At 38.8% G+C, this 55,237-nt stretch overlaps 1 protein-coding gene across 1 annotated transcript; it reads right to left on the bottom strand.

Annotated features, from left to right (window-relative positions):
• Positions 1-236: 236 nt before the first annotated feature.
• TBX20 (T-box transcription factor 20) lies at positions 237-51,495 on the bottom strand. The gene is made up of 8 exons (XM_033088570.1): positions 50,829-51,495; positions 47,307-47,562; positions 46,305-46,469; positions 42,331-42,439; positions 38,576-38,734; positions 29,848-29,924; positions 3,111-3,223; positions 237-1,904 (listed from the first exon to the last, which is right to left on the bottom strand). Exons 1-8 carry the CDS (start codon positions 50,953-50,955, stop codon positions 1,564-1,566), a joined length of 1,347 nt encoding a protein of 448 aa, XP_032944461.1. The 5' UTR covers positions 50,956-51,495; the 3' UTR covers positions 237-1,563.
• Positions 51,496-55,237: the final 3,742 nt, after the last annotated feature.

Genomic DNA, 55,237 nt, shown 5'->3' with positions numbered 1-55,237 from the left:
TTGGGGAAGCTTTGTGAAGAAGACAGGTTATATCCTTAGCTAGAATGCATTATATCTAAAGTTGAAGAAGTATCAATTTCATTAAATTTGTTATAGGGAAATGAACTATTGCAAAATACCAAATGTACGACCCTGACCATAAATGTTTAGATATATGCTGCCCCAAAATAATATAGAGATTATATATATAACTAAAATATAATTAATTGCTATACAACACTAAAGAATGGCTTCAAAAGACAGCAAGAGCTGAAAATAAAGTGGATAAATGTTTTAGATTTACTTATAAGCACTGTTAATGTTTCAGTCATTGAATTAACATGTAATTTCATACAACAGGCTAGGAAAACGGCGAAGGAGTCACTGAATGTAACAGTAAGAAAAAAGGATGATTCAGATACATGAAATATACTCATCATGAGGATAGGTTAAATGGCTATACAGGCATTTAGAACGTCCGCTCACAAAGTCTTGTCAATCAGCAGTAGCAGCTAATCTATCAACAAAGCAGATTTACCAAAAATGAGAATTTGGCCCAGTGCATTTTTAACATCCATAAGGTCTCCCAAAGCTGAAGTAAAAATGAAGAGACCCTTGGCGCCCATGGCAGAGAAATTCCTTTCAGAAGAGGGCAGAGGGCAGCCATCTTTTTATTGCAGCTGTAAGTGAAAGAAAGCTTCACATGTTATCATGTAGAGGCTTTAGAGTGTTCCCCAGTGAATAAATCAGTAGTGTATTTAGAACGCAGCCCAGGAAAATAAACCCTCAGGTTTACAATGTAACATAGAGAGTCTCTTGCTTCAAAATTGTAAATAGAAGATTTTCCTTACATCAATGGCTAGTGATTGCAAGAAAGAGACATAGGAAGAAAGGAGATTAGACTGAAAAAGAGCTTGTCCGGTACTAGCCAGCCAGTATTACAAAAAGAACATTGTGAAGTCATAACCACTATTCATCCGCAAAATAGGATGCATTAGCACTCAGCTCCTTCCCCAGCAAACTGACACAAAGGAAAAGTAAGCATGCTTAAGCTACAGCAGTACAACTATTTCGCTATTGGCTCTCATTTTCTACAGGGAGAAATGGACTTCAGTTAGTCATTATGCATTACGGTTGGTATGTTACATAGTATTGCCTCTTTGAAGATTCTTCTAACCTGTGGAAAGCAGAAAGAAAACCTATACACGTTGATTTTATACATTACTGCATCGACACAGCGTTCTGGACCACTAGGAATAATGCACTTTGATTCATCTGCCTTGTATTATTAAACTTGCTGGGTACGTTGATACCCTTTTAAGTTGCAGGACTTAGGCTGGCTGAGAACTTGACACTGATTCTTTCTCAAACCCAAGAGCTACCCTACAACCCCAGATGAATCCTGGTCCATGGTGCATTTCCTCAGCAGTCAGTTTTATGGTGAGTCCAGCTCTCCTCTCAGTGGGTTCCATGTCTCCTGGAGAGCCCCCGCTCCAACACCCCACATCCTGTCCACCCAACCCTGCCCAATACTCCATACCCATTTGCATATGGTGGACCTGGAGTCCCCTGTTCTTAGGAGAGTCATACAAATGGTGTCATCACAGCTGAGGAATGGCGCAGTCCCTGGATAGCAGCGTAGGGCCCCTGCTGAAAGTAGTGATGGTACCGGGGCATGTGGAAGGAGGGGAACGTTGGGCCACTCCCCTGCATGGAGCTGGCAATGGCTGAGGGGGTCAGAGGCATCCCAAGTCGGCTGTATGGCGGCAGAGAACCCTGGATGGGGTGAGGAATGGGGGTCGCTATGGATGCTGTGCTGGTACCAAGGGCAGTCAGGGACTGTGGGTGCTGAAAGCCGGGAAAACTGGATGAAGACGATACCCAGGAGCTGAGAGACAAATTATCGGATGTTGTAAACGCTGATCCTGAAAGGAGAAACAACTCATCAGACTGGAAACTACTTCAATGTGCAAATCGAGCGTTATATTATCTGGAAGGATTGATTTACTTCAAGAAATAGGTAATGGATCTGAAATTCAAAAAGACACACATGCCAACCATGAGGGAAGTCTACCTTTCCAGATGAGAAGCTCTCATTTACACCACAGATGGAAGAGAGAATTTACTAAATAGCAAAAGATGGCGTGCTTACCCCCAGACAATGGCCAAAACCCTAGGACCCCACGTGAAGGTTATTAACTGATGCACTTGAAAGGAGCTCCAAGAAGGTGGTATCTGTGCTAACTGCTGCAGCATCCCCACAAGGAGGGCTGGACATGAGCCGCTTTGGTTTCCAAAGCCTGTGGGAGAACCTACTAAAGTGGTTTTGTTTTGTTTGTTTGTTTGTTTGTTTGTTTCACTTCCATAATTCTTTATTAAATATCTGACAAGTTACAAAGTAACTTTTCTTACATCGCAGCATCCAGATCTTTAAACAAGAATTGACATTGAATATTCCAATTGTATAATTACGAGTAGCTCACTAGGATTTAGTTATAAGAAATGTCCTATGTCTTGACGGATAGGCTATTCCACATTACGGACATAAAACTATGACATATGGCTCTCTCTCCATACGATCGTCCCTGTGCCCTCTGGTCTCTGTTCTCCCAGGTGCAGAGGGCTCCTCCCTGAGCTTTTGTGACAGGAACTTCTTACCACTGGGGCCACTGCCTCTATGTAATGCACTTCACTTTTTAAAAGTGTTTTCAGTTTTAGTCATTGTCTAAATAGATATTCCTGACCTATGTGGAACAGGTATATTCCCCGATTTTTGGATTACAGAATTGAGGTTCAGAGAGACTAAGGGACTGACCCCAAAGTCCTACAGCTCTTTGGTTAGTAGATCATGGACAAGTAACTCCTGAGCCCTGAATCAGAGGCTCAGGTCCTTTCACTAAAAAAACAAAACCACAGGAAACCTTCAGGCAGCATAAATCACGTAAGACTCAAAGGCAAAATTATGAACCCCGTAAAATCCGCTTGAGGAACTGTGCCTTCTTGAAGAGGCTCCAGAAATACTTTGGGGGCAGATGTGTAGCTGGAGGACTAGACGTGTCATCTCCTACCTGCTGTCATTGTCCTTTGTGTGCTCATGCCCCCAGCAGCTGCATACCCAGAAGCTGTCTCACCTCGATTTTGTGTTGTCTGAACCTCATCCCCCAGCACGTCTTCTTCTCCTCCGTAGGTCCGGATGGGTGAGCGGGCATAGGAATGCTTTTGAATCAGGCTCTCCACACTTTCCCTAGGTCAGAGAACAGTACATCCTGAGTAATCTAAAAAAGTTAAGGACTCAGAGATGGAGAGGGGTCTTAAAGGTAATTTGCTAGTCAGTAAAAACATTTTCTCAGCCCAAAGACCACCACTTCCGGGAAAGGCGACATTCAAAACAGGTACGTTTATTCCATCGCAGACTTCTCAGAAATATGACCTCAGGCATACAAACACAAGCAAACATAACTGGATAGGGTAGGGACAATCCCCTTAAATCCTACAAAATGAGGAACAAAAAAGGTGAACAAGGAGCCGTGAAACCTGACCACAGGGATACAGAGTTTAATTAAGTGAAAGGCGAGTGAGTGGATTTAGTACAAGGAACTGCAAAGAATCTTCTCACAACTTCATCAGCTAATGAATACAAAACAAATACTCAACTGATGTGAAATGAGCTGATTCAACATCTGACAAAATATGGGCATAAAGTTCAAAATATTATTAGTTATAAAAAAGACCCAGTGTTCAACTAGCAAAACTAGTAAATCCATAGAGTATATGACAATATGGGTGTTTAGATGATGGACACTGGGATCCTTGTTGCTTTAAGACTGAAAATTATAGAAAAACTGTAAAGGACACTTAGACAGTCATTAGTGAATTGAAGTCCCCAAATAAATTAGTCCATTATCTTTGAAGATGGTCTTCTTCTTGCAACATAGTCTCTAACCTGAAGAGTATGTTAATTTAAAAAAAGAAAAAATGCTGGCATGAGTTTAGCCAAATAATTTCTTTGCCAAAAGTGCAAATTGGTAACAGGTTAGCTTACAAAGTACATCTCTGGAATAGCTGTGGCCTAGAGACCAATGTCAAATTGACCAATGCCAAAGGACAAAGAAAGGAACAAAAGAAAATGGTGTTGAACGAAGGACAAGTCAAAAACCAGATTTCATATCGAAGAGACAAAGAAAGCAAATAAAAAGTCATAACTTTTCAGAATGTAACACAGACTTTACCTGTGAAAAATACTAATTCATAGTGAATTTGGTATTCTAGAAAGCTTGTATACTCAACATACATGAAAGCATTTTGTCATATTAGATAGCAAGCAAATAAGGACGGAAGGGTATGCCTAAAAAAAATAGTAATTTAAGCAACTATTCGAGTTACATCTTTGTTCCCAAAAGGTTTTTTAAAAATCAGCTCACAGTACAACTTCATATAGTCAAAATGACTATAATCAGGCAAAATCCAGATCCGATGGATGAGCATATAGCTGTTTAAAAACAAATGAGACCATTCCATATTTATTGGTATGAAATGATTTCCAAGATATAGTAAGTGAAAAACTAAAGTACAGAATAGCGTGTAAAATATGCTACCATTTGTCAATTTGAAAAAGGAATATGTATGTTCACATATGCCTGTATATGCTTAGTATTTCCAGAATGTTCCAGTTTCCAGAACAAGAAATTGCCTAAAATAGGTTGCCTCTGTAGGGTAGAACCAGGGACCTGAGGGATTGGAGCAATGATTCCCAAACCTGTGTATATGCTTGAATCATTTGGGGATCAAAAAAAAAAAAACAAAAAAATTAACTTGAGGTATAATTGACATACAGTAAGTGGTATATTTAAAGTTTACAATTTGATCAGTTTGGGCTTATGTGACTGGTGATACCACCACCACAAGTAAAGTAACAAACGTATCTAACACCTCTAAACATTTCCTTATGCCCCTCATACTACCTGGTCCCCAACCCAACAAACTTTCTAAAAGAAACCACTGAAATGATTTCTGCCTCTACAGATTAGTTTGCATTTACTAAAATTTTATAAAAATGAAATCATTAACTTATTTATTTTTAATTATCCTGCTTCTTTCATTCAGCCTAATTACTTTGCAAGTCATACGTATATGACTTGAACAAATATAAACAAATATAAAGACAAATATTTGAACAAATATAAAGACTTTACTCTTCCCTATTCAGGCTAGCAGTCTATTATATGGAGATACCACAGTTTATTCACTTGCTGATGGACATTTGCCTTGTTTCTAGTTTTTGGCTGTTACATATGGAGTCACTATACATACTCCTGTTTCCTTTTTAAAAAATGGAACTATGCTTTCACTTCTCTTGGGAAAATGCCTTGGAGTGGAATGATGGGACTGTACAGTAAATGTGTGTTTAACTTTAAGAAATGGCTATGCTATTTTCCAAAGCATCTGTACCATTTAGCATTCCCACCAGCAGTGTACAAGAGTTCTAGTTCCGCCACATTCCTGTCAACACTCAGTATAGTCAATCTTTTTATTTCAGCTATTCTAACATATATGTACTGGTATCTCATCATAGTTTTAATTTGCATTTCCTTAAGGACAAAGATGTCGAGCATATTTTTATGTGCTCATTTGCTTCTATATATCTACTTTGGTAAACTGTTCAGATATTTTGTTCATTTTTAAAAGTTTTTTTATTATTGAGTTTTGAGATTTCTTTATATATTTGGGACACTGGTCCTTGTAGGATATCTGATTTACAAGAATTTTCTCCTGATCCGTGGCATTCCTTTTCATTCTCTTAACAGTGTCTTTTAAAAAGAAGTTTTTAATTTTGATGAAGTCCAATTTGTCCATTTGTAATTTTATGGATTGTGTTTTTTGGTGTCATGTCTAAAAATCTTTGCTAACTCAGAACCACAAAAGTTTTCTCTTAAAATTTTTTGAGAAGTTTTATAGTTTTAGGTTTTTCATTCAGGCCTATGATTTGTCTTGAGTTAATTTTGTGTCTGTTATGGATTGATGTTCATTGTTTTGCTTATAGATATCCAATTATTCCAGCACTATTGGTTGAGAAGATTACCCCTTCTCCACTGAATTATCATTGCATTATTGTCAAGATCAATTGTCCATATGTGTGGGACTACAGCTAGATTCTATATTCTGTTCCATTGATCTATTTGTTGATCTTGACACCAAAATCACACTGTCCTGATTACTGTAGCTGCATAAAAAGTTTTGAAATTAGATAGTATTAGTACTCCATTTTATTTTTATTTTTCAAAGTTGTTTTGGCTATCCTAGCTCCTTTGCATTTCCATTGGAAATTTAAAATTACTTTGTGAATTTATACAAAAAAAGCCAATAGAATTTTGATCCAAATTGTGTTAAATCTATAGATCAAAAGTTTGTGGAGAATTGGCATCTTAATAAAATTAAGTCTTTCAATCCATGAACCAGTATTTCCCTCCTCTTATTTAAGTCTTCTTTAATTTCTCTCAGCAATGTTTTTGTAGTTTTAAGTATATACGTCTTACATATCTTTTGCTAGATTTATCCCTAAATATTTCATGTTATAGTAAATATTGCTTTCTAATTTTAACTTCTGATTGTTCATTGCTAGTACACAGAAATAACTTTATTTTTGTACATTAATCTTGTATCCTGTGACATTGCTAAACATACTTATTTTGGCTGTAGATTTTTCATTTTCTACATGGTAATCAAGCTGTCTGTGAACAGAGATGGTTTTACTTCTTTCTTTTCAATCATAATGACATTTATTTATTTTTCCTGACTTAATTGCAATGGCTAGAACTATTTGTTCAGTGTCTAATTAGCCACGCTAAGAGTGGGCATCCATGACTGGTTCTTTATCTCAAAGAAAGCATTCAATCTCTCGCCCTTAGATATAATATTATGTCCAGGATTTTTTGTAGATGCCCTTTTTCGGACTGAAGAGGTTCTCTTGTATTCCTAGTCTTCTAAGAGTTTTTAAAGTTGAATGTTGTTAAATGCTTTTGCTGTGTCTATTGAGATGATCACACTGTTTTTCTTTTTCAGTTTGTTAATATGGTCAATTACATTGATTACATTTCAAATGTTAAACCAACCGTGCATTCCTGAGTTAAACTCTAGCCATGATATAGTATCCTTTTTTGGATTTTATTTTTTTAAATTTTTGTTTATAATTTTTCCATCTATAGTTGTAAGGGACACTGGTGGATATTTCTCTTTTCTATACTAATGTTTTTTCTACTTTTAGTATCAAGATAATGCTGATCTCATAGAATTAGTTGGGAAATATTCCCTTCTCTTTAATTTTCTAGAAGATTTTGGGTAGAGTTGTTATTATTTCTTCCTTAAATGTTTGGTACAATTCACCAGTGAAGCTATCTGGGCCTGGGGTTTTCTTTGTGGAAAGGCTTTTAACTACAAATTAAAAGCTATCTATTTCTTCTTGAATAGGCTTTGGTAGTTTGTAAGGAATTTGTCCATTTAATCTAAATTGTTGAAATTATAAACATAAGTGTTCATAATATTGCTTTATTACCCTTCCTTTCAGTCTGTGTAGAAGTGTAGTGATATTATTCACTATAGTAATATTATTCCTCTCATTCCTGATAATGGTAATTTGTGTTTTCCTTTTTTCCTGATCAGTTTAGCCAGAGAACTGTCATTTTTATTAATCTTTTCTTCTTTTCGTCCCACTGATTTTCTCTATTGTTTTCTTGTTCTGTATTCCATTGATTTCCACTCTGATATTTATTGTTTCTATTCTCCTACTTACTTTGGGTTTCATTTGCTCTCTTTTCCTAGTTTCTTGAGATGGAAGCCGAGGTCATTGATTTGAGACTTTTCTTCATTTCTAAAGTAGGGAGATAGCACTACAAATTTCCCCTAAGTAATGTTTTAGCATCATCCTACAAGTTTTTATATGTTATATTTTAATTCAGTTAAAAATATTTTCTAATTTCCTTTTTGATATTTTCTTGTTTCATGGGTTATTTAGACATATGTTATTTAGTTTCCAAACATTTGGGAATTTTCTAGTTATCTTCCTGTCATTGATATTTAACATAATTCCACTGTGAACAGACAACATACTTTGTATGACTTGAATGTCTTTAAATTATTGGGACTTGTTTTGTGGCACAGAGTATGGTCTAGCTTAGTAAGTGTTCTGTGTGCACTTGAAAGAAAGTATATTCTACTAATGTTGGATGGAGTGTTTTATAAATGTCAATTAGTTGAGCTGGTTGACAGTGTTTTTCAAATCTTCTATACATTTATTTATTTTCTGTCTACTTGCTCTATCACTTGAGAGAGGGATACTGAAATCTCTAATTATAATTATCTATTTGTTGTTTCTCTTTGCAGTTCTGTCAGTCTCGCTTCATATATTTTGGAGCTCTATTATTAGGCACTTAAACATGTATGATTATATGTTCTCCTGATGAATTAAATTCTTTATTAGTATGAAATGATCTACTTTATCCTTGATAACATTCTTTGCTCTGAAATCTACTGCGGTTTAATATAGCAACTCCAGTTTTCTTTCAATTAGTGTTAACATGGTATACTTTTTTCCATTGCTTTTCATCCAACTCATGTCTTTATACATAAAGTGCATTTCTTGTAGGCAGCATATATTTGGGTTTTGCTTTTTAATCCAAAATGGCAATCTTTGCCTTGTAATTGAGGTATTTAGTGCATTTATATGTAATGTGATTTTTGCTATGATTAGATTGAAGTCAATTATCTTGCTATTTGTCTCACAAGTTCTTTACTCTTTTCCTCCTTTTTGCTTTCTTTTGCATTCATTATTTTTTATGATTCCATTTCAGCTCCTTTGTTGGTTTACTAGATATAACTTTATTTTGTTATTTTAGTGGTTGTCTTAGCATTTATAGTAAATATCACTAACTTATTGAAAACTAATTTCAAGTGATATTATGTCACTTCAAGTATAGTGTAAGACTCTCATAATATGCTTTCATTTATCCCTTCCAATCTTTGTGCCATTCTTTTCAAACATTTTACATAAGCTCCACACTACATTATTTTGTTTAAACAGTTTATCTTTTTTAAAGGTTTCAATAATATGAAAATATTTGATCTACTTATCCATGTAGGTACTATTCCCATTGCTCTTCATTCCTTTATGTAGCTCTAGAGTGACATATGATACAATTTACCTTCTCCCAGAAGGACTTCCTTAACCTAACTATAGTGAAGTTTGCTAGTGGTGAATTCTTTCATCTTTTGTATGTCTGAAAAAGTCTGTATTTTTGTTATTTAAAGATATTTCTGGTGGGTATAGGCTGTTAGGTTGAGTGATTTTATTCTCTCAGTACTTAAAAAATGTTGCTCCACTGTCTCCTTGTTTACTTTGTTTCTAACAAGGAATCTGCTGTCATCCTTATCTTTGTTCCTCTTATGGAATATGTCTTTAATTCCCTGGCTTCTTTCAATATTTTTTCTTCGTCACTGCTTTTGAGCAATTTGATTATCATGTGTCTTGGTGTTATTTCTTCATGCATCTTGAACTTGAGGTTATTGGGCCTCTAAGCTTGTATGTTTTTAATTGTCATTAAATTTGGAAACATTTTGGACATTATTTCTTCAAATATAATTCTTCCCCCATCACTCCATCCACCTTTCATGGGTTCCAATTACACATATATTAGACTTAAAGTTTTCTCAGAACTACTTACTGATACTCTGCATTAAAATATATGTCTTTGCTCTCTGTATTTTATTTTGGATAGTTTCTATTGTTATATTTTCAAGTTCACTAATCTTTTCATCTGCAATATCTAATCTGTTATTAATCCCATCCAGTGTATCCCATCATTGTATACAGTCGGTCCCCAATTAACAATGGTTCAATTTAGGTTTTTTCAACTTTATGATGATGTGAAAGTGATATACATTCAATAGAAACCATATTTCAAATTTTAAATTTTGATTATTTCCCAGGCTAACGATATGTGATATGATACTCTTATGATGCTGGTCAGTGGCAGCAAGCTGCGCTCCCAGTCAGGCATGTGATCACACGGGTAAACAACCGACACTCCACAGTGACGGTGTAGCCAGCATCTTTTGGATATTGTGTCCTGAGCACAGTTAAGGTAAACTAAGTTATAATGTTTGGTAGGTTCGGTGTACTAAATGCATTTTCAACTTACGATATTATCAATTTACAGTTGGTTTATTGGGACATAATCACATTTTAAGTTGAGGAGCATCTGTCTATTGTAGTTTTTTCACCTTGAGAATTTTGATTTGGATCTTTTGGACATCTTTCAGGTCTTTACTTAATTATATATATATAATATATATTGTATATTACAGTTATAATAACTGATTAAATGTCCTTATCTGTTAATTATAATATTTGTGTCAGGAGTTATTCTTCAATTAATTTATTGCCTCATTACAGATCCTGTGTTTCTACTTCTTTGCATTTCTGGTAATTTTTAATTGGATGCTAGGCATTGTGGATTTTATCTTGTTGTGGGTTGTATATATTTGTATTACTATAAATATTCTTGAGCTTTGTTCTAGGATATATGAGTGTACATGTAGTTAAGTTACTTGGGAATAATTTGATCTTTTTGGGTCTTGCTATCAAGATATTAGGTAGGACTCATTTTTCCTCACTGCTGAAGCAAAACCCTTCTCAGTATTCCATCAATGCCCTGACAGTCACCACATTTTCCAGTTCATCTTGTTGGAATGGGCACTATTCCCTTCCATGTTTGAACAGTAGGCGCTTCTTCCTCTAATCTTCTCACATGCTTTCCCCCAGACTCTGGCAGCTTCCTCACATGCACGTGCTGATCAGGTCTCAGCTGAACACTCAAGAGGGGCCCTTGCAGATCGTCAAGAGTTCTCCTCTCCAATAGTCTGTCCTGTGGAGTCTCACTGTTTTTGTCTCATTAAACTCTCAGCTCTGACTGCTCAACTCAGGGAGTCTGCCAGGCTCTGACTGCATTCTCTGTCCCTGCGGCATAGCCTACATATCCTCTCAGACTATAAACTGGGGCCATCATAGGGCTCACCTCATTTGTTTCCCATCCCTTGGAGATTATTGTCTTTGGTTGCTTGGTGTCCAGTGTCATAAAAAAAAAAAAATGGTTTCCTATATTTTGTGTGTGTACTTGGTCCTTGTTGCTTTACCTTCACCTGAAGCAGTCAGCCTGGGGATTGTCTAAAAATTCCAAAACCCAGGCTATACCCACAGACCAAGCAAGATTGTCACAATCTCTGGGGGTGAGACACAGGCTTCAGTAACTGATAAAGCTCCCCGGGTGATTCCAGTGGACAGGCAAGTTAATGAATAAATGGAGAAGAAGGTGTGTAATGGCTACTTTACATCATAGACTCCTCTGTACCATTTGAACTTTGAAAATATGTACTATTTATTCAGAATTCATTACAAATTATGAAATATCATAAGAAATGATAACCTACCAATGAACAAAAAGAAAAGAACTGCTATTCTAACACTGATATTTGAGGAACTTATAATGAATTGATAAAAATTGCCATCATCATGCTGATTTTTTATAGTACTGTAGTAAATGCATTGTAGGCAGTGTGGTATAATGGAGCTATTATTGGCTTTAAAGTAATTTATCAAACGGATGCATAGACAGATGAGTAGGTAGACCACCCAGAACCATTTTCACATTTTCTAGTTTTGTTACTTCCTTAACCTCTCTTCATCTGTAAATTGGGGAGCATAACAACTGCCTGGCAGGACCATCCATTCATTCAAAAAAATATATGTATTATGAAAAAGGCACTATTCTAGGAATTGTGGAGGTAGTATTAAATACAATATAATAACCCTTGACTAATGAGGGAGGAGGCTAGAGGGAAGAGAGAGACAATAAGAGAAATATGTAGCATATTAGAGGATGACATGATAGTGCTATGGAAAAATAAAAATAAAGCAGGAAATGCTGACAATAACCGTAACTATGAGGATTAAATGAGATAAGGCATTTGAATTGCCCCGAACAGTGTCTGGCACGTAGGAGACACTCAGTGAATATTAGTGCCCAGTAAGAGCATATTTATAGCAGGTAAAACTATTTTATTCTCTTAGATTATATTTTTCTCCAATTTATTCTACCCACCTGAATAGTCCTAATTCAGAATAATGTGATCCAAACAAGAGGATTTTTCTCAGTGATTGAATGCTAAAGTCAGAGAACTTGACTAGCATGTTACTTGCAGTTCTATTATAAAATTATATCTGTCATAAAAGATAAAAGGTTAAGCTTTAGTGAGTCTGTAACACTTGTTTAAAAGTGTCACCTATTTTTAAAATTCCTTTGAACGGACTTGTTGAATCTCTTGAGTTAGATTTGTTGAAATGAAAATATTTTATCATTTACCAAGAGGCACCAGTAAATACATTAAGTGCAGAAGTTAACAGAAAGGATAATATGGCATGATATGGACACTAATTAATCAATTTGCCAACTGCTACATAATTTTAATCTTTATATGCCCACATTCTGCTAATGTTGGAACCCCACAGCCTTAACAGCTGATGTCACTTACTCAAGGACTTAATTCACTACAGTATTAGAGAGTGACTATCTTTTTGGGTAGCCTGGATCATTAAGAAAAAGTCAAGTGAGCTGAGCAACCCTTAATAATATAGCATATATTCCAGCTGATGATATCCTTTTAGTCTGAGCCATGTGTCATACTGCTAATATTTAAGATGAACTTAGAAAATTAGGTGGTTATCTTCACACGAGTCAGGAACTTGCTTCAAATAGCCTAGAAAACATTTTTGGTTTGTATACTCATAAAGGAATGTCCATCAATGGGCTCAAATGATGTATCGCTAAGGTATATTCCCCTTCCCTTCCTAGGCATGTAAGCTGCTCAAGGCAAGCATTTCGGTTCAAAAGCAGAGTGTAGTATTTGTTCTGAAAATGTCCTTATATAAAATAATTTAAACATCTTTGACATGCACACACAAGAACAATCACGTTCCAAACAACACAATACATCACTGCCTTGTGAAATATTTTGCTTTTCTATAAAAAGTACATTATATTCATTTTGTCCTTGGTAGACCATTGGTATCATTACTTATTCTCGTCTCTCGGAAGGAGAAAAAAAGGGATTTTATCAAAGTGATTTACTTGTGTCAGGCCTGGAAGTGAACTGAAAGCAATGGCAGTTCTTATATGAAGGATGGCATAATTGAATTATTGCCTTTTAAGTGATTGAAAACAGTGGTGCACATCAGGACCGTCTCCTCAAAGATGTTACAAAGAGTAGACAGCCTGTGCTGTTTACTTTATGTCTAATCCCTGTTTCCAGCAAAATGAAAAGTGTAAAGAATTTGTTTAGCCTGGAAGCCTATTGGGAGGACTTCTAAACTACTGTACCCTGAAAAAATAAGGGGTGACTCACGTAATGGGTTAAGTGATTTACGTAATACAAGCTATGACAGTGCCTTGTGATGTTCAGTGGTATTATATTCCAAAGCTAGAGACGTTAGTGTTAGTAGAATTACTTTTGATTTAATAGATAAATAAAATGGGTACCGTTATTGAAGGTCAGCCTTTCTAATATCTAAGACCAAGTTATTTTTCTAGGCAAAAAGAGGGCATCATTACCTGAGGTATCTCTAAAAATTTCTTCTGACTACTTTGTAACCATCAATTCCAAGAACAATGTATTACATGTGAGAGACACAATCATAGCCAGAAAGTGGGTAAGATATAGGGGAGCTACCATGATTACATTGATCCTGTCAGAATGTTCAGAACCGTTTGAAGTCATTTGAACTACTTGTTCAAACTCTAAACAGGCAAAACCAACAGACTCTATCAGTTTTGGAGTTGATTGCTCTTCCTCTGTCTTTGAAACTAGAGTGAAAATTCTCAGTGCTAAAAAATCAAAGCCTTCTTTTTCTCTCATATTCTCCTTTGTACCACCACCATACCTAATGGAACCCTCGTTTGCTGCACTTACTAGACTGATGGAAATTACATGCTTGCATGGTTGTCTGCACTATGACACTGTTGAGCTGTGAACACAGGGGAGAACCATACTTTATCTAGGCACTGGGTCTCCAACGTTAGTGTGTGTGACGGACTGAATGTTTGTTTCCCTGAAAACTCATATGTTGAAATCTTAACCCCCAATGTGACAGTATTAGGAGGTGGGGTTTTTGTAGATAATTAGGTTTGGATGGTGGAGCCCTCATAAATGGGATTAATGTCCTTATAAGAAGAGACAGGGGACTTTGCTTTGGCTTTTTGCTCTTCAGTGATGTGAGGACACAGTGAAAAGATGACTGTCTGAGAACCAGGAAGCAGGTCCTCAAGAAACACTGAATCTGCGGGCAGCATGATTTTGGACTTCTCAGATTCCAGAACTATGAGAAATAAATGTCTGTTTTTTAAGCCACCCAGTCTATGGCATTTTTATTATAGCAGCCTGAACAGACTAAGCCAGTGTGCATCAGAATTACCTGGAGGGTTTGTCAAAACTCAGATTGTCAGGCCCCACCCTAGAGTGTCTGATTCCATCAGTCTGAGGTGTGGCCTGAAAATGTGATTTCCAGTGTGTGTGCAGGCAATGCTGCTGCTGCTGGTCTGGAGGCCATCCTCAGAGAACCGCTGGCCTAGCTTAGCTGTGAGGAGCATGTTTGCTGGAACCTGTTCAACTCAAATCCTCGCTCTGCCACTTGCTAGTTGTAAGCCTGTGGGCACATTCCTTCACTTCCTCCACCTCAGTTTTCTCATCTGTAACATGAGGATATTAATATGATCTAGCTCTTAGGGTTACTATTAAGATTGAATGAATTAATATACATAGAGAGCTGATATTGGTACCTGGACTATAATAAGTGCTCAATGAACGTTTACCGATAACAAAATTAAAATTATCATTGTTACCATTTAGTATCACGATCACGTGTTCCTAAAGCTGGTTACATAATCATAATCATTTCAGATGAAATGGAGACTTCCAGTCCCTATAGAATGGTTTCATTCAAACTATTCTATAATCTACGTCAGAAAGAAAATTAAATAAAATGTAAATGCTAATTTCAATATACATTTTAACTTTTTCTCCCAAATATAGACCTGAAAAAAAAAAACTGTTTAGGGAGAAAATGTCAACTCCATTAAAATCGTATCTAATTTATAGGAAACAAAATATTTAAAGTTGTTTTTGCTCATCTAGCTGCTCGTGTTTACATCATGTCTCCCTGGGCCTTCGTAAATAACTCCTTGTCACAGTGTTTTTCTAAAGATTGATGCAGATAATGTTATAAATTACGGGAAGATAATACATCAATATTTGTAGCTTCCACAAAATACTTAATAAATGAAGACTTTAGATAATACAATTTGAAATGTATTATAAATCATTAATTTTAATTTGAGAACTGAAATTTATTATGCAATCCAATTTGGAAAAACAAAATAACTGTAATCTTTTAAAGAGCTTTTAGACTTTAGTTTATTTTCATTTATTTAAGTCGTACTGATTTTTCTTTTTAGTAGTAATATACATTTCTGGTTTTATATTATCATTAGCAACTTAAATAAGTAACTACCCCACTGAATAAAACAAACGCTATCATGTTTAGTGTCCTAACTCCTATGGCTGTGACAACTAGGAGGAAGGTCTCATGCACAGTACAGATTACTCAGCTTCTAAACAAACTTCAGTAAATTTTGAGTCAGGGAACAAATGTCCTTCCTTCGCAGAAGAACAAACACAAGAATGAAAAAAGAAGGGTAATTTACAACTGTAAGTTAATTGTGACTACCTCTGCCAGTTTAACTGTCAGACTCACTGGTTTGTTTGACATTGTTTTGTAACGTAAGTGCTTCCTTTCAGGAGCTATCGGTGAATGACTAACATTTTAAGTGCAGAAACATGGCTTGCTAGTTAAAGGAATTTTGTAGTGACTACTTGTATAATTTGAAAAAAAAAAATTGTTCTGTTAAAAGCCATCCTTCCCTTTTTGTGGTTGTTGTTAACAGATTATTTTAATTTATTAATAGATTTTACTTAAAAGCAAACTTTAATCCGATTACCAAACAAAATTGCTTTCATTTTATGCATGCAGGCTCTTATACTAAGTCTATCTTCCTCGGAGATGATTTGAAAAAACAACAAGTTTCTTAGTTTCTTTCCTAAGAAGCTGTGCGTTCAGATTCCGTATGTGTACCTGGACTTTGATTTCTTCTATAGAATGAGCATTTGGTGGGGAACTGGTGGTCTGGATTAGATGATCTCTAATGTTTATTATGGCTCTAACAATTTATGAATCTATAAATATATAAACAAAAGTAAAAATTAAAAATAGATATTTTGGAAAAGTCCAGTACTAGTTGCAAAGAGCCCTGAGTTCTAACTCCAAATCGTCTGCTAACTAATTGTGTGACTTGTGTAAATCATTTGCACTCTTTGGGCCCTCGCTGCCTCATTGGGATAATGACAGAGATAAACTGGATGGCTTCCCAAATCATTCCAGCCTCAAAATAAATACTTCCTAAAAAGCTCATTTTAAATTTCTTTTGGGAGTTTACACATAAAATGCCAGGGCACACTTTAGTATGCATAGTATAATTAAAAGTAGTCTTTGTATGTTTTCATCTGTATTTCAGATGGAATAACCTATATACCAGTATTTTTACCTATACAAGGCTGGGATAGCATATGTTGCTCAATAATCCAATTCAGTTTTAAACTCCTTGATTTCTGTCTCTTCATTCTGAGTCACGTCGTATTCCTGAGGCAGTGCTTCCAAGCAGAGCTGATGCAGATACCCTCTGCCCTCCCCTATCTCAGGAGCTGTGGCCTGCTCTGTGGCTCCTGTTACAGAATGTGGGTCCTGGGGGACCACTGTGGGCCCTGGGAGCAGGGGCCGATCCAAAGGGCAGGGACTGTTGTTATTAGCTTTTGCCATTTGCCGTCTTTAGTGCTGTTACTTTCAAGCAGCACGTCTTTCATATAGTGATTGCTCTTAACATCCAGGGTGTTTTGCTTTTGGTTTTTTTTTGTTTGTTTTTTTGTAGATTTCACTGAAATAATATTTCACTTTTACTTTATTGCAGACACTGCATAATCTACTTTGTAAGAGTCTCCATAATACTCAAATATAGCTGTATTTTTTAATGATTAAGGAAATTAGCAAACTAAGTTATGAGCTATAACCATTTCACTGTTCACTAGGCTGACGTTTAATCTATTTTCTCAGCCACAATAGGGTATGTGTGTGTGTGTGTGTGTGTGTGTGTGTATATATACATATATATATATATATATATATATATATATATATATATATATATATATCTCCTTTGCCTAAATCTATTCTACTGGTTTTCTTCTAAAGATAGAATATAAGAGTGATATGAGAACTTACGTTTTTGGCTAATTGGGCAACAACTATTAGGTTGGACTAATCAGTTCACGACATACATGACTTCTTCAGGAGCCCTGAATGTCAGAGTTTTCATTTTCTCCATAGCTAGCCAGCATGCTTAGATACCAGCAGATATACTAAGTAGGGGAAGGTGAGATCAGAAAGGAAAGACGAACCAAGTGCACAAAAGTATACTGCAGAAAGTCTCATTCTAGATCAAACCTTAAGGAAAAAAGTGAGGAACACGTCCAAAATTCAAAGGTAGAGGAGAAATTTTTTAAAGAAATGCCTCTGCTATTGGATATCTGGAGAGAGAACTGAGCATGACATCCATTCCACGCTCCTGCCCAGTCCACCGAAATGGTGCAAGTGCCAGCTGTCTGAATGGCACCCATGATGTAGAGAAAGGAAATCCACATAATCCTCACATTTCGTTTCACCCATGAATCTCTTCCTCTCTGCCTCTAAAGTTATCAGCAGAACGTTTGCAAATGATTCCATGAGGCAGCTCACTAGAATTTAGTGTAGGAAGAGTCTTAGTGTAGTGGACTCCAAGCTCATTATAAGGAAGCATATGGTAGAAGAGCAAATGCGTAATGTTTCTGAAGACTGATGTCACCTTCTGTCGGTTACATCATCGGTAAGTGAAAGAAACAGGGAGCAGCAAGTCCAGACAACCATCCTCTGGGAAGTAGGGATCTCCCTTTGCCCTTTGATCAAGGACAATAAGAAAAAAAGCAAAAGAAGGAAATCTTTTGGTCATTCCAGAAAAAAACAAAAAAACTAAGTCACTTACATGGGAAAGAAGAGTAGATGGTCATCAGAGTTTGACAGCTACTTTATTCCAGGAGACAACGAAGTAACAACACATTTAAAATACGGCAGGAAAGAAAATGTGAGGCAAGGACTGCATATCAAGTCAAAATGACTTTTGCAAATAAAGGCCACAGAAAAACTGTCATGTTCATGCAAAAGACAAGGAATATTGGTCCCATAAGCCTTTTTTGAGGAATCTAATAGTGAATGAACTTCAGACAACCAAAACGACTGAAACGACATTGATATGATATGTTAGTGGGTATTAGATACGTATTTACTCATAGAACTAAGACTAAACTGTGGTTATGAGGAAGAATACAGCATGTAATGACAATATACTCTGACAAGGATGAAGCACAATTCTCAAAAATTAGGGGAGAAGGGAGAGAGAAGGTGATGAGTAGAATAAGTTATTGATTACATTTATTAATTGAGATTAAAGGGATATGACTTCAAGTCAGATGCTTAAAAAGACAGAAAGTAGGGGGAAGAAAAAAGAAGTTACTAGCTAATTTCAACATTGCTCATAGTGGGATACCTATAGAAAATTAGAAAGGGGGGGAGTCGGAGTTTTTAAAAGATATTGGGGTAAAGATAAACATTAAAACAAGAGTAAGAACCTTGCTAGTCATTAAATAGTACCAAAAAAAAAAGGTTGCTAACAAAATAGACCACACAGTAAAAGACTATTTATATAAAATATATGTATATCTATTTAAATATAACAAAACAATGTGACACAACTGAACCCAAACACTTAATATATATTACATATATTATACACTCACATAGCACAGATGTTCATATTCATAATATTAATGTACATTGTTATGCAAAAAAAACCCCAAGATGAACCATGTAGCGTATGTTAAAATTTACCTAAGAAAAAAGGGAAGAAGAATATATAACATGTATCTGCTTGTATTAGAAAACCCGGTGAAAGGATAAACAATACTTTTCTTAATAATGGTTATCTACAGGAGAGGAAAGAAACAGGGTGGAGGGAATGGGGATAGAATCTAGATGCCTTTGACTAAGCCATGTTCTGGAGATTTGTCTTGAAACTATGTAAATCATTTATTAAATAATCAGATAAGAAAACTGTATGTTTTCAAATTCCAAAATATAGGAAATACAGTAAAACGAATGAACCTAAATGTGTATCATTGGGTTAGTTTCAAAACTACACAAAGGAATGATTCCAAGGGACTTGAAAACACTCTGGTGGGAAAACAAAGGCGGGGGGGGGGGGGGGGGGGGGGGGGGGGGGGGGACCTAAAATACTCTCGTAGAGTCTCTACTAGAAGGTACACTGAAGACGAAAAGAACCACAAAAAAGATTGTTCACTATTTTGAGTTGCCACATTTTGGGAGGTATGTTGATAAGCGTATTCTGAGATTATGGTGCGTAAATATACTGTGAGATAAGGCACATGAGTAATGACGGGATATTCTATCATTTCCAGTGTTGAGACTAGATTCTCAGCATGAGAGGAAAGAGAGATCGATGTAAGGTCAAAGAGATTAAGTAAAAACCTTATCATTCTGAATTTAAGTAGAAAGTATTAATAGCAGTATGAACTCGTTGGATTTTTTTATCTTAAAGTGCGCATGCGTATGCGCGCACACACCCTTCAAACCCAGAGCCGAAACTGTCACAGGAGCAGGGATTGAGAGGTGGAGGCTCACATTTTATTAAATACTCGAAATTTGTGTACTCGCTTCTTACACATTTCAAATATCAAATTATTTTGCAAATTTAAAATGCAAATCTGGGAAATATTGGAAAAAGTATTTTCTAATTCCTTAACAATAAATGGGATGATGTTTTCAGAGTCTGTCTCAAATGCCTTTTATACTGCTCTCTCAAGTCCTTGCAAGTGCCTAGTACTCTGAAAGAGAAAAACAAATTTAACCTAGTTTCCAATTATTCATAATAGTGGAGGCATAAGATTAGAAGATGGACAAAAATTACATAGAAAATTAAAATCTACAGTGAACTTTTAAAAAGCATGCCTCTCCAAGTCGTTCCTTTGTCATCCTCCTCTGTCATCTTTCTTCTGACTGGAACTACAGGTGCTAAAATGACCCTAAGCGCATGTCTCAACTACCAGTGTAAAGACACGAAGGATAAAGTGTTGGCAGAGATCAGATCTCACCAGCTTTGTCAACTAGCATCACCACATGGGCCTCAACATGAATTACGGAGTTTGCCCATTTTAAGCCAGAAAGAGGAAAAACATCATCCTAAAGAGGTGAAATTTCTGGGTAGGAGTTGCCCTTGCTGCCAACATTTTCACAGGCCCTTAAAGCTCTAAGCCAGGGAAGAGCAAAGTTTTTCTGCCTTATGGTCTCTGTCAGATACTCAGCTCTGTCTTTGTAGCAGGAAAGCAGTCACATACAACATAGAAATGGAAAAACATGACTGTGCTCTAATAAAACTTTGTTTATAGACAATAAACTTTAATTTCCTATCTTTGCATGTCCCAAAACATTATTTTTATAATTTTTTCAACCATTTAAAAATGTAAAGACCATTCTTAGCTTGTGGGCTGTACCAAACAGGTGGCACATGTAGTTTGCCAACCCCTAATCTGAGTCGTTTACCTATGTAGAAATGGGCTCCACTGACACTGACCTTGCACTTCTCCTAAAGCCTCACTGCCTCAGTAACAAGAAAGCTTAGAGCTTCGTTAGAAGCAAACACTGCTTTCTTCCCAGAACCGTAAATCATTATGAAAGACCTAGAAATTATCCATGAACTCTGAACCTCTTTAGCAAATCTGCCAAGATGCTTGCCGCTCCATGGCTTGATGTAGATAAAACTTCTGCAGAGTCCCAGAATATTAGATTTGCAACTTTCTTTCCTGAAGTTTGCCTCCTCGGGTAAACTAATAGAGTGTTTTTGAGCTCTGAGCAAAAAGGCCTGATTCCCACTGGGCGTGTATCCAAATTTGATTCGTTTAAAAGTTTTATTCGATGCTAGGGTGTTTAAACATATTTTAGAGAGACTCTCGGTACAAATCCTGAACCAATATGGTGAGATAAGCATATGTATTTAATTCTCTGCCCCACTAATATGACGGAGAAAACAACGGGAATTCAGGAGATTAAGGAGTGTGCCAACTACTTATTTGGATATTTTAGCCACAAACAGGAAAGGAGTGAGGGAAGCATCAACCAGCACGCCATTCACCAGTGTACAAGGAGGAAAGCTACCTGGGGAAGGAAAAGATGAAAAGGCCTCTGTCGGAGCTTCACCTAAACCCTACCTTGCAGCAGCAGAGGTTAATGATAAAGGCAGGTCTCTGAGCAGTTGATACGGAGCAGATTCTCACACTGCCCAAGGCTAGGAGGAAGGAGTCCCGCAGTGGCATGCTCAGCTAGCACAGGATGTTGTGTACCCTGGAGGGTGTCAGCCGTGACCGTGACTGGCCCTGGAGGAGGGCCGTGAAGTGGCTTTGCTGCGTGTGGGGCGGGAGCAACTGATTTCTAGCTGCTGAGGCAGTCAGAGAGGGTAGCTCTCTGCACAGTGAAAGGCCCTTCTCAAGGCTGTCTCCACCCCCCAAGACAACCCCCTAACCCAAACTGAGTCATTATATTTCCACATTGGCAAAGTTACAATAAATTTAAGTTATTACCTCATCTTCAGTCGGCACCTGAGAGATTTAACAAAGATACACACGTTTTTATTAAAAATTAATCTCAGCTCCTAACCCTATTCAGACACCCCATTCTATAGATGAGCTAGAGAAAAATAACTGGACATTACAAAACACTCAGGAATTCTACAGAAGAAAACTAGTTTTCAAAAGCAGAACAAGTGATTTCTTTTGAAACAGGCTTATTCCAATAAATAGGGAGAAACACTGTAAGTCTCTAATTTGTATTTTTACATTTTCAGTGAGATTTAAGAAGACCCTGTGTTGTTAAAGCAAGAACTAGTAGGAATGAAGAGGAAACAATCTGGAAATGTAAAAGTGGAGTTGGAAATGACAAAAAAACAATTACCACATTTTTTAAAAATTCAGTAAAGGCAGTAAACAGAATACTAGATACTGCAGCAAATAAAATCAACAAATTAGAAGATTCATATAAAAAACTCTCCCAGTATCTGAATAAAAAGTTAGAGATGAAAATCATTAAACAATAGATAAGAGAAATGGAGACTAGATTTAGGAGATGTAATATATGTATAATAGGAGTTTTCGAAGGTCTAAATAGAGCAGAGCGATTAGAAACAAAAGGAGGAAAAGAACAACAAGAAGAAAATTTTCCTGAGTCAATAATGATTTGAGTTTTCAATTTGAAGGGCTCAATTATACTATAAATACTGATGAAAAAAAATCTGTGACTAAATAAATGTTGGTATAATTTCTGAATTGTAAAAAAAAAACAAAAACAAAAACCTTTCTAAAAGCATTTTATCCAGACAGAGAGGGAAAAAAAAATAAGTTTCCAACAAAGGAAAGACATTTAATGAGTTTAATATCAGCTTTTATTCCACAACATTTAAAAGCTAGATGACAAGGGAAGGTTGAAAGAGTTCTGAGGAAAAAGACTGGGACACTAGTTGGGTTTATATACAACATGGCAACATACCCTCTCAAATGTGCAAGAACTCATAAAGAAGATGACCCACATGTAGTTGCTCAACCGATTACTCAACGTTATCAACAACTGAGAATAAAATCCGAATACAATTCCAATATTTGGAGAGAGGATAGAAGAAATAAGCAGCAAACAGAGCAGAAATGAGTATCACAAGAATTACATTTAAATGACTGTGGTTGGTGTATTGTGATCCTTAGATTAGCATTAAGGAGAAAAAAATAGAAGAGAGAAAGATACATGAATAAAAATCTGGATTTAAACTACCAGATTATTTATACCAAAACTATGAGTTGATGGAGGTGTAGTGCAAGGAAGAATCATATACTAAATATCTATTTTACAAGAAAAGAAAGTAGTTTTATTCCTGGTAATAACAGAAATATCAATGATGTCTTTTAAAATTTTTTAAACACAATTATTAAAAGGAAATATAATGAACATTAGAGAAAGGACACATCATTATGTACTCGACAAATATTTGAGTGTTTCCCGTGTACCAGGCACTAGTGTAGGTTCTGGGAGCATAGTAAGAAACAAAAGACCAAGCCTTGGACCATTCAGATGTTGGGGGCAGTACATTCCAGGCAGAAGGTAAATAAGTACAAGGCCCTAAAGCCAACAGGGGCCTGGGCATGTTCAAAGAAAAGTGAGCAAGAGAAAGGTAAGTGAGTTCAGAGAGCTAACTGGGAGAGCTGGGCTCAGATTCTGTAGGACCTTTTAGGCTTTGTCTGGACTTTGGATTTGATTGTGAATAAAATGGAATAAGGTGGTGATTCGTTGGAGAGCTCGGAGCAAGAGTGATGTGTGCCGACTTCCTTTCATTGACAAGACCGTTCTGATCGGTATACTGAAAATGGACTTAAGGGCAGTAAGGGTGGAGGTAGAAGGATCAATTAGAAAATTAATGTAACGATCTAGGAAAGAGATGAGAGTGTCCTAGCTAAGGGTGGTAGCAGTAGAGATGGTAACAAGTAGTTGGACTCCACTGGCTACAGTTTGAAGGACTAGCTGACTGTTTGGATGTGAGCAGTAAGAGAAAAAGAGGAGTCAAGGCTGACTCCCAGTCTTTTGGCCAGAGCAATGGGAAGGATGGAGACGTCAGCAGCTGAGACGGAAACATGAGGGAAGAGAGGTGTGGAAGAATGTGATTGGGCATCCTGTTTTATGTGGTTAAATCTGAGGTGGCCTTAGGGAAAAGTAAAAGAAAAAGCCAGTCCAGAACCAGAGATGCAAATGTGATATTAGTCAGCATATAATGGAATGTAAAGGCGTGAAACTGGGTCAAATCACCCGGGGAGGAGACGAAGACTGAGAGGAGAAGTGGTCCAGGGACTAAGGCCTGGAACACATCACTGTTTATGGATGGAGGACAAGAGGAAGAACTAACACAGGGGATGGAGAAAGAATGGCCAAAGAAATAGAATAAAAACCAGAAGAGTGAGAGGTCTTAAGTTCAGTAAAATGGCAGGATGCCAAGGGTATATAGGAATCAATATCTTTTCACAGACTAAACTAGGTAGATTTCTAATAAAAAAAAATTCTATTTTCAAAAGTATGCCCTGCCCCCACTGCCAAAAAATCCTCTAGCACAGTGTTAGCCAAAAGAAAGGTAGTATGAGCCATATGTAATTTTAAATAGTCTAGTCTCCACATTTTTTTAAAAAGTGAAATTAATTTTCATATTTTATTTAACCTAATACATGTCCAAAATAGTATTTCAACATCTAATCAATATTTTAAAACGATTACTGAGGTATTTTCATTCTTTCCTCATACTAAGCCTTCAAAATCAGTGTGTGTGTGTGTACTTACAGCACATTTCAATATGGAATAGCCACATTTCGAGTCCTTACTAGCCATTTATGGCCAGAAGCTATTAAATTGGAGTGCATAGCACTAGTAAACCTAGCTATGTGCCTAAGAAACTATGTTCAGGACTTACAAACTTGAAAATACCAAAACTTCTCTAGAGAACAAAAGAAAAGATTTCAGTAAAAGGACAAATTCATGGCACATTTCTAGCAGGAAATCTCAATACTATAAAGATATCAATTTTCTCCCCCAAATTATTATTTTAATTCAAAACAAGACCAATTTAATCTCCAATGAAATTTTTTGGAAAGACTTGACAAAATGATATCAAAGACTGGAAGCATAAATATGTCAAAGAATATCAAGAAAACTTGAAAATGACAAGTAAAAAGGTTTGGTGTTTGGTATATCAGACATCTAAGTATCCACAAACATTTACATATTTTATTAATTTACAAAAATTATAGTAATATAATAGTGGCAGGTCAATGAAAAGACTGAAAAAGTTACTATAGGCAATATTTTAGTATCTGATAAAGTGGGAATTATAAATAATTTGGAAAGGAATATGTTAGTAAATATATGGTATTGGGGCAACTTATAAAAATATACAATGACATATCTATTTTATATCTTATACTAAAATTTAACTGCACGAGTTAAATATTTAAATAGAAAATATATAGTTGAATATTTACATATTTACATAATTTTGGAATAGGGAACATCTATTTAAGAAATCATAAAGAGAACAATAGATTTGGTAGTCACATATTCTGTTCATCAAAAAGAAATTAAAAGCTAATTTCAAACTGGTGAAATGATTCCAACATATATGAACAATTAAAATACTAACACATAAATAGCTTTTATAGCTCAATAAGAAAAAAGATGAGCAATCCAAAAGAGAAAAAAATGAGCTAAGGACACAAGAGGCCAATTTACAAAAGAAAATATAAATTTTCACCTATCAAATTGGTAAAAATGAAAATATGATCACGTTTGATAAGCACGTACATAAATGGGCACCTGACTATGACATGGACAATCTTTCTTTAGGGAAACTTGGCAACATGGATGAAAAGCCTTAAAAACATGTATATCTTTCCATTTATATGAGGTACTAGGCAAATTCAGGGACAGAAAGGAGATAAACATCACTAGGGGCTGGCGGAAGGAGGAATGGGGAGTTAGGGTTTAATGGGGACAGATTTTCTATTTGGGATGATGGAAACATTGTGGAAATGATAATGGTGATGGTCGCACAATATTGTGAATGTACGTAATGCCGCCAAAGTGTACATACGTTTCAGAATGGCTGAAATAGTAAATTTTATATTATGCATATTTTACCACAATTGTAAAAAATTCCATTGCGTGACTCTAAACATTTATTAAACCATTCTCCTATTATTGAATATTTAGGTATTTCCCAAATTCGTAACAATTAAAAATAACATTATAATTAATATATATATATATATATATACTTTGATAAGCATTCTTGTTTGTTAGTATTTATCCTATGGTAATAATGCAGAATATGTGTAAAGATATACATTTTCCTCCTGGCACTGCTTATATTAACAAAAAGTGGGAAACCTAAATAATATATTGGATTGGTCAAATAAATTATTGTACACAATGGAAAAGTAGGCAGCCATTAAAAAGCGTACTACAGACACATCTATACTGATACTAAGGGGGAAATGATTTAAAATAGTATGGGTGGTAAACTTTAAAGGAAGTATATGTTTGTACATGCATAGGAAAGTATATGGGAGAATATATAAGTTTTTGCCAGTGGTTATGGGATTGAGTGAATGGGACTTTGTTACTTTTTTATGCTCGTTTTCTTACTTGTCAGTGTTTTTCTGCAATGAGCATAAATGTCTATTTGTTAAAAAAACAAAAAAAAACTAACAAAAGAAACTTAACTTTGCAGCTAACATTAAAAATCCCTCATTGTTATGTTTCCTTTCTCATAAGTAACATTATGCCTTCACTTACTGTACGAAGTGCCCTCCCCCTGCCCAAAAAAAAAAAAGAAAAAAGTAAGGCCAACTGACAGACTGTCTGTAGGTTATTTCCTATATGATAACAGCAGATAATTCTTTTCCTGAACTAAATAACTATAAATTAGATTATAGTAAAACATCCCTTTGGGCTTTGGGGTTGCTTCTTAGCTGTCCATCGTAGGTATAGGTGTTAAGTATCTAATGTAAATACTTTCTACTTTGGCTAATGTGACAGGTTTCCTTTTACAAACCAGGGAGAGGCTGTCGCTGAAGAGCAGGGCTACACATGAAGTATGTGAGACATTCAAGTATCTGAACGCAACCTGGTGAAATCAGAGCGAGGAAACCATAATGCCGCCTTGTAGGGCACCCCAAAGCGTCTGCAATTGTAGGATTAACACAATGTGTTTGGAGGTATAAGGCAACTAGACCCAATCTTAAAGGTATTTTTGTTTGGGTGCCCCACACAGTAAGTGTAAATCTGGAACAGGAAACTTGAAATCATTGAAGTCACAATAACATCATATTCAATTAGGTTAGAAAAGTGCAATTTCTGTCATCATGTCATAAAAATATGTGTTTTTCTCTCAGATCCCTTATAAAGAAAAGTTCCCTATATTGTTACAGAGAGGGCTGTTTTCAATCAGTTACAAGGAGCAATTCAATTACTAGATGGTTTAGTGCAGTAACTGACTCCAGACTAATTTAATTTCTTTAGGTCTCTAAAGATCAATTGATCTGATTTGTCCCATCCCTAAAGGCTGTTTAGGAAAAATTCAGACTTAAATATCTGGAAATGAAATCCAAAACCTTGGCCAATTTCACACTACTTAGGTCATCTTGCAAACTTTCAGTTGGTCACATAAGATGCTCTCTTGGCCCTCAGACTATTGAAAGCGACTTAGCTTCATGCACATCCAGTGCTCCCCACATCAGGGCGCTTATTCAGTAAGTGGAAAATGTGCTGCATGCTTTATCAAATCTGTCATTGTAAAGGACAGTCAGTCTGGGGACTCTTATCTCATGAACACATGCACGACTCGGGCTATTTTTACTCTAGGAGTAGTTTATTAAGAAGACTATTAGAAGTAGACGTAGATGGGGCAAAAAAACTATGCTCGTCTAATAAAATGAGGGGCTTACAATTATTTTAGATTTATAAACTGGTTTCATAAATGTCATCTGCCTCGGTTCTCATAATAAACCTTTGAAGTGAGTAGGGTTATTTTCTAGGTGAGGAAACAGATTCAAGTTAGGTGACTTCTTCAGGATCACTCAGCCAAAAAAAGGCAGAGCTGGGACTCTGACCCATGACTTTTGTCTCTCAATGTAACATGTGCATTCCTGACCTGAGACAGTATGCCGTACACTATAAAAACACATTAGTTTAGTGGTTACCAGGGGGTCAGGGGAGAGGGAAGATGGTAGATGAGGGTAAACGCAGTAAAAAAAAATCTGGTAATGGAAGGAGAACTGACTCTGGGTAGTGAATACACAACATGATACATAGATGATGTAATACAGAATTGTATACTTGAAACCTATGTAACTTTACTAACAATTCTCACCCCAATACATTTAATTAAAAAAAAAAAACCCACATCATTACTGCCCCACTGATCCACTGTCTTCATTCTTGCTTGACACCTGCCAAAGCTGAGAAAAAGTTCACTGATATTAATCCACCTCCATAAATCCACTCTGAATCAGTGCCTCTGGCACTCCAGAAATAGATACAAAAGGTCCTGCCTAAACGGGTGTAGCTTTTGTATTAATAGATGGACTCATTTGTTACCCATACAGCTGGTAGCCACCATCTCACTGACTTGGGTGTCCAGGCCTATTTGCCGACCTATGTTCCATTTGCCCATCTGACTTTTCTTTATTTTTCCATTGGCTCTTCAACCACAAGCTCAAGTTTCTTTCCTTGATCTCAACACCCCCAAGCACTTGTCAAGCTCTCCAGCTAATGAGTCTTTCTTTTCTACTCAAATCCCACAGTTCCTGCCCACCTTTCAGCCTCTCCTGCTGGCTTTTCTGTCTCCCCACCGAGCCTCTACATCTACTCCCCAAAATTAAAACCAAGCCCGTGCGCTGCTTATTTGGGAAGGCTTTGGGAAGGATCCAACAGATGTTGCTAAAACACGTAATTATCCCTTAATTTGAGTTGCCAGGAGAGGTGGGGGAGAAGTGCCATGGTCAGACGATTGTGACCACACGGGGGAAGTATGGCAGTTGGTAGGGGAATCACACAAAGATTTGGAGATAAGATAAACCAGGGGGCTAGTGCTAGGATACCCCACCTGTCAGTAAAGACTTCAGGCCACAGAAAAGAAAAAGCACAGAAGATGAAGAGGGCCTGAGGTGATTAGAGTTGATTACACTGTGTTGCATAATCGAAATTTGCAAAGAGAGTAGAACTTCAATGTTCTCACTCAAAAAAAGAGCAAGTACAGAAAGGTACATAGTATATGTAAGAGATACAAATAATCACGCTGAAAAATCTCTTTGAAAAACATTTTTTCACGTTCCTATTGGGCAAACTGTGGATCTCAATATAGTCATTGCTCATCATATAGACGGTCTCAACTGTGTGGACCATTTTAAGTTAAAAGTGGGGTAAGTTATGGGCATGTCATTGACACTTGTCTTTTTAAAGGTCCTGAGATCGGCTGTCTCTCCTGTTAAAAATAAGCAATCTAAGCTATAGGTAAAATATGTGCCCTGAATTAAATCACATCTCCCGGTTTCAAAATTCCCGACTACCATTATATCCTTTGTGCTAGCAAATACATCTACTTCAGAAGGCAAAGGCTATCAAGATTCCATTTCTCTGTAGATTGCCACGCGAGACACACAGCTTACTATCATCAAGAGGACTGAGTCTTTGGTAACAAAGCAGCCCTATATTTCACAGTTGAGTAAATGTCCTGACCAAAGAAACCACTTCACTCGGAAATTGAGCAGAGAATAGAGCCAGCTGCTGCAGCTGTCAGAGCTTAAGCACTTGCATATCTACAGGGTTTACAACTGGAAGGGAAGGGGGGTCAAGAGAATTGGAGACTATATACAGTAAGGTTATGGTTCTTTGGCGTTGAAAGGAGTGTGTTCTTACAAACTCACTCTTCTCTTTATCTTATCTGGACAAAAAAGTAAACAGAAAATTCTCATTACCTCTCAATGTCAGTGAGCCTGGAGGAGTCCCGAAATCCTTTGGCAAAAGGGTTGCTATCTATTTTCAGCTTGGTTATCTGGAAAGCGAAGAAGGGGTAACAAAACAATATCATTTCTGAGCTCAAGGAAATAAAATCAGAACTAAAGAGTTAGTTCATTTTCCATCATGGCCCACCACACGAATACCTAATGCCTGTCAGTATTGTGAGAAAGGTTGAACTTGCTAGAGAAGTTCACAGGGCAGGATGAATTTGGTGGGAGAGTCAGGGAAGGCCTACGAGAGAGGGAGGTGTCTGAGGACAGGCTGGTCCTAGAGAATAGGCTAGAGGTCAATGGATGGAGACAGGTAAGGATGGGGGCCTTTCACGAACAGAGAACAGCGTGGCTGCAGTGTGAAGCATTTCAGAGAGCAGTGAAAGGGGAGGGCTCCACTGCGGAGGTGGGGAGCTGTCTAGAAGGCCAGCAGTGGTGGGTAATGGTGAATAAAAACAAGAATGCTGTCTCATGCTGACTTGGCAACATCATTTGTTAGGACCACGGGCACACATATATATATATATATACCAGAATGGATAAAATGGCCAATAATAGCTTCATGTTCAATACTCGATTGAGATACATGACATAAACACATGATGTAAGCCATATATCATGTATTTATGTCACGATCCCCCTTCCAGCCATTCCCCTTCCCATCTGACTAAGTTAGAATCAAATGAATAGGTCTTTTTGCTGTCCTCCCATACAATGTTATTTATAGACTCTATGCTTATCCGGAAAAAAACATCTCCTAATGAGAATCATGATCTGAAGTATTAAGAGTCTGTGCTATGCTAATCATAATCCCCACAGTATTGATATTAATGTAGAAAGGTCCATCAAATCACATGCATTGCGCCTCCAAAGAAAAATATATTAGGTTACGAAGCCAAAATAAGTAAATAAAGGAAACCCTGATTAAAAGATACTTGACTGGTAAAATTCCTGAGTGTTAGAGCTAAAAGGAACCTAGGAGGACTAAGAGACAGCTAGTCACATCTGAAAAAGAACCACAGATATCTTTAGAGAGTCACAGCTCATTCGTATCTATGAGACAACCCATGTTAATCTTTAGAGAGACACACACACTAAATAGTCAACCTGGAAAAAAGAGTTATCGGTTGAGGCATGCCCTCCTCTTTCAAAGTAAGAAGTACACATACTCGAAATAATTTGAAATGCTCTTTTGTCAAAACGCAACTTTTCCTCTGACCAGAGTGTATCTATTGTCCATTTTAAGCTATTAACACCAAAAAATTACTTTTATTATTACAAAAGAAAGGCATGCTTCCCGTTTCATTCTTCAAGTCAGCTAACCAATGTACAAGCCGCAAGACGTTATTCACCTCACTTAACATAGAATTTCCCACACTATCCTGACCAGAGAGAGTGTACCTCTCTATCAGTAACACTGGCAAGTTATGAGATTGATTCTTTGATCCTGTTAATTTTTAAGAACATTTGACAATGTCCAAGAAATGCTCATTTTTAGCCATGAACATTCATTCTAGAGCATCAAAAAAAATTGCTACTTTCCTATTCTACTTAGTTAACGGAAAATGGTAAAACAGGGAAGTAAATAAGCTAGACAAGTAAGAAATCTGTTCTTAATGGATATAAAGAAATATACGGGAATCCCTGAAGTTGCCCCTGAAGTGTGGTCATCAAGAGTTTGTAGAGAGCCCTGCTTCGATGCCCTAAAGAGTGAAAGTCTGTTTCAGCTATTCTTTCGGACTAGATTTTGAAGGTCAGTTTTCAGGACGAAGAAGAAAATTTTTATTTGTTTGAAATAAACTGTAAAAGTCTTCTAACGCCCAAGCAATCAGTATGTTTGAAGATTATAAAACACCAAAAGGTTTCCAATCTGCAAAGACAGAAGCTGTGTCTCTTTCTACTGAATAAGTTAAAATACTTTATGTTTCTAAAGTGCTTTACAGTTCATGAAACTGCTTTCACAATAATTCATCAACAAATAGTTAATGAGGATTAATTACTTATCATGCCCTATGCTAAATGGATGGTACAAAGATCAAGAACATGTGGTCCCTGCCTTAATGGGGCTTAAGATTCCATGGGCCAGGCAGAGGGGGTACACAGCTGACCAGAACTGGAAGTGATTTAAGTGCCCTAAAAAGGGTGGCACCAAACCCAGTGCAGTGTTAATGGCATTCAGGGTGAGCCAAACCCAGAAGAAAATTTCAAACCGAAACTGTGAGGCAGTTCAATAAAGGTAGGGCTTCTTTTAAGCTCAGTTCCCATAAGCCCATTTATAGTTAAAATGTGGGATATAAAGCTGAAAGCAGCAAAAGAACCAGACAAACAAATAAAGAAACAAAAACTCATAGACGCAGACAATAGTTTAGTGGTTATCAGAGGGTAAGCGGGGAGGGGGATGGTAAAAAGGATAAAGGGGGTCAAATATATAGCAATGGAAGGAGAACTGACCCTGGGTGGTGAACACACAATGTGATACATAGATGATGTATTACAGAATTGTATACCTGAAACCTATGTAACTTTACTGACAATTGTCACCCCAATAAACCTTAATTTTAAAAAAAGTAAATGGATTTGCCTACGAATAAATTCTCTAGAGACAATGGCAGATAACACATCTGCTGGAAAAACTACGGACTTTGAAAGAAATCCTTTTACAGCCATCATTCTGAAATGTGAACCATAATAAGCACTGAGCATTTATAAACTAAAAGGAAGGAAGTATTATCTACGTGTTATAATGATCAAAGGACTTTCGATCCACTTGGCCCCAAAAAGGATTATAAAAATTGTATTTGTTGGTCTTATTTCCAAAAGGTAAAGACTGTTGACTCAGAATCTGATGCTTTAGAGTTGTCATAGAGAATAAATATTCTCAACAGATGTGTGTGTATTGTTCAATTGATGTGTCACCGTATCTAATATGACTGCCATAACTTTGAATGAGGAAATGAATTAAATTCAACACAGATTTTCAGATTTCTTTGGAATTTTCTTTCATTCTTAGAATTTTCTATTTCCCATATCTTTTAAGTCCCTCTTTCATAAGCCCCAGGAGTATCAATGGTAACTTTTTTCCTTTACATGTTGATAGATTTTCAAACTACAGGACAGTTTAGAGAATAGTACAAGATGCTCTCATACACCTAGACTAACCAATTGCTTACAGCAATGATTTAACTTTAGTGCACGAATTAGAAAAGGAGCTCAATACAACTAGATACGTATTTACTTTCTCTATGGACCATTTTATCTAATTCCAGAGAAAATAACTTCTTTTAGAAGTTAGAGAAAAAAAAGCTGAATGGATCTCTTATTACTAAAATGGTATGGGGGCCCTGGATTAACACCACCAACTTGAATAAAACCTCTTCAAGTATTGATCAGGAATATTGATTAGCAGCACAGGGACCCTAGCTTAACATTCCTAATGAGCCCACTGTGCTCCCTGGGAGATCACCAGCCGCTGAACCCACTGGGGGGTGTCAACAATAAGCACCCAGAAACGTTTATGGAGCTTTGCTTCAAGAGCAAGCAGTCAGAAATATGATTTCATTTTCTTACCAATTATCTTACCAAATACTTCTTGAGTTTAAATAATAGTATTTTATTTTGTTTTCTATCTCAAGATAAAAAACTTTTTTTACATAGAAAACTTTTAACATTCTAGGTAATCATGCATTTTTAAAGGTCAGGCATGGATTTTATTCCATGGATATTTAAATAAAAACCAGTAGTTGTATAGAAAGAAATTCATTTCTGAAGACACAATTTTACACCCTTTTATGAAATTTGGGACTACTGAAGAAGTTGCACATTTGAGAATTGATGAGAGACAGGACCTGACAATGATAGACAATGATTTCAGTTGGCCACCATTTCATTTGTTCCCTAATATAGATTGCCTATAGCTTGTAACACTGTTGAACAGTATCACTCGTGTCCAAGGTAATACTAAAAGAAGAATCCAAACATAGTCAACCACCAAATAATTCGTAGAGAATGTTGTATAAGGCAAACCACCAGTATGGCTTATAGTTCAAAAGCAAATTTTAAAAGCAGCAATGTTAAAAAATAAATAAATAAATAAATAAATAAATAAATAAATAAATAAATAAAAGCAGCAATGTTTTTCATTTCATGAGAGAAAAGCATTAACAAGGACAGCAATATGTACTTAAATTCTGTAGTTTAGTGTGTACCTACATATATGCAAATGACTAACTAATTCCAGCCAAAATATACCAAGTTGTTCATGTGTTGTCTTAATAATATAGAACATAATGCATGTCCTCACCAAAAAAACTCACTCTTTGAACATCTCCTTTATCTATAAATAAATGTATGCATAACCGGAGGGCAGATTTTTGACACTGCCAGTTGCACCAAAGAGAAGGTGCACTTTATTCCACTTTAACATCACTGGTCTCTGAATATAGCTGGCGTTCCCAGCCACAAGGTGAAATTGGCCCTCAGAGACCATTTCTCCAATTATCAGGGAAAGATCTGTCCAAAGGCATTTAAAAATGAAACCTGACCTACACTTCAACTCTACATCAGTGGACCGCCTGCTCAAAAACAATGTATGACCTTTAAATCTTAAATTATAAAACAGTTTGTTGAAAGTGTAATGTATTTAGCTTTTATCTAATAATGTAGACAAATGCGATCATTTCCTTGCCAAAACCAGAGGGAAAAAATAGCAAAAAAGTCCCATTTTCATTACTTATAAATAGAAGTACCAGCCACAATAAATGAGAAGCTTTTTCACAAATCCTATTGGAAACTTTGATTTGGCTTTTACTAGATATAAAAATAGCAGTCCTATCTAAAGTTTCAGAGATATGAAGGTGATCCTGAATGTGACTTTTAGATTTTCTTCCCCTCTTCTCTCTGTTCTTTGTGCATAGAAAAATTCTAAGACTTATATTATACTTAATACATACTTAATTTATTTCCTATATATTTATTCTATTATATGTTTACTATAGGAAAGTCAGTACCCAAACACGGTATAATAATGAAAAAGCAGTAAATGTGGGGAAGCCAAGAAAGAATCAAAGATAACTTTAGGAAATTGTGTAAGACTAATAAAAATACTAAACCCCCAAATGGATTTATTCACCTTACATGTTTATTGAACATGAATTTTGATTAGTCTTATGAAGTTTATAAACCATTTCAAAACTGGCTTATTTGTATACCAAATCAAATCATTGACTATTAGTTGAATTTAACATTGGCATTGTGCTAGGGATAACAGTTTTAAAGATGGATCTAGAGAAATAAACTGATTATTTTAATATGGCAACATTTTCTAATTCGGTTCCCAAACCTTGACACTGTCAGTGGTAAATTCCTTGGCACTGTGATCTAGCATCACGCCACCAAAAAGAAGGAATTAAGACCCAGAGGATGACTCTGTCACTCACCAGTTTTGTGACTTTGGACAAGTGTATTAACAACGCTGAACCTGTTTCTTCATCTGCAAAATGGGGCTTATGGGGCCTTCTTCAGGGGTTTAGTGTCAGAATTAAATGAGATATTGAGAAAAAATGTAGAGAGATTTTTCCAAATTAAAAGTAATAAATCCAAGCTATGAACTTTTCCCTGTCTAGTTAAGACGGGGAAAAATAGTTATAAAAGATATTTGTTGGTCCATCCTGAAAATTTTTAAATGAACTGAATTTTAGGTGATATTAAGGAACAATTCTTATTCATTTTCTTAGCTATGACAAAGACATTGTGGTTACAAAAATAATATTCTTATTGTCAGTATATACTTGAAGACGTATTTACAGGTATATGCAACTTAGTTTCCAATGATTAAGGGAAGGGGGAAAGTATGGATACACACAAAGATAGAGAAATAGGGTAGGGGAGGTAAAGCAAATATGTCAAAATGTTAATTTTTGAATCTGGATGGAGAGTACATGGGATTCATTTTATCATTTGTTTAACTTTTACATATTTGAAAATTTTCTAAATAAAAAGTTGAGTGGGGAAAAGAGACTTAATTGAGATAACGTCATGAAAACATATGGTTCCTATTAGATGCAGCTAGTGCTCACAGATACTCTGACCGCCACTTCAGGTCGATCCACGAACCACGCATTGCACTGGTTTTCCTGCAGTGTGAACAGCTCCTTGCACACAGCAGGTGAGCAGTGAGCACTTGTTGAAAAGAAAAAAAATGAATATAAATTGTTGAAATCCTCTAAAAAGGATGTCTCAGAGTCCATCAGGGTCACATGTTGAGAGGAAACCAGGTACCTAAAGCTTAGAGGTTATGGACACTGACTTTTGAAACCAACCATGCAGATTCAAATCTTGATGGGAGCAGCAGGGTCACCTTGGATGAGTGTGTTAACTCTAATTTTCCCAGCTGTGAAATGTGACATAAAAATACTGTTGTTTCTATCATACAATATCATTGTGAAGATTAAATAAGACAATGCACTTTACATGGTGCCTTGAACACAGTATGCACCCAAATATTAGCTATTATTATAATTACATAGATAATAACCTCCTATTTCAGTGTACCATGACATGGGAGGTCCTGCCAATCTTTATTCAGGATTGCTCCTTCACCTATTAAACCAAATCAAAGGCATTATACTTAGAAACTTCCTTTAATGTTGTTCTATCTGTAATGTTCACTAAAAACACCAATTTAGCTATTCTTGCTTTGGTTCTCTTTATAGAGAATTCTGATAACAGCAATGAAATTTCCACATGACAAGTTTTTATTTTAGTCTTAAACATCGACAGGGTTTCTTATATTAGTATAAATGTAATGTTTTATAATGTAAGAGCTACAAATTCAATTCACGTAAAATGAATTGAATGTCAGGAATCTTTTCCGAATCTACGATTTATTCACCCTACATGTTTATTGAACATGAATTTTGATTAGTCTTATGAGGTTTATAAACCATTTCAAAACTGGCTTATTTGTATACCAAATCAAATCGTTGACTATTAGTTGAATTTAACATTGGCACTGTGCTAGGGATTATGGTTTTAAAAATGGATCTGCATTTCCTGTGTCCTCAAGTAAATGAAAAATGGGATTTTTGGTGTGAATGTTCCAGATTCTCAGAGAAACAGCATTAGTGTTTTAGGCCTTTGTGGGCTTCAATCTATACTCAGATTTTTTTAGCGTGGGCGTTCTCTGAATGTTTCCACTCTTGTGTTGTTCTCTTGGAGATAATTCAAACGTTATAATACTTTGTTTTTGTATTTAAGATGATTAGTATGATAACACTTTTGCATTCATGTGTCTCATTAAAAAATATGTCACTAACATTTTAAAATCCCAATGGTGACAGATCCTCTTTGGACATTCCAGAGACAGCCGAATATTAACCACATGCCTTATTTATAGAGCACCTTACGGTTTCCAAAGGCATCTCATTTGATCCTCACAGGAATTCCCTAAGATGGTCCGGGCAGTTCTTAGCCCCAGTTTACAGGTAGGGAAAATGGCAGGCACAGTGGTGAAGTGAAATATACTCAAATCATATAAAAATTATAGGTGCTTACACCTTACAAACACACAGCCACTCCAGCCCATTGCCCGCATCCCTTCTCGGGGCTCTGGCTTCTTTATTTGTATAGGGCTACCTGGGATTTCAGCTTCATCTTGTTGCTTTTCCTGGGACCCAACACCCAATCTCCTCCAGTTGTCCATCTCACTCTGGACCCTGAGCCATCTATCAGGCAGCACCTAAGAATTATTCACTCAGAACCCAAAATACAACATCAAGACAAGAGCACAGCAATACCTCTGGCTACTCATAACTAATCAAATAAACGCAAGATACAAAGACCTAGAGAGGGTGTGAATTTGTCAAGTCAACCGACAATGCGAGTTCCTTTTATTGACACATATCAAAAGGAATTCTACTTCTGGTCCTTCCTGACTGTGGAAGAGGTACTTATCCTCTCTTAGCTTTAGCTTCCTCACTATAGAATGTAACTATTGTCCCCAGTCTGACCATGAAAGAAGAAAATACATGGGGAAGCACCTAACAGTCTCCTTTGTAAGACTTTGATAAACATTGATCTGAAGTAAACCTTACGGATGAAGAAATACATAAATTTTAAACATGATGTACAACAGAAAGTAGAAAATATATAACTCAATATTATAAATTAGATACCTTGATGTTAATGAAATACACACTGCTGACATACTAGACATGTAAAATCATTCTACTAGAATTATCATACCCTAAATTACAGTTAAATAAGTTTCACAAAATATCTATGGTGTCAGTAGTTTGGGCAGTTGGCTAGAATATGTGTGCAAATTTTGCAGAAAAACTGAACTAAATTTTATGGATCAATGAGTGTATGGTTACGTACATTATGAGGAGCTAACAGGAAGAGGAAAAGGAAGCAGGTCATTTTCTTGAGAAGAAAATTTGAGAAGCCAGATAGGGGCAGGTTTCGGTAGGAGAGTAGGCTGTGAACAACCCGGAGTATGAAGGTTCTAGAAAAGATAGTGTAATACAGACCTTCATAACCTTGAGCCATAGTCACTCAACACATGTACAGGACCTGGGTCTCTCTCCAAAGTGAGCTTTTCTTGTAAGTACTGAGACAGTCCTTCAATCCAAGAAAATGAAAGAACCTTCTAAATCCTTATCTGATTTCAGAAACAAATTGTGAACAGTACACTTACCAGCTGATTCTGATAGGCAGTGACTGCTGTAAAAACTGTCTCTGGGAAGATGAACGTTCTGAACTCTTCAGACTTCAGATTGAGCAATGAGGCCGTGTGGTCTTTCTTCTTAATGATATGCACTCGTGGCTGGTACTTATGCATTGAGTTCAATATTATCTACAACAACAAAATGCGGAGCACTGAATTTTAAGTATTTATATTGCTAAACAGGCCAAAGTACAATGAAGCAAAGAAAGAACCATAAAATCTACAGCTTCCAATTCAGTTTCAAGACTGGGATCTAAGCTTTTCATGCTTAAAGCAAATCATTTGCACAAGAGACTGCAGACTCATCCTTGTGAAGCACGTTTTACCAAAACGCCTGCAAATCATACGGCTATTTCAAGTATCCTTTCTAACGTGCTGGGGGAAAGTCATCCGGAGGATAAGTTTGTTTGTTTGTTTGTTTGTTTTTGTTTAAAACAAGTCTTTAAAACATTTTTTGTTTATTAGTCTGATTAGACCAAAGGATGTATGTTTAAATTTTCTAAAGTAAGCAATTATATATTGTAGGGGGACAGATTGTTATTTACGGTAGGCTAAAACAATTTAGAAAGGCAGGCTTAGTAAGAATCGTGAATCTGCTACTTTCTAGCTCTTTTAATCTTGGGGCGAGTGACGCAAACACAGTATTAACCTCAAAAGGCAGTAGTGAGGATTAGATGATGTAACACTTGCCAATCACACAGCAAATAGGAAGCGCTCGGCAAACCTGAGCTGCGCTATTGTTGCTGCTTTGACAGCTTCGCTGACTCCTGACTTCCATTTGGAAACTAAACATGAATGACAGTGAAGGCCACCTTCCATTCTGTAGCTAATAAAAGTTACCTAATACTTAGAAATCAGAAGCATACCCTGGTTGCCAAGGGTACCTTTTCATGTATCTTTTAAATGAAATAGAATAATTTGCCATTATGAAATCTGAGCAACTAAATTCACTTTCAGATATAAAGTGTTTTCCACCTCTTCTCCCGTTGCCTCCCAGACAGCTACCTAACTCTGCACCATTGGGTGTGTCTTTTTTGGGATAACAGGGCTCCCATTGTATGCCCCTAGCAGAGAGCCTGGCTCTCGGGGGAGGCGTTTTATAAACACTGTGGCAGGACCAGGTTCAATTGCACGTAGCGTTGAACTGAAAACGAATGGTTCCCTTGGCTAACATGGGTGAGGTGGATGAGTGTTCCTGCTGGTTGACTTTAGCAGCGTCCAATACCAGTCACTGTGCAATAATTGATACAGAATCGATCTCTCTCTGTGCTGAGATGTAAGCAAGTTAAAGTTACAGACCATTAACCAGCACTGAATTCTGTACATGCCATCTTTTTATGATCCCAAATCTGAACAGGAATAATAAACAATGAGAGCTTCAAATGAATTGAAATAAACTTTTTAAAAAGTCATCTCTTTGTATAACGTGTGTATTCTAAGGAGTTCAAGATATCTATGCTCAATTTTAAAATCGGAATAAACTTGAAGTGACAAAAGCAAACATTTGCCTCCTAATACTGATATAAGAAAAAATTTAAGCATTCGTTTATATGTGTTACTAAGAAGACAGAAAGAATTTTCAAATCGCTCACACACACACAAATGGGAAAAGCCCTAAGCTTTAAATAAGGTCCCCTCTCCCCTACTTACACAGCCCATGGTCAATTTCCTTTGGGAAACGGTGCAGGACAGACCCAGACCCCAGAATGAATATCAGACCACAGGGCTCCTTGACTCTGCTCAAGCCATGATGGCACTAAGAAAGACTAATAGAAATGTGGACTCTGCTTCTTCGAAGAAATAAATTCCTAGAAGTAAGAACTTTTCCTGTTACGACACTAAAAATGCATCAGTAAGAGGGGCTTCTTCAGTACTAATTCAGAGAACTTGGCTAAATAACATAGGATCTAAAAATCTTTCCTTGCAGTTTTCAGAACACACTATTTCTGGTGACAAAGGGTTTATATTAAATCATAAAGCTAAAATGGATATTAACAAACATCTAAAACTAAACAATTTGTCAAAGTCTAATCTTCGCATAATCAGATTCGAAACCAAGAGCTCCTGAAATACAGCCTGGTGCTATTCCTACCCATGACGCTGGTGCTAAAAGGAAAACATATCAAATTCTGGACAGCTGACGGCAGAATGAACTCTCAAGTCTTTCTGGAAAGAGACAATTCTTCTAAAAGCTTTACACATGGAAAATACCAGAACCATTATAAAACACTTCATTTCTCCCTGCAAAGATTTCAGTAGAGCCCAAGAATTTTTATATAAATGACATTTAGAATGATCATTGACCTACAGAAAACGTCTCTCAGACACTTCATAAAATTTTAACCTAAAAAAAAATTTGTCAACGGTAACTGTTTTTTTACTTTAAAAAAAAGGACAATTATGCCAACCTCCTTAGACATAAAGGTCAGTTATCTTTTCCAATACATAAAATAACAGAAACCTGTTAACCTACTTTGAACATCTCAATGGTGCCACCAGCAGAGTCATGAGTTAACCTGGTTACTCTGACTTGGTCGTGATAAACAAGGTCGCTTGTGGGTAAATGGATGACAGCAATGCCTGAAGTGATTTATTTGGTTTCGGGTTCAATCCAACCATTTGAAACCATCTCTAGAACGCTCTAATTTATCATCTACTTATAAACATCTTTTTTGAAAGGAGTTTTGAAACTCTTCTAAATTGCATAGATATAATAAAAATGAAAACCTTACGTAAAACAGAGCCTTAATAAAGGGGATGAGAGAGAATAATTATATCAGAATTTCTAAGCCAAGGAAAGCAACCATAAAAAGACCAACATGCTTTCTGGAAAACCAAACCAAAGCAAAAAAAAATAAATAAAATAACCAAAAAAAAACACAACAACAGTATTCTCCTCATCAAAAAGAAGTATGCAAGTCTGTCTAAGGTTTTCTTAGCATAAAATCTAAAACAGAATTTGTATGCAAATCTTTATTTATTTAAGAGCATGGAATGACATCACAGATAGTTCCTTAAAAAGCACTCTTATCAAATGTGCAAAGGCTTGCGGCAGTGGCTATTTGTTCCAGTAACTATTTGATAAGAGCTCAGAATTCCAGTTTCTCTTTTTTCCACATTTTGATAAACTCCTTATGGACACAAAATCAAATTGCTTTGTTTTTAATTGCAAGACCTCTCTGTACTTTAGTATTCATAAGATCCTCTACAAAGGGGATGTGTAATGCGTAAACAGCACTGCCCCAGATTTATTTGGACATAAAACCCCCTCATTTTACATTCATTGCATCTCACTCTTTGCATAGAACACACTTTGGAAAAACCCCACAGCAGGTCTCAGCCCCATTCCCTGCTGTGATGTCTGATATACTACTGACAGACTTTAGGTGTTTAACCCCAAACAGAGTACAGTAGTAACCCACAAAATGCACATTCCCTTTGTTTAGTGAGTGCAGGTGGGAAAGCAGTTGCTGAAGTCTTAGGAAATCCATGATACTGAAGGTCCCCAGCCCTCTTGCACAGAAATGACACACAGCATCTCTGTAAATGGCCTCTTGACCATAGCAGCCAAGGTTCCCTGTGGAATACATGCAAGTTCTCATAGAATGATACCCATTAGAGGGTAGGGGGGAGCAGAGGGGAGGAGGAAGAAGCTTAGAGGAAGTTGTGTGTGACTTCTCAGTTCCACCTCAGGGACTCCAGGTAGCCCAAGGCACTGTACTTACATGGCCATGTTGATCTAGTTCATTGTTGGTGAGTTTCACCTTTTCAAAAGACACCATCTGTTTGAGTAGCTGCTCGCCAGTAAAAGGAGAGTCTGGATGCACATACAGCCTAAGAAAATTATGACAGATTATACTGAGACATTGTTTTAAAATCTGTTCTCTGGGGGCTATAAAATATTCTGATTTTAAAGGAACACAAAAACCTTATATAAATAGTGAATTTTAGGTCCCCCATGTAATGTGAAATTTAATAATATGGCAATACCAAAATAATTTCAAAAACATGGAAACGTGTTCGTCGTGTACCAATGACCTAAAAGGGGTAATGTTGAACAAATTTTCTATTATCTGCTGAGCTAGCCATTTTTTAAAGGTGGGATAGTTTTCTATCCAATAGACTACTGGGCCACTTCTGCCAAATATAAAACCTTGTTATACGTATTTTCAAAAGGAAGACTAAGTTATACTAATTGCATAATGAGTTCCTAGGATAAACACTGCTAAAAAGCAATGAAGACAGAGAATTTAAAAGAGGAAACAATTCTTAAAAATCCATTAATTTAAACTTGAAGGTGACTGAGTTTAAAGTTTGTGTATTTATAAATACAAGACAGAGTAATTTTAGTACAGCGACCGGGGATCTTTTAATAGTACCCAGATTATAATCTGTTGCTCTTCCCAGTATCTTAAACACTATTCCTTTTGTCATCATCAAGATAATTGCTCACTAAATGAGAGTGAAAACAAGTTGGGTACGCTTCAAATTATTCAATGTACTCATCTGTAAACGGCCTAAGCAAAAATAAAAAAGCTATGATGGGGGAAATATGTATTTATCGAGCACCTGTCATCTATTGATCAGCTGCTATGTGCAAGGCAATCTTTTACTCGCAGTTAAATGCAGGCCATTTGTTCTACCTGCGAGTATCAGACTAAATACAATTCTTTATAAATCCCAATCCTCGTATCCACTTGACACGAGCTTCACTGAAGTCAGGGGAGATTACAGAACCAACAAGAGGGGCAAGAAATATCCTTGATTCATCAGTTGACAATATTTGTCAATTTCAATGACAAATTCCTATATCCATGCAACAGGTTACTTATATGTAAATTTCGTATAGGATCCGTATAACTATAATTAAACATAAATATCATGATTGGGGCAAAGGCAAGGAAAAACCATCACAAAACCTTTCCTTGCAATATGCATGTAAAGAACAAGAAGTCTGTGCCATGGGCTGTCACACTAAGACTAGAAGAATTGGGTGCACATGCTGAATCAAAGCCCACCAGAAATAAAGCACAACAAACTTAAGAGTCTTACTGGGCCCATGCAAAACCTTAAAAGGCTTTAGGTGTTTGCCTGTTTGTTGATTCTTTTTCTTTTTCTTTTTAAGGAGGAATGCTTCAAATTGCCTTTCAATTGAAGTATTTTTTGATGACACAACCAAAAGAGTTTATCAAGCGTCACTCCTCCAAGGCTATAACTTTATATGTACAGTTGTTTTAAGGATCAGCACCACATCCTACCCACCCTGCCAAACAACGGTTCAGAAATATTTAAAGTCCTAGGAGCTAATGAAATGTTCTCCCTTTAAGTAGCAATTCACCACATGTAATCACGTTAATAAAGATTAACTTACTTAAATGTCCATTAGTTTAAAGAAAAGGAAATGTCCTCTATGAAAACATAGCAATATTTTAGATCACGTACAATGTCTTGCCATTATTATGATCAAATGATATTGTCAAGCATTACTGCTTCTAATTAGGAACGACTGGCTGATGAAGTTCAGTCTGAAATACAACACTTCAAAGAACTAGAACCACAAGGAATTTCCACCATCAGCACAAAAATGATCACCTACCCAGTTCCTCACCTTTCTTTTATGGAGCTAGAAAATGTAGCACTATTTCTTCTTAATAATAATAAGGAATAGTTGCTTCAATTATCTAGAATATTTTTATCCCGTAATGCACTAAACATTTTTATCTAATATGAATAGAAATAAGCTGAACTAGGATGAATGGAGAAGCATAGAGGAAGCCCCTCCTCCCTCAAGGCCCCTGGGACTTAAAATTCCAGCAATAGCTTAAACATGCTTTAGTTAAGATAGCGTATTGGGACGTGCTTTCTTTCTCCAACCAGAACGTATCAGTAACATAAACAAGGCATGTCATATTCCGAGAGTCCTGCTGGCCGGCACCAGTTCCCCATACGTTCAGATAGCGATTAACTTCTTAGAGCAAAGATTTAGACAGAAAGAAAAAAAGGGTTTGTTTGTAAAAATGGTTAGGAATCTGCTGAAAATCTGTCTCTCCCTCCGTCTTTCCCTCCCTTTCTGTCTCTAAAAAGCTCCAAAGTGATTCAGCTATTTAATAGTAAATAGTAGAGAACACTAATTATATCCATTTTAATATCTATTGTAAACTGGTAAATCTTGTTCAATTAAAAAAAATGAGTAACAATTAAAATTTTTTTTTAGTCCTGACTGTTGTTTAATATGTTTTAAATATACTGACTTGGAAGGGTTGGGAAGATGTCCTTCCTAATCTCTTGTGGGAATGGAAAACCCGGAGAGGCTTCTTTTCATCTCTTCTCTAGTGTATCTACCACACTGTAAGCGGGATAATGTTAGCGGGAACACTAATGAAGCTTAATATTCCACCTGAACTGTATGTGTCAACAGTCTATGTTGTTCTGTGCCTTTACTGAGACTCCAGACCAGATACTCACAAAGAACCAAAATTCAAAGTTCCTAAATCTGTATATTTAAATAAATTCTTGGCTCTGATATGAACTTTCAATCAATTCCAAAACTTAGATACCAGGTAGTCATAGAACAAAAGCTACCAGGCTTGGTTTTAGAACCCTAAATGTAAAGCCAGCTAATACCCTTTTTTTTTTTTTTGGATTAAAGTATGCAGTTAAGTTCCTGTAAGTTCAACTATTACTATTCACATAGGCAAATACATGTTCTTTTTTCTTCCAGAATGCTCAGTTGGGCAAAGCAGCAACAATAAAGGTTTAACATCTGATATTTAAACAGGGTTCTCAGGAAAAACATTATTACCAGTGAATAGCCCAAAGATAAACATATATGATCCCTAATATACTACTTGAGTAATGTTTCATGTAAAAGAATGTTAACCTGGTGTAGAATTACGTTCAGCCACTAAACTTATGCAGAGGGGAAAAAATAGTTTGCTTTTCTTAAAAATCTCTGAGCCCTTTACTGGTCAAAAACAACCACGTTTTCCCAAAACTGATATGTACCGTGTTTCCCCGAAAATAAGACCCAGCCAGACCATCAGCTCTAATGCATCTTTTGGAGCAAAAATTAATATAAGACCCGGTCTTATTTTAATACAATATAAGACCCTTATATTAAAATAAGACCGGGTCTTATATAATAATATAAGACCGAGTCTTACATTAATCTTTGCTCCAAAAGGCGCATTAGAGCTGATGATCCAGCTAGGTCTTATTTTTGAGGAAACACGGTATTATGTGCAGATATAAGTACATTGCTAACAAATATTTATTATAAGCAACCACCTTACTAAAATGCACTCTTCTAAAAAGGATTTTAAGGCAACCACTTCATCAGTAGGTTTATTCAGTCAGGTGTTAAGGAGCCTCCTAGAAATGACAGATGTCATATGAAATGGGTCCAGATTTCTAACGAATATTCCAGGTGAAATGTAAGAAACACTTTGAAATGAAATATGAGGAAAGATAAAATTAAAGACGATGCCCTGTGCATGCACAAACTCTGCCTTTCTCAGAGACTAGCTCATGTTTTGTTTAGTCAATCCTGGAGTGTCCCGGCTTGGAAAGCTCTGCTAGGAGATCGCCCATCCTTAAGAAAAAACAGACCTTCTTAACATTCAAAGCACCAGGGCAGGACACATTCTGTCAGCAGAGTTAATACGCATTTTGCTCAGGGGAAAAATCTGGAGGCACAAACCTGGCTGGCAGCGGTGGGTCCGCCTTGCCAGCCACCAGCCAGGAGGACCGGTGGTAGGCATAGCGGTACCTCTTGTTGTCCACGGGGACGATGTCCATCAGGACTATGTACTTGGCCTCCGGATCCACGCCCGAAAATGACACTCGGATGGTAGGAAACATCCTCCTGGCACAAGGAGACAAAGAGAATCGGCAGGAGCTCACACTGCCTGAGGAGCTGACCCGATTACCAAGCCCGTTAGGCTCCTGTCCAGGGGTCTCCGGAGCAGACCAAGTCGCGCAACTGCCTCGGATTGCTGGGAGAAAACTGGCTCCGGTCATCGACAGCGAGAGCCAGGTTCTTGGTGTGGGTTTCGGGGGCTCTGGGGCTATTTCCCAGAGTCCTGAGAGCGGGAGCGACCAGGCGCCGAGGGCCAGCGACCTCCGGAGCCTTTGCCCCAGGCCCGGGAGCGCACGCACCCGTGGCTTCCTGCCTGCCCAGCTGCGGCGCTAAAGGGCCCCTGCGCCAGAGCTCCAGCCTAACTCAGAATGTGGTCGTTTCGAATTTCATGCTTCCGTCCAGGTTTTAGTTTTAGTTTTAATGGGAACTGGCTGCTTCTACAAACTGAGGCCGATAAAAAAAAAAAAAAAAAAAAAGCCACCTGCCTCCCTGGAAGACCAGCCACCAACCCCACACCCTGGGCTGGAGTTTCCCTGCCCTCCAGATGCCGACCCAGCACCCCCCAGCCCTCTCGGGCTGCAGGGGACAAAGATCCCAGGACCCTGTGCCCTTGTCATCAAGGCCGGGGTGGGGCTTCCCACGGCCAGCTCTTGAGACAGCTAACGCCTGGACGTCTCTGAGCAGCTCTTTCCAAAGGCCACCCCGTGGATAGAAGCCCTCCTTGAGCGAAGCTTCCTCTGTGCTCAAGACCAGCGGGGATTCACCCAACTCCTGGAAACGCCTTCAGCCGCTCAGGGCGGCCATTCCCACGTCCCCATTCCTCACCGGCCAAGACCCCACTACCTGCCAGACTTGGTGATGATCATCTCCGTGCCCAGCTCGTGGAATTTGTCCCAGAGCTCCTTGGTCTCCAGGCTGCAGGCGATTTTGGCCATTTCCTCGCTGGGAATGATGGGGGTGGTAGGGATCAGCGGCTCCGTGCACAGCGAGGAGGAGGCTGGGCTGCTGGAGCCTCCGCTGCCACCGAACTCCCCGTGAGCATCCAGGCTGGTCAGCTCGCCGAGGGGCTGGGTGCAGGATGACTTCTCCACAAATTGTTCTGCAAGAGAGTGGAGAATGACAGCTAATGCTGTCAAGCAAAGACACAGGGAGGGGAACAGCACCGCTGAAATAGGTACCTGGGTTTGACCTTGGAAAAGCTAAGCTCGGAAACTCCACGAAGGCAGCAAGAACCCATCACTGTATCAATCAAGCGTGATATTTCCGGGGAATGATGTGTCTATTGCTTGTTTACTGAACCAAATGGGTGAGTTCTACAACCATGGCTTCTGCCACCTTTACTGACACCCACTTTAGAGAATAAATATGTAAGGAGCGGATAAAGGGAAGGGTGGTGGTCATCATGGAGGCTAAAAAGCAAGTATCCCTATTGTTATCCCTGCCAAGTTCCAGACGTGGCAGCTTGTGGGACCTGGTGCCAGGCCTGCCTCTTTGACAACCAGGAGAGGCTTTTCTCCAGGGAGTGACAAGATTAGCACCCTCCCCACATCGAGAGGAACTTTCCCTTCCCTCCTGGAGCCCTCTCTCCATAAGAGAAAATGAAAAGTGGACGGGAGTGAGGAGGTGGTTAAAAAAAATTAATTCACTTAACTTCTTTGCCTGGCTCCCTGTTTCCTGGGCTTTAAGATGTTAGATTGGGGCATTTTTTACAATATCCCTCCCAGCCTGAGAGCTTATGAAAGACTCCAGCATTTAGTTTGCTAAATCACAGGAGTGTACTCCCTGGGCCATTTCTGGACAAAAAGGTCCTGGAAGTGAGGAAAACAAACGGAAACCCAGGCTAGCAGGAGTGTTGCAGTAGAAAGAAGGCTTTGCCATTCGCCAGGCAGGCTGGAACACCACTGCCTATGAACCAAACATTCTCCTCCACAGCTGATAAGGGCCTGGGACTACACCAGTCACTTTGATGGAATACAGGGGGAGTTTTGTAATTACCCCAATTATCTTGCATCCCTTAAAAAAGAAACTACTTGAACCTACAATGTGAAACTGATCTCCAAACACTATTCTAAGTGCCCTCAAGGAATTGAAACAAGTTCTAAATGTAGGTATGTACCTATACATGATGTATATATCATATAAAATGTTTTGCTTCCCGTATTTCTCCTTGACTTGGGGCAGGCAAGTAGGAAATAGAGAATTTTTATCTTTTCTTCTCTGACAATAATACTCCAACTCTGGGTAACATTTTAAATTAAGAATCATCAAATTAATTATCTTTGTATTTTCAAATTCCAAGAATGAGAACCATATGATGGCAAAAATCTTATTTTCTACTAATATTTTCAGAAGCACATTCACATAGTGTCTTAATAGGGAATTAACAAGTAGCCTTAGAAATTTTCTTATTTTTCTGACCATTGCAAAATGCTAACCCCTAAGCCCCAGGCTAACCAGTGGGTCAGGCTGGGAAGCGGAGGAAGAAGAAACTGATATAGAAATGCTCCAACACAAGTTATATGTCAATTATATCTTAATGTAAAAAAAGAAAGAAACGCTCTAGTGATCTGAAGCAGTTTTTCTAAACAGACTTAATGTGTTTAAGTGGGCAATCCTGAGACACTTTTGACCCCCACCCTACAGTTGTTTCAACATCTCACTAGGGTTTGAAGATACTACATTCTCTTTTAACAGAACCTTGAAGTGTTTTTCCTGCTGGAGTCCTTGGCTTATAGTCACTGACTGTGTGCTGTTGAACTGGCCCCTGAAAGGGCCAAGAATATGCCTCTGGTTCTTTCAGAAGCCTTGGGAGGGACAGTCATTTTACAGACCCTGTGTGTGAAGTAAGGGGGTAGGTGATTTTGTGAGCTGGGAAGGACTTTAGAATTTAGATAGAAGGTTTTTCCCCCCTAGGAAAAATAGACAAGGAAGCAACGCTGAAATGACAGTGAAGCTGAAGCTGGTATGTTTTCCAGTCTGCTGTCTGCACTTCTGTCAGGAATTTTAACCTGAAATCCCCTTTTCCTGCTAGCTACCAAACTATGGTGGGACCATCTATAAAGAATTCGGAAGCCCCCTAAACAGGAGTGGATAACGGGAAGTCCAGCAAACCTAACTTTGAAATCAGTTATGTTTTTTTTCTAAGCAGTTGGGTTTGTTTGATTAGTTGTTTCCATTTCTTTGGCAGGTTTAGATTTAGATGGGAGGGTGGGTGGAGGAAGGGAGTGAAAGCCTTGGAGGAAAGACTTTCTGACATTGTTTTCTGGAAACCTTCTGGTTTCTTTCCCCTTAAATCTGAGCTGCTACAGGGGTTTGAATTCGCTCTTCTCTCTCTGCCCAGGCCTCTTATTTTTGTTATCTAATGCTTCATCTTTCATATTGTTGTTGTTTTCAAATGAGATGTTAAAGTGTTGGGAAGGACAGGGAAGAGGAAGAAAAAAAATAGGAAGAGTTAAAAAGAAATATTATCTTCTTTGCGATTAGATGTTTTTCCCTGCTTTAGGGCTTCCAGATGATCAGGGTATGGAATAATTATTTCCCTGGAACCCAAGAGGTGATGATGAGAACACTTCTTTCACTCCCTACTGTAAAGGGACTTGGAGACCCATCTCCAGCAGTTTCTTTCCCACACAATTCATTTGTGATTAGTGGAACGTAATCCCTTTTCTCCCTTTACTCCCAGCCTGGTGTCTTCTATAAATGGTAAAGGTTGTTAAACAAACAGTATAGCTAAAAGTTGAGGAATTTGGGAAATGGTTACTGGCTCATGTTTTTGCCAACCTCTACTGAAAATGACCCCAGTTATAAAATGATGTCTTACTGACAAGTCTAGAGCGTCTGTGAAGAAAGCGGTTCATGCAGGAAGAGCTGGCTTAGTCTACCGCGAGGATTTTAAGGAATGGACCCTGTTTAGTGTATAAAGTCAGAGGGAAAACAAAATTAAACTAGTTTCTTGTGAAATCGTTTAGTCTGGTTTCAAATGCACAAGCAGGTGTTACACGCATTGTAAATCCTGTTGCGTCTTACAAGGGGTTTTATTAGTTATCCCTGAATGTTTTTATCCCTACAAAGTTACACACCCACACCCCACATGTCCTAGTTGACATGGGGATTCTAGACAAATAGGGAGAGCGCACATACAAGATGCGAAACCAGTTGTATTTAACAGACTGTGTCACTCCCGGCGAAAACTTGGGACTGAAACAATCTCCCATCCCCGACGTGTGGCCTATGGCCTGAGGGTCAGAAGCGCCGCGCATGAGCCGGGAAAGAAGGCCACCCTCATGAGCCTCCCGGAGCCAGGGGACAGACAGATGCGCAGCATCCCGCCTCTGCCCACTGCGGACAGTCAGTAGCCCGACTTACCCAGGGGTTTGATGGTATTCTCTGCGGCCTCCTTCTCCTTAGAACCGCCGCTGGACATGAGCGCGGCGATGGAGAAGGCGTTGGCCCGGGAGGAGAGCTGGGGCTTGGGCGACGCCGTGAACTCCATGGCCTCCAGTACGGGGTCCTGGCTAGGGACGGGGCCTGCCGAACTGCTGTCCAGCTTCCCCAAAGGAGACAAAGACCGAGACACAGCGCAAAGTTTCCGAGTGCAATCACTGCGCAGCCGGGGACTCCAGATGAGTCAGCCCCAATCTCCTAAGAGCTCCACACTGGCCTCTCCTTTCTCTCCCCCACCGCAAAGTCCTGGAGCCGCAGAGACTTCGAACTAGCCGGAGAGGGCGGGAGAAGACCAACCGCAGGCTCAACCGTGTGCGCAAGCACCGGGACGCCCGGCAGGACCACGGTCTGCGCTGCTGGAAGCTGGTGACGAGCATCAGCTGCGCAAAGACCAGAGGTCCCGCAGCACCCCCTCCGGTCCTTCCTCCCTTCCCCCGCTGGGGACAACCCAAGCTGCAGGATGTTGGGGACCGGCGGAGCGACACTGAGAAGGGGCGGACGCCAGGAAGCCTGAGCGCGGCAAGCCGCGGAAGACACTGCGCCTGGGAGCTTGTAGCCCTGCGCCTTAATTTGCTGGCGGCGGCGATCCTGGCGGCCGGCAGCCAGTCAGCGCCGTCCCACGTCACCGCTTCCTGATTCCGCCGCGGGGGGCGGGGCCGTTGGGCTGGGCTGGAAGGGCGCGCCCTGGGCGCAGCACCGCGTGGCCTCGCACCGCAGCGGCCCGCGAACTTGGCACAGGTTGGGGGAAAGAGGTGCCACCACAAGGCTGACGCAGCCGCTGCGGACGTCCTCCTCGTCGTCTTCCAGTCCCGGGGCGGGAGGGTGGTACGCGCTGTTGGGAGGGAGCATTTTGTCGCGACCTAAAACCGGGGATCCCGGGAGTGGCGACATGCGTGAACCTAGACCAAAGGAAGACATCGAGAGTTCTTGCTTCTTCCATTCTGTTTCTTAACTGATATTCAAACTTCCTAAAGAAAGTTGGGAGCGCTAAGTAGAGCGGAAAACGGCGCCGCAGAGCTGGTGCCATGGGCCAGATCCCATCCGCGGGGCTCCTAGTCCCCAGGGCTTGGTCCCAGTACTGGTTGGGCTCCAAATTCTGCTTGACAGTGGGGCTGAGAGGCGCTGCCCTGCAGAAGATACGCTAAAGGAGTGCAGCGAGCTTTTGGGAAAGTATGCTGCACTCGGAACCACGGTTTCTTCTGCGCGCCGGTGTGCCTCTCACCCGGGGCTCCTATTCCCGAGAGTGGCTCTGGAAAATAGAGCCTCGACCGACGGGAAAGCAAGGAGCGGACGCGGTGCCGGCGGCGCGGCAACCTGCAGGGACACGCAACGCGCAGTGGGAGAGTGCGAGCCTTACAGAGTCGGGGATTGGCGGACACGGAACCTTCTGCCTTCGCAGATTCTGCGGCGATCAGGACTTCCCACGGCCTTGTGGGGGTCGTCCTGTTGGCCTTGTTCTGCTTGAATAACTCAAATTCTCCGAATTCGCAGGGTAATCCGCTTCACTCGGAGCCGTGTAAACTCAGGCTGACACACACACTCAAGCTGTACATGTAAATATTTGCGCTCCTTTTCAGCCAGTCGGTCTGGTGATTAGGAGCCACTTGGTGGGTCTTAAAGAGAAAAAAAAGAAGAAAACAGCCCCCATTTTCCCACCAGCCTTTTACTCCCTTCACTGCACCCCCCTCCTGAAATAAACTTATGGGGAAAAAACTAAAAGTCAAAAGTTGAGAACATTTATGTAAGTAAAACGATGTTATCTGGGAAACTCATTATTTAAGACTGTCCTAGTTTCTAACTAGGTCTGCATGAAGAAGGTGACTAAGAAACGTTTTCTGTAATCAATCTCTATGTACAAAGTATATGTGTGTAAATGTTTGGGGAAATTCGTAAAACTATAGACTTTTGTACTCGAGGGAGTTTCTGCGGTCGTCTAGCCCATCTCTATTTGATTTTGAGTGAGAAAACAATGGGTCTTGCGTGGCGGAGGGCGCGTCTCCCCTGCAGTCTGCCCAGCTGGTTAAAGGCAGACCAGAGCACGGGACCCGCACTCCAGGCCTCGGTCCTGTTTCCCGCCGCCCCGCAGCGGTGCCTGGGCTCTTCCTGGGAGATACACAGCAGAGCTGGCGCAATTTTCCGATTAAACCGCGGTAAGAATAGAGGCTAAATCACTAGTGCGCCTAAGGATCAGTTTCTCAGTTTCCATTCTTGAGTCTTTGGTCCTTTGCTGTTTTTGGACAACCCAGATCCACCCAAGACGCTTCGGTTATTAAAACTCTCAGCGCTCCCCCACCCCACTTCAATACAACAGTGACGTTGCCCTCGTTTGAATGCAAGGCGCACTTTAGTTCCTTTCCTGTCTCAAATGCTAGGGTTTGGCCAGGAAGGAAGATTTATGTCAAGAGGTTTTTTTTGTGTTGGTTTTTTTTTTGGGGGGGGTTGGGGGAGAAGTGATGTCATGGTTAGTCTAGAACTTAACATATGCTTCAAATGGATGTCGAATACAAGTCTGCTGGTTTTAGTTTTCAAAAACTTACTGTGGAATTATACCTCAATAAAAAGAAAAAAATAATTGTTATTGCATTTCTACACAGAGGAAGAGCCATAGCTTTTCTTAATTGTCTTAATGGTTCAGACTGGAATTTGAATGATTTCATGACAGGGGCATTTGTAGAAAAATTGACGGAGCAAGGGGAAAGTTGATTTACCCCCCAATCAGTTTCCTCTTCCTTTTCCAATTGCCCATTTGGCCTTAGCCCAGCTTTGGGTCTCCTGTGGGCCGGCAACTCCGACTACTCATCCTATTAAAGGTAAAATCGGAAGCATAAAAATTTCAGCTAGCATGCGGAGGCAGGCACCAAACCAGAGGAATTGAAAAGACCATTTTAAATAAATCCAGGCGCGAGGGGCGAGCCATTTGGGGATCCCTCGCAAGCTATGCATCTTGTTGGTGTCGAAACCGAGGCAGTAAAATGTATACTACAACATAATTATCGGGGGCACACTGTCCCTTCTCTTAGATTTATTGCCTTTGCAAATCAATATGGTGCCATAAAAACGGGAACCGGTGCTTGGCAAAGAGGTCCTGTCAAAGGGCGATTCAGAGCCGTCCCTCAGCCGAGAACGCCGAATTCTGAAGTCCCTTCAAAATCCCCGCGTGAGCGCGGTTCCGTTAACAGGTAACGCTACCTAGAGAGTTGAAACAAAGCAACCACATTGACACTTCCCTTCAGGTTCTTCTCAGGCTGACCACAGGCGGGCGGGGGCTTCTTTCGGATACCGGAAAGTGCCTTGGACTCCAGAAGGATTTAAATCTGGACTTTAGCCCGCGTTAGCCCTGACACTTTGTGTGGGCTACCGAAACCTCTCAAAGCCTCAATTTCATCATCTACATTAAAATACAGACAATAATTTATTCCTACCTGGAACATGGTTCTAGGGATGACTGAGGTAACCTGCATACGTGAATAAAGCGCCTAAACGATAAGTAATCCTAAATTACCCCAATATAAGTAAAACCTAAGTACAAAATTGTAAGTTTTGAACTGCAATTTCGCGATCGCAGAGAGGTGTCTCGTGCGTGGTCAGTAAACTGCTTAGACTGTTTTGGAATGAACGCGGAGGATTGGGGTCACCGGTGGTAATGGACCATTATTTTAAATCCTGTTGAACTTTGGCGCCTAGGAATCGAACATTTGGGTTATACATCTGAGTTTTATTATACGGACTGTGATTATATGGAGGACTGGAAGATGTCTTCTTACACACGCCACCCTTTCAAATTCACCTTTGTAGCCTCGGGAACTCAAAAGTTGGTTGACCGGGAGAACTGTCCAGGAAGTAATCGGTTTCCCGCCTTTGGCCAATGGTCCTTCGCTTAACTAATGTGAGAGCAGAACCCTCTGCTGACTGCGGCAAGGACTGGTCCCTGGCTAGTGTCGCCGACACCCCGCTGACGCTGGCTGGGACCCTGCGATAGTCCAGGAGCGCCGTCTGGCACCCGAGGGTGATCGCGGGAGAGAAGGTGGGAAAGGAGACCCGCTTCTCAGCACGCGGGAAGCTACTCCCGAACACGCCCAAAGATCCCGTCCCCATCCTCTCTTCCGCCTTCTTGCTAAATGCTTTAAAAGCACAGTAATGGGCCGGTGTGCCTTTGGATTTCTAAATTCGGTTTACCGCACTGGACTGACTCCCGAAGCAGCGCGGCGAGGGAGGCCGCGGCCCCTGGGAGGCCGCTGCTATACATTGTACGGGCGCGCGGGCCCGCGCCGGGTAGGGAGCGCGCGGCGCGGCCTCGGATTTCACCTAGCCGCAAGAGGGCGAGTCCCAGC

Source organism: Rhinolophus ferrumequinum, chromosome 20, assembly GCF_004115265.2.
Source record: "Rhinolophus ferrumequinum isolate MPI-CBG mRhiFer1 chromosome 20, mRhiFer1_v1.p, whole genome shotgun sequence".
NCBI lineage: Eukaryota > Metazoa > Chordata > Mammalia > Chiroptera > Rhinolophidae > Rhinolophus > Rhinolophus ferrumequinum.
Note: the sequence above shows the minus strand (reverse complement) of the source record. Positions and strands in the feature narration are given on the sequence as shown.

Excerpts from the sequence above, each read along its gene's own strand:
- TBX20 (XM_033088570.1), bottom strand. The coding sequence starts at position 50,955 with ATGGAGTTCACGGCGTCGCCCAAGCCCCAGCTCTCCTCCCGGGCCAAC. Across the intron at positions 29,925-38,575 it reads CTGCCTATCAGAATCAGCTG|ATAACCAAGCTGAAAATAGA; the intron begins GTAAGTGTACTG and ends TTCGCTTTCCAG. Across the intron at positions 3,224-29,847 it reads AGGCTCACTGACATTGAGAG|GGAAAGTGTGGAGAGCCTGA; the intron begins GTAATGAGAATT and ends TCTCTGACCTAG.